We start from the raw sequence: 72,089 nt of genomic DNA, 5'->3' as shown, positions 1-72,089 counted from the left end.
GACATCGTTTACTCACAGATGTACAGTAGACATGTCCTGTCGATGTTAAACCCAGTCAATGCTCCCTTCAAGAATAAGTGTACTCCAGGTAAACATACAGTATGCTTTAACTTTACAATCCCAATGGGAGAATGTTTACCTACCAGTTGATTGCATTCAAGTTGTTTTTCAGGAATCCAATAAATCACCCTTTGTTTTGATGAAAAGAAAATACACAGCAGGGGTACTGAGTGCCGAGTGTAATGGATGAAATCCGCTGTTCTATGCAATCTATTTTCCACAGTAGAGCTGATTAATAGTAAGAGGCAGAGCCTTGAAAAATACTTTAAGCCCGTTTTCTCATTCATTTTACCATTCAAACATTTTATCGAAATGCAATTTGACGACAAGTTTAAGTTCATAGCACAGGTTTCTTTTTGTGACAAGTGTAAAAGAGACGTGTAGACTAATTTGTGTTTGTTATTTCTCTATGACCATAACCGTTAGGATGGCAAAGGCACATCATGAAAAGATCACTTTAATCTCTGCTAAAATCAAACATCTTTCCCCATTTGTGCATTTAATGACCTTGATAGTTTACTGTTTTGCCCCTGTCCACGCTGGGATGGGGGAGTAACTACTGGATGTGATTTCTCAAAGCCTCAATCTTCCACTAAGTAAAACACAGTTTCTCTTTCCCTCAGGTCAAGGATGAGATATGGCAACAAATACAGAAATACCTTGACATACGAGTGCACCGACATACGGGCAATTTGAGATACGAGTAAAATTCTGAGCAAATATTTACCTTGAGATACGAGACACATTTTGATATATGAGCATACAGCCAGGTGGCCGATGCGAAAGGCTGCTTATGAGAACAGCATGGGCGCTGTCTTTCTCGCCGCAACTCCCTCGTGTAAAGATACCTTCAAACAATGGGCGGAGCGTTGCGGGAGCTCAGTAGCGAGGAGGAGGTGATTTCCTACAAAGGAAATCAAAGACATGTTAGCGAAGTGGCAGGTTTTCTGATTTTATGGAAAAGAGGCACCCGGACAAGTTGGCAAGTGGTTGTGCGTTATCCTATTGTGAGGACATTTGTGAGCGTCATTTTCGGAATATTTTGAAGGGAACACAAAAGCAAACAACCCTCGATAGGTTCCTTGGAGGCAAGGAAAAAAGAGCCAAGGTTAAAAAAAATAAAACATAATTACAATTAAGTTTAGTGTAAGGTTAGATTAAACTTATTTTGGAGTGTGTCTCTATTGTAATCCAAGTTCATTTACATTTGTTATGTTATGTTCCAAGCTGGGTTGGCTGGTGGAGCGACTGGTTAGCGCGTCGGCCTCACAGCTCTGGGGTCCTGGGTTCAAATCCAGGTCACGTCCACCTGTCACGTCCACCTATGTGGAGTTTGCATGTTCTCCCCGGGCCTGCGTGGGTTTCCTCCGGGCACTCCGGTTTCCTCCCACATTCCAAAAACATGCATGGTAGGCTGATTGGATAGTCTAAATTGTCCCTGGGTATGGGTGTGACTGTGCATGGTTGTCCGTCTCCTTGTGCCCTGCGATCGGCTGGCCACCGATTCAGGGTGTCTCCCGCCTCTGGCTTAGAGCCAGCTGGGATAGGCTCCAGCACCCCCTGTGACCCAATAGAGGATAAAGCGGCTCAGAAAATGAGATGAGATGTTACGAGCGTGTTGCTGTGCAAAAAGTCATTCCCCCTCCGCAAAATCATTTTAGTAGTATTAAACATCATAAACACTTGTTAATTAGTATGTTAATAGATGGCGAATTAGAACAAATGAAATGTTTTTCCATTCCAATATCCGTTTTTGTGTGTGTTTTTTTTCAGAGGGTGGGAACAAAATAATTAGTATTTAGTTCATTTCTATGGGAAACGTTGATTTGAGATACGAGTAAATTGACTTACGAGCTCGGTCCCAGAATGCATTATGCTCATATCTCAAGGTACCACTGTATGGCACTTTTGAAGGAAAGAGAAACAACCCCGCTCTTTTGGATTGAACGAATTGTTGGTTTTTACTCCCATATCCAGGACATGATGCCCTCTTCAACAAATTCAGGCTTGCCATTTCTATGACTACTTTAGTTCAAAGAGCTTTGACTCACCTGATCCAGTTCAGATGAAATTCTTAGACTGGTTAAAAATTAGCTAGAATTTACCATGCTCACATTTAAATCTTTTATTTTATTAATATGAGATCTTGTTTAGAGCTACAATATGATAAAAAAGGGGGTGACAAAAAGCATTTTGAAATCACAAATTTATTAAAAACATCTAACCTCAATTTGGCTGTGTTTCAGTTGATCAGACTATCGCAAAAACAGCCAAAAAAAAGAAACCTTTTTAAACCAGAACAAAAATGTTTTCAGTAGAAATCATTAATCAGTTGCTCCACAATGTTTATCACATCAAAAAATTCCTTTGAGCATGTTTAATGCGAGTGTTTCCTGGATGCTATTGGGAGCATCGCTTCAAGTGGTGAAGATAGCTTCACAATAGCCATTAACTGTCTGGAACGGTACTCGGACGTTTCGTCGAAAGACGTTTGGTCTCCGGACGTTTGGTCGACCGGACGTTTGGTCGACCGGACGTTTCGTCGAAAGACGTTTGGTCTCCGGACGTTTGGTCGACCGGACGTTTGGTCGACCGGACGTTTGGTCGACCGGACGTTTGGTCGACCGGACGTTTGGTAAAACTGACGTTTGGTAGAACGGACGTTTGGTCGCCGGGTTGTTACTGTTGAAACCAGGTCTCAAAATTATAATCATGAGAGAGAGTGAGTTTAATATCTAAATATCTAATATCAAAATATCAACAGTAAACTCTCTGTCATAATTTGACAGCGAGCGAACCTGGTGACCAAACGTCCGGTCGACCAAACGTCCGGTCGACCAAACATCCGGGGACCAAACGTCTTTCGACGAAACGTCCGGTCACGGTAACGGATGGTCATTTTTATAAACTTCCCTTGCTATCAGTCTCCAAATGTTTTCTCCATGGGATTTAAATCAGTATAACATGAGGCATGGTACAAAAGAGTGATGTTCACCTTGAAGAAGTCATTGGTCAAGCGAGCTTTGAGAACTGCAGCATTGTCCTGTTGCAGAACGCAGCTGTTACTACATGGACAAGGGCCCTCAGTCGTGAGGGATGCTCATTGCAACATCTGCACATAATCAGCCTCCTATATGACGAACCTTCACCTCCTGAAGGGCCAGGGTTTCACTGAATGAAAAAGCACCCTATATCAATTGGGATCTCCTTGTCATGCCATTAATGATCGAAGCCCTCTTGACCGTCAAGGTTACATTTTTCCTCATCAGATAATAATACTTTTTCTCCCAGCTGTCAATGTCCAATGGTTGATGGTCTCTGATAATGTCCAAAAGGGTAGTTTTGTGGCATTGAAAGAGACGATGCCTTTGAATTATTTTTGGGTTGTTTTCGAAATCCTTTCCCCACAGATGCTGTCTGATGGATATTGCGCTGCTGTTGGCATCAATATGGGCTTAAATTTGGGTCGAGGATCACCCTGTGTCTTTATAGACAGCAGATCGGAGCCTCCGGCTCAGTGCAGGTGTAATTTTTAGGGGCTCTATCACTTGTTTTGGTTCCGTAATCCTCAGAATCTTTCACATTAGATTGACTGTCTTGCTGCATCCAACCTCAACACCGATCATTTGGACATGACAGTGTGAATGCCTAATAGAAAGTGAGAATATGGGCAGATTTTGGCTTTTACAGGATGCGTTCTTCAACATTTGATGAAGTGATAAACAAACTACTTCAGTTTTTCATGTATTTTTTTTAATTGATAGTTTTTTTCTGTCACCCCACGTCTTTCTTTTGCATATTGTAGCTGTAGTAAAACCTCATTAGGGTCCAAATTTGCAAAATACATAGTCTAGCAATTTTTAAACTGTTCTTGAAATTTTGATCAGGACCGCTTCTAATGCAGTAATTGAAGAATCAACATTCTTGGTGATGGTCTTACCCTGAGAAATGAGACAATTGCCTATTCTTCCAGCTTGATGTCACAGAAAAAAACTATCAATTGAGTTTGGAGATTGCACTTTATTTTATATTTGGGAACAAACATATTTTACCTTTCTAGTAAGGCCCTTATATAACAAGCCTTTCCATGAGAGATATACATTCATGCTCCCATTTCTGCTTTTTTCTATGCACGGCACAAATCCCCTCCATTTCCTGCTGTCTCACTAAGGCGCCACTGCATTTACTGACACAAACAGTTAGTTTTAGAAAATGAAAATTAGCCTGATAGTATATCAAGTCTGAACATCATTTTGCACACACACACTCACAGATTCGGGAAAAAGAGATTCTGTAAGTGCCCACTTCTGAGTTTATTCCTGTTCCCACGAGGACCGTTGAACACCGAGTATCTCACTCACTTGGTATTGTGCATGCGTGTGCACATACGCACACACACACACACACACACTCACACATGGTGATGATCCTTCCCATGGGAACAAGGGACTGCACTGCAGAGGGGAAAAGCAAAATTGATAAGAAAAATAAGCAAAGGGAGAGCAGCAGGGGAACAGGAGGAGAGTGTGGAGTAGAATTGTGATTTTAATGGAGAAATGTGAAGTGGGAGCACAAAGCTGTAGGAGAACTAATGAGGGAGGCGAGGAAAAGTTGCTGGAAGGTTATGGACTCCGCTCATTTGAGAACGCTAGTGAAGGTGGATGTGGAAGGAGTTACAGATCTCTATGAATCTGGAATGCATTCATTAATTTATCCAATGTTTCATTCACAGAAAAAAACTTGATCTTTGATATTCCCAGATCTCCACTTAGTCGTTACAGGAAGTCACTTCCTGAAAAGGGGGAGAAAAGCCATTAGAATGAGAAAGTGCTTAAAAGAAATTGATAAGCAAGGTCAGACGTGTCTATTTATGCATAGGGTCACATCTGAAGGAGAATTCCGCGTATATTGTTTTAACACTGATGGATTCAAACTTGTTAAACAAGTGGGAGAGAAACCTAGGTAAATAGAAATTCTGTGTATTACCTTGAGCAAACACTTTTGTCAGAAATATTATTTACAACCTAAGGACAAATGCTTGTGGACACACCTTGAAGCCTAGTATAAGCAAACAATGTGTTTGAAAAACTCCTTTTTTCATCTAGTAGGACTGTGCCTCAGTAGTTAAAATTCATAGACATGTTTGGATGAGTTTGCTATGGGAGAATATATGACTGGTCTGTACCACACATTTGGGATCACTAGAAGCATTTCCACTTTGTTCAGGGGGATACAGTTTTGACAAACTCTGCTCCTTATGAAGGATATCAAAATCATGAATTATTTTCATATGCTTAGGGTCACATCATTCTTGAAGGTAGTTGTAACTTGCCTCTTTTTTCCCCAACTAGAACAAGATGTTTCCAATAGTGCTAGCCATTTTGCTCTTTTCTGTACAATAATGTATGCTAGACAAAAAAAAGAGAGAATATAATTAGGACACCCGCCCTATTTGAGATGAGAGAATACAGGTGACTGGGAGTGTTTCATTTCGGCACCCAACAATCTAAATCTGTCATCGCCTGAAAATTGTGACGGGACAGTGTTTGATTGTGCGCGCCATGCTTAGTGATGTCTAGACATTATCTCGTCTAGTATGTATGTAGGGACACTATCATTTGTTCAGAAACTGAGTCAGAGTAGAAGATGATGGCATTAATGGTAATCGCCTAAAATTGCTGTGCTGAATATATACAAAGGAAATATTCATTCAGCTGCTTTTTACAAGCCTATAAAAGCATAACAAATGCAGAAATGCTTCTTCCAAGCTTTGTGAAAAAAAGACGGAAAAACTCCTGTTGCCTGAAGGGGCAATTATGTCTTTTGTGATTTGACCCAATTTTCTAGTAGTGGTCGTTATAAAAATTTAGGACTCATTTATATTCAATGGCCAGTGGAAAATTTGAAGGGGCAAAATGTAGCTGCATCTACTGGTAATATGAGTTCTGCCAAATCCAGTTCACTGATTTCTTTGTATTGTGTTGATTTTCACTGGTCAGATCTCCATGAGAGAATAAGAACTAGGATTTTGGAAATGTGGTTGCTCATGAAAACAGAATTTTCAACACATGGTTAATGTTAGTACAAATCTTGATGAGTTGCCACTTGGTGTTTTTTTTTAATATCCACAAATGATCTATAAGTCCCATTTTATACACAAAGCATTATCGAAATAATTTCTGGTTTTAACAGTATCTCCGATTTTTTTCATTTCAGCATTTTTCAACAATTTTATTTAAGTTTAATGTCAGTAAATTCAATAAGGGTCTAAAATAGTCATCTACAAATGATTTATAAGTCCCTTAATATACAGTACAGTGTTTTCACAAACTATTATCTAATTAATTTCTGGTATTAACAGTATCTCCAGTTCATAATGGCTATAAAACAATTGTTTTCATTATTTCAGCATTTTTCAACAATTTTATGCAAGTTTAATGTCAGTAAATCCAATAAGACTCTAAAATAGTCATCTATAGATGACTTTCCCAAAAGCCCTGACCTCAATTCTGATTTTTTTTTTTCAAATATTTTAAATGAACATTAGCGATTCTATCAAAAAGCGTGGTCAAAAGCACGAAAATGCATGAAACATTTCTAACCTCTAAACCAGAGAGGAGTTTGCTCTATTTGTGACATCCAACGTCTGACCACACATATGGTCTTCTAGATGAATGCACACTAAAATGTCCACATAAACATGCCCCAAAAGATTTAAAAGGAAGTGAGCTGGATTTACTTTTACTACATCTACATTCTATCCATTTTGCTTATTCCTTAGGCCAACAAAACTATTTGAATTAAACTAGACACAGTACAGTTTTTACCCCCCACAAGTGTCCTCATGTTTGAGGCAGGATTATGCTTCCTAACTACTTTGGTCTCTGTTGTCTGAGTTAAGAGATCTTTACACATAGCAACATTTGAGTCACTGTTTGTGGCTTTCAATGAGACTAAAGGTCCAGTGACAGCTGTTCCAGTTGGCCTCCATTGGGGAGATCCACTTCCAAACACTTACTTTGTGCGTAATCCTCTCAACGGAATAGAAACTGGGGGAGTGCCAGTCCCTTCCAGACCCAATTAAAGTAAGCAGAGTGTTTCTCTATTATGGTATTGGTTTTTGTTTTGGCTTTCTTCCAAGCACTGTCTCTTTCCCACATGGGTAGTTTCTTCTGTCACTAAATCAGACTGGGTTTGAACCTTACAGCTGTGTCTTGTCTGTCTTGTTTCCAACTTCTGACCCCCCCCATCTCCCTTTTTTTTCTTGTCACAGCCCTGGTGTGTCATCTCTAATTTTCGCAATGGTTGCTTCCACTATTGCAGTTCTTTAGTTCCTGTGTGCACTCAAGGGTGATTTTCCTTCACTCAAGTGATGTCATTCTTCTTTTTCTTCTGTTCATTTGTATTTTCCAGTCAAAATGCACTTTGCACGGTCCAATTTTGTTCCCTAAGTAGAGGTAAAGATGAAGTTACATCACATTCAGTGTTAGAAGAAATTTGCCATGGATTGGAACAATTTCGCTGTAAAAGGTTGCTGTGAGTGTCTCATGAAAGGTCTTGCAGTATAGCCAGCTACCTGTAGAGAGCCTACAAGGGAAGCTTTCATTCTACAATCACAAGATCCACTTCTCACTTTTTTGCCTCCAGTCTGTTCTTCTTTCAACGTCTGCCTTACTTTTCACAGACCTAATAAGAGGAGTTTTCTCTATCCCCTTAATCTTCTTACCAATTAAGATTGCCATACTGAAGAACCCTTGCCTTGACTGCAGGTCAGTATTGTTAAAAAACAAAGATGGGGCAAAAACTATTTAATGAGACTGATGAAGTTGTTTCAAAACTGGTTATACTGCCAATGCTTTTTAGCAACCGAGGAAATAAAGTGTAGTATTTCCGAAATGTAACTGGATGGGGTTGAGTAGACTTTAACATGTGAAGCTCTTTTCGACAAGCTAATGGGAATTTTAATGCGAGCCCAGCTGCTTGTCACTGCCGGCACATTTATCAGGAGAATCGTGGCGAACTGAAAATGAGATGCAGAGTCAGAACAATAAAAACAATTTGTCAGAATCTATTTGTACAAACGACTTTCTGCTCCAATAAGAAAATTGTCAAATTTGGAGAAACACCACAATCTTCTGAAAAAAACTGACCTAAATATTGTTCATCTTCGTCACAATGTGATGACCTCACCACAGCTTAATTCATTCGTTCATTTTCCATACCGCACATCCTCATAAGGATTGTATGGGCTGCTGGAGCCTATCCCAGGCGACATCCGGCCAAAAGCAGACTACACCCTAGACTGGTCGCAAGTCAGTCGTAGAGATAGACGATCATTCGCACTCACAATCATACGGCTACCAGTGGGAATCGAGCCCACACAGTCAGGCAAGTGAACCTCTACAACCATCGGGTGGCTTCACACCTTAATTCAATCAACATCAATGGTTTTGGTGAAACTTTATAATCTCATTAATAGGGAAGGAAAAATGTGAGGGGAGAAGAGACTCTTTGGTGATGTTCAAGTGGCAAGTACTTTTATTTTGTCTGGCTGGACACCGATTCAGGGTGTCCCCACCTGGTGCCTGTAGTTAGCACTGCTCACGGCCATTGTGTGTGTATGCATGTTTTTTTATGGTCTCTGAAGCAGCAAGCGAGGAATCCTTGTCACGTCACAGCTAAAGCACATTACTGGAGTTCTTTATCATGTACGGTCTTTGCTTGTTCTTTTTTTACTACATCAAAGCATCGGGTCTTATTGGGCTCTGTAATCTGACATTGCTGGTGTGAGTCGGCGGGTTATTATTTTGCATATGCTGTTTTTGGAGGGCTATTGAGGACAGTCACATAAAACCACACTACCATTCATGAAAGCTTGTCAGTTCTGGTCCACGGGTTGGCGGCTAGGCTTGTTACCGTTCCACCATGCCTCCTTTGACAATACCTCCAATGCTAAATCCAAAATGCCACCGACCATCTGCCAATTATTTACAGTGTCTACAGTGAAATACGTCTGTTCAACATAACAAGCATACCAAGGTTTCAGTACGTGGGATATACACTAGACATATTGAGCTTGTGATATGCATGTCTTTGTCTCCTGTGCACGTGATCTGTAATCTGAAAAACACTGAATTGAATTGAATGCTTTTATTGTCATTGTACAATTAGAGATGTGAGATTTAAAGCTTCACCATGAAGTGCACAAATAACAACAACAAAACAAACACAAATAATAAATCGTCAATAAATATGTAGTCAACACAACAACAAACAAATATACATAATCTATAAATAATAATAATGAATAAATAATCAATAAATAAGTAATAAATAAATAATCAATAAATAAGTAATAAATAAATAACTAATCTGCATGATGTAGAAGTCAACAAAATAAATAAGTCATAGTCAACATGAATAAGTGGTCACATAAATCAGTATGTACAAAAAGTGACTAAAGTGATTAGCAGCTTATGGATTTTTTGTGCAGTACAAGATGGACTGAACAGAATTACTTTCAAAATCATCATTTTTATTTTTACAGAATTTTTGCAGGGAGCGCAGTGTCTGTTTGGTTAAGTTGCATGCTATTTAAGAAGCTCATGTTTGAGATGGAGCCTTTCCAGGTGAGAAGCCTCACTTGTAGAGTTTTCACTCAACCAAACTTTGGTATTTTTGGAATGTGGGCGGAAACTGAAAAAGCTACGTTGACCGTACACAGAACATTCCTAGATATGATTCAGTTCCACAAACATTTAACAACAGGGGAACCATGATAGGCACTCTGTTGCCCCACCGTTATCACAGATCTTCCTCTTCTGTCATGTATTCTTACATTTGTTTGTATATAACACTGACACATCTGCACTTTTTTTTCTCTTGTCCAGTGAAGTACATGCGAGAAGCCACACCGTACGTGAAAAAAGGCTCCCCTGTGTCAGAGATTGGATGGGAGACCCTCCCACCAGAGTCACCGCGTTTCGGCAGTACTTCCATTACCCCCTCCCCGGAGACTGCAAGTTCACCTCCTCAACCATCATTGTCTCTTCAAGGTGACAGGAGATGCATTCCACTAAAGATGTGTTATGTAACGCGAGCCATGACCACAGCAGACCCCGAAAACAGGTAACTGAAACATCCTATTTTATCTTTGCACCATTTCCTCTTCATGAGCCTATTATATTATTCATACTGTTATTAACTTCTACAAAATATTTCCCAACTGACTATCATCGACCAAGGAGAATATTTAAAATTGAGATTGCTTAAAATGTACTGCTTTTCTAAATAGAGTCCTTGGGAGGATTTTTTTTTAATAGCAGGAAAGCTTCCACAGGATCATGACTAGAATTTAAAGGAATTGTAATCTTTTTTTATCAAGTGACTGTCAGCAGAAAGAATAACTTGCCTTTTTAAAGGTGGAGATAATCTTTCATAAAGGACAATATTTCTTCAATCTTGCTTCAAGCAGCAGTTTTTAAATACCTGTGTTGTTTTAGACCAAGGGTGTCAGACTCGGGTTGGTTCGCGGGTCGCTTTAATGTCAACTTGATTTCACGTGGGCCGGACCATTTTAGATATAATATTTAGATTTTTTAAAATTATAAATGGATTAAAAGAACTGGATTAAAAGCCGTGAACATTCATTTTTTATAAACAGTTTATTTTAGCTTTTTAAATATATTTTTAGATTTTACAAAATGATTTTTGAACTAAAAACACAGAAAAAATTGATTAAAAAAATTACAATTATTGATTTAAAAGGAGGAAAATCTGGAAATTTAATATACATCTATACTCTTCATTTTAATTCGATCCTAAAACGGAAAGTCGGCACTCATGATTTACTTTCCTGGGCCACACAAAATGATGCGGCGGGCCAGATTTGGCCCCCGAGCTGCCACTTTGTTTTGTGTTTTAGACAATGAAATGTGTGTATTTCAGACAGTCTCGTCAGATCTGCTCAAAATTTCCCAAGCTATTGCAATGGTCATGTTGTGTACATGCAAATTGTTACTTGTACACTAACATTCTATGGGGACAAATGACAACAGACCGAGAATTCAGTCTATAAACTTCAAACTCCACTTTGGACTAAGTCTAAGTATGTCAGAGGGTGTATTGGTTTTCTTAGTTTCGGAGCAGTTACTTTGAGTAAATTGTTGTCGCAGATACATATGCAAGATGTTGCATTAATGAAAGCTAAAGACGACTCCGTGACTTCCAAAAAATGACAGATAGTCGGTCCGTCAGTGAAGCCTGATTTGAAATATTTGTTTTAGAGACCACATGAAAAATTGTATTACACAGTACTCGAAAAAATCGAATTTTCTTTGATTTGTCTTCAGTACATGATGTGTTGAGGAACAGAAAACTTTTTAGTTGTCCTTTGGAAACTAAGGTTGTTTTGTAGTCCCTTATCATAATTGGGATTCTGGAGTAGTGTGTGAAATAAATTTATTTCTAATCTTGAGAGGTGTACAATTTCCACAAGTTAATTGGATGATAATATAAATAATGATAAAAAATGAGGATGGGTCAGTCAGTGGCATGCTGTCCCACTGCACCCACCTTTTTGTCTTAAGTTGTATTCAGTTTGAACCTTAAACAAAGGTTTAGGTTCCTCAAAAATATATGAAAATATCTTCAAATTTGTTGTGCTTTTATCTGGTCAGTATTTGATTTTGAAAATTAAGTCCATTTTGTTAGGTATGGTTTTTGTGATGTTTTGTCGGGCTTTTGGTGTTTGAACATTTTCCTCTTGGTGACCCGTCCTCGTGATTGCCCATTGAGTTCAACTCTGGTTTCCCCGCCCCTGGTGCCTCTCAATCAATCAATCAATCAATCAATCAATCAATCAATCAATCAATCAATCAATCAATCAATCAATCAATCAATCAATCAATCAATCAATCAATCAATCAATCAATCAATCAATCAATCAATCAATCAATCAATCAATCAATCAATCAATCAATCAATCAATCAATCAATCAATCAATCAATCAAAAGCCTTTATTGTCATCATACACAGCTGCGTATAACAAAATTGGTGGTGCTACTCCACAAAGTGCATTTTCCCAGTAAAAACATAAATAAGCAATATAAAAATATAAAAAGTCACGTCCGGGAAAGGTAAATTCGAAAATATTGCACAATCCAAGATATTGCACATTGTTATTCCACACCCCCGTACATCTCATGTCACCTATCTGTCTGTAAATTGTCTCCTCAACTCATGTCTGTTTATTTTAAACCCTGTTTATTTGTGAGTTCTTGTCCGAATCATCTGCTGTTCATCCCTGTTTCTACCCTGCCCTGTTCAGTCCTGAAGCTGTCCTACATTCACGTCCAATGCTCCTCGTTGCCCTTGTGTTTTCCATTTAAGGTTTGGTTCATTTGTCTTACTTGTTAATCTGTCACTTTCCCAGGGTTTTGTATTTAAGGCTTTGTTGTTTTTGTGAATAAGCCTTAGTTATTTAACCTTACGTTAGTGTCTGCCTGCTTCGCATTTGAGTCAAAACACAAAATTCGCAACCCCCCCCGTAACCCCTTTACATAAACCACACATGGTTAGGAAGTTTCACTCTAACTCCCACAGAAGTACCTGAACAGATGACTTTTGAGTTTGAATGTGGATGTTGGTAAACACCAGAGATAAAATTTGCAGTTGTGTTGAGGCTGAAACTCAACGTTATCCTCCTCATTGCTTATCATTGTTGCTCCGAGCATAACAGCTCCACGTGGTGTACTTTTTATTTCATTGGACAGTGCTGATCGTTAAACGTACTTGTAGGGGTGGGAGAAAATTAGATTTTCTCATTTGGAATTTATATTTTTTGCTACAGATTTAACCGTCTTTTCCTCATCTGTAGCATGCATATTGTGCTTTTGTTAATCGTAATTTATAGAAAAATACCTTTTCTCCTACACTAAAATGATTTACTTATATAAGATTTAACCACACTGGTGGTAACAATCTCAAATGGCAGCGTATTGCATTATGCACCATGAAGCCTGCGACAGAACCTTTTTTGAAATCTACATTCCCTGAAAAGAGAATCAAAGAGCTGCTGGTACCCAGAAGCATTCTATAGATGCATGTCGATGGAGGCCAGAAATACTCCCTCACAGGAAAAAGAGATTTGTAAAGGTAATTTAGAGGCAAATGCCTATTTTTGTCTGAATTGGCCTGGAGAGATATTAAAGTATAGCAGTTTGATAACACTTTTAATCGGGAGCAAAGTATCTTGGATTGAAATGTAAAAGAACATTTGATGTGTGCGACAGACAGCTAAAAAAAGAAAATAATAAAGAGTTGACAGTTGGCATTGTCACCTTTATGATGAAATTGTCTTCTCCAGACAAGTGGAGCTGCACTCCCCTGACGCCAGACACACTGTGGTACTGCGCTGTCCGGATCAGCCGTCTGCCCTCACTTGGTTCTCAGCAATGCATGCTGTCGCATCCACGCTGACACAGGTCTGTCTCTCAGTTACCAAAAAAAAAATTACATTTTGTACACAAAGTCATCTTAAAGTCCAATTATCATGAATTTTTACACACTAATTAAATAACTGACTCTTGTCAGTCAGTCATTCATTTTCTGAACTGCTTATCCTCACAAGGGTCTTGGGGGAGCTGGAGTCTATCTCAGCTAACTACGGGCATCAGTTGTTGGCCTCACGGTTCTGGGATCGAGGGTTCGATTCGGAGGTGGTTCCTCACTGCATGTTCTCCCTGGGCTTGCGTGGGAACCGGTACTCCAGTTTCCTTCAACATCCCAAAAACATGAACAGTAGGCTGATTGGACACTCTAACCTGGCCCTAGCTATGAGTGTGAGCGCGAATGGTTGTCTGTCTCCTTGTGCTCTGTGATTGGCTGGCTGCCAATTCAGTTTTTCCCCTGGCTGGTCCCCCTAGTTAGCTGGGATAGGCTCCAGCACCCCCCACCCCTGCTACCCTTGTGAGAATAAGCGGTTCAGAAAATGAAGTCAAATTTCTAAAATTCAGTAAAGTACCTCCTGAGTGTGACTTTAACTATCGATACATAGGTAAAACCTAGATATGTATGTATTCTCTTGATGATTATTTCTTCACAGCGAGCACTCGCTGATGTCATTCATCACACAGCCAGGTCAAGAGTTGCTGGCAGCAAAGAGATTCGAAACATGGGATGGCTGGCAGGGAAGGTAAGCAGTGTATTCCAGTGTATCTTTTTTTGTGGGTCGGTTGACGTTGTAGTCTTTATGTTGTTGTAGTTAGCAATATTAGAAGCCAATAACAGCTGAGCAAGAGAGGTAGCATAATAAGAATATCATCGAATGCCAAACATTACTCCTGCTACTTGTGGCAGATTCTTTTCAAAAGATGACCCTTGATCCTGTAAAATGCTGCCATGTGATTGTTTAAAAGCAGCTTAGGATTTGGTAGCTGTGCTGTAGATAAAATGTCATAAGAGGAGTTAAGAATGTAACATGCTGAGCTGCGTGGCAAAGGTGTATGTGAATTCTGAATATAAAGGATTGAAGGATGAAATATGTGATGGAAATTTGCATTTCTATCACATATTTCATTTCACTGGTATTCTGGATCAGTTATTGACTTATAAAAGAAAAAGAGGTGGGGTGGGGGGGCTTATGTCTGAATATAAATGAAAGAGCAGCTTTTATGTATTCCATACAGATTCCCTCTCTGTTTGTTTGAGCAACTTTTTTAAGAAAATGTACATAACATGTAGCCATTGCACGGCACATATACATAAACAACTATTCATGTGCACACTCACTCCTACGGGTAAGTTGGGGTGATCAATCACCCATCTCATCTCATTTTCTGAACCGCTTTATCCTCATTAGGGTTGCTGGGGTTGCTGGAGCCCATCCCAGCTGTCTCTGGGCCAGACGCTGAATTGGTGGCCAGCCAATCATAGGGCACAAGGAGACGGGCAACCATTCACCCTCACACTCGTACCTAGGGGCAATTTAGAGTGTCCAATCAGCCTACCATGCATGTTTTTGGAATGTGGGAGGAAACCGGAGTACCTGGAGGAAACCCACACATGCCCGGGGAGAACATGCAAACTCCACACAAGTGGAAGTGACCTGGATTTGAACCCAGGACCTCAGAGCTGTGAGGGCGATGCGCTAACCACTAATTCCACCGAGCCGCCTGTAATCAATCACCCGATACGTGATTTTGGAATGTGGGAGGAAGCCAGAGTACCCGGAGAAAAGCCATGCAGGCATGTGGACAACCTGCAAACTCCACACAGGAAGATTGATTGAGCCCTTAATCTCAGAACAGTGAGGTCGATGTCCTCACCACTCTTCCACCGTACTGCAGCACTCATACTAGTTACCAGAAAATGGATGGGGTGCACAGTTTCCTCAAGAATGGATCATTAGCTGCACATATAATACATTCTATTTAATCTCTTAAAGATTTATTCAACCGTGTGCACAAGTTATTGGAGCATTTCATATTTCAATTCTGTTCAGAGACTTTCTGAGGTCAATTCTCTAAAATTGAAGGCTATTTTATGTATTTGTGCAGCAAAGTGAGAGCGATAAGCAGTGCTGGAAGCCTGTGTTGGTGGTTGTGACAGAGAAAGAGCTACTGCTTTATGACAGCCTGCCACGAAGCAAGGAGGCCTGGCAGAGTCCAGCACACACGTACCCTCTTCTGGCAACACGGTGGGTCTGTCTTCATACAGTGGAAACTTGTTTGTGACTTTGTAAATAACAGTTTGAAGGATTAATAGGCCAGTCTAAAGTTGTTTATTTTATTTTCCAAGTTCTTAGTACCATGTTATCAAAATCATACCTTGTCCCCACAGTTTTATCAGAGTTTTTTTTAAATATTTCTCCCAACGTGTATTTTGCTGTACGATATAATTTACTGCATGGTATTCATGTATCTTTTTAGTCACAGTACATTTGGCATATCAGGACATGGAAGCTTATAGAGTGAGATGATGTCAACTGTAGTTTTTTAGCTTATGTTTTTATTAGGTATTTTTGAAAAAGAGACTTTGTAAAACTGGAAAAACTATATAAGTTGAGATGTTAAAATGTAGGGCGGCCCAGTGGCGCGAGTGGTTAGCGTTTCAGCCTCACAGTGGGGAACCTGGGTTCAAATTCAGGTCGGTCCACCTGTGTGGAGTTTGCATGTTCTCCCCGGGCCTGCGTGGGTTTTCTCCGGGTACTCCGGTTTCCTCCCACATTCCAAATACATGCATGATAGGCTGATTGGACACTCTTAATTGCCCCTAGGTATGAGTGTGAGCGTGAATGGTTGTTTGTCTCCTTGTGACCTGCGATTGGCTGGCCACCAATTCAGGGCGTCCCCCGCCTCTGGCCCAAAGTCAGCTGGGATAGGCTCCAGCACCCCCCGCAACCCTAGTGAGGATAAAGCGGTTCGGAAAATGAGATGAGATGTTAAAATGTAACAAAAACGTCACCTTGAAAGCTTTACTGTTGGAAGTCATTTGAGCAAATTCATTCCTTTAAAAAAAATGTTTTTGCTAAAATGAGAAGAATTTAGAAGTCAGCCAGCATGATGGAACCGATCATGTCTGTCCTTTCGGATTCTACAGTTTGTTCAACATGAATTTTTGTCTCTCTACAGTCTGGTGCACTCTGGGCCCGACATGGGGTCTCCTTACTCGGGAACGGAGCTATTTTTTGCCACACGAACCGGCACGCGCCTTGGAATCGAGACCCATCTTTTCCGAGCTGAAACTAGCAAGGATTTGTCCTTGTGGACTCGACAAATAGTCAACGGCTGTCACGCTTCAGCTGAGATGATTAAAGAAGTCAGTACTAGTGAGTACAGCTACATCACACAGAGACTGACATACTATTTGTATACACTACATTTCCTTGACTTGTAAGTTTACAATCTCATACTTTGAGTTATTCACACAATATGTCAAATATATTTCCCGCATTAAGTTGGATTGAAATGCAAAAATCCTTTCCAGTCCCCCACCCCCTAAATATGAAACAATTTTTAGGGTGAAGAGAAAAAGATTTAGGAGGAGGAGGCAGGGGGTGGTGATAACCCAGTGAATGATTGCACTTATTCCAAAAAAAGAAAAAATGTTCACAAGGCAACACTTGTAGTCAAGGTCCAACTCACTATAAAAAGTATTTTTACCATAAATGTCATGTTAAATATATATGTAACCCAGTGGCGGTCCGTGCATTTTCTCGTAGCGCCTTCAACGAATCAATCCAACCCTCAAAAACTATTTTATGGCTATAAAACCTCGACTACAGCTACAGCTGCGACACATAAAAAATGGGGTAAAATCCACTTCCTAGCAGCATTTAATGATTAAATACAAATACTGGAGCTTTTCAGACATTACAACCGGGCCAGGGAAGCAATTTGGAATTATTTAATAAGTATTGATGGACAAAATATAATATATGATTCAGATATTTCTTAGGCCAGCAGAGAAGGCCTTGAAGGCCCTGACGGCCCGCCACTGATGTAACCTCTCGAAACTGAGACGTATATGCATTTACTGACAAAGGTAGAAGTATAGGAAAGGAAAATAAGCGGTGCAGGTCGTAGCGCGGGATCCTGTGACGGTTCCTCAGATAATATGTTGTGGCATGTTCCAGCAGAACGTATATGCGCTGGGAAGTCAAGGGAATGCAGAATGCAGAGCCTGAAGTGCTGCGAGCCTAAAAGAAAGTCTTGAAGCTAGCTCATGAAGCAGAATGTTAACACAAACATCCACAGAAGGTAGTCGAGCACCATTTGGAAGATGTTTACAAGCTATTTATAGATGAGAACAGCATTTTCTCGGCATGTTTGTAATTGTGTATCAATTGTCGAGGGAATTCCAACGGAACTCCCTCCCCCATCTCTCTCGCTGGCTTTGCCTCCCTTTTCTCCCCCTCCGCAAAATGTCCTGGGAACTGCATGTCTCCCATTGATTCAGCACCCCACGCCCTCCCCTCACCAGCCCCAACTCTTCACACGGTGCCAAGTTTTACTTCAGACGCCCCCCTTTTGTATCCAACATTGACGTCTGCCCGATAGCAGCTTGTCTTCCTCTTTATTACTGTCATTTCTGCATCACTTATCACAAGCAAGCTCATTTGCATTGCTTTTGCACTCACTTATCCAAGATGAAAGTGCTCAATCACATCCACACTTGACACATTTAAACGCCAAAAGGTTCGTTATCACAATCATGTTGGGCGTGTCATGTGTAGCTAGGAGAAATGTGACTTTTCCTAATTGTACTGAGCGCTATGACTAAATGCTGTATTGGAAAAAATAATGCTTTGTAGCAGGCATAGAATCGAGATTCTTTTCTTTGCGCTTTTATTGATTTTATTTTATTTTTCTCACACACAGGTAATCAAAAAGTCCACATCAATTTTTTTCAGAAATAACTGCAAAACAAACAGCTGCTTCTTTGAAGTAGTTTGACGATATAAATTGACGAAAAATAAATCTTATATAGATAATAAATCCTGAACAAACACAACCAAGTAAAAGCTGTATATATAAGTAAAAGCTATATAGTCATTCATTTATTCATTTTCCAAACCACTTATCCTCACAAGAGTCATTGGGGGTGTCGGAGCCTAACTCCACACAGGAAGGCCTGGACCCGGGATTGAACCCTTGATCACAGAAATGTGAGGTTGTTCAGGAAATTTATCTGTCAATTCAGATTAAACCAATGTTCAATGACTAATTGCAGACACACGTGCCTTTAAGGAAAAACAATCATTTTCTGGTAATTGGAATGCAGGTTGTTTTGTTGTTTTGGTCTCCACTAATCTTGTTAATGGTTCCACAATATTTGACAGTGTAAATATCTACAAGTGCATGTCAGAAAATTGAAATGTCAAAAATGTATCTTTTTTTAGCATGCATACTCCTCTCATTATATATGCATAACACACGTTTTTCCTTCAGGGCTTTCTCAGATAACTTGATCTCCCTTGTAGGTGCAGCAGTATTTATTTTGTTCTGACTTTAGTATGAAAATATGGATTTGCCAGTCGCTTTTAAATACCCATTGTACTCACAACCGGGTTTCATTAAATTAATCATAAAAATGTAACGTTCTTTTAGTGTTTTAATATACAATAGGTATAGGGTAAAGGGGCGTTTCACAAGCATGGCAGAAATGTGGAAGCTGCAGGACACAATGTTGAAAAAAGAATTGAAATTTAATGAGCAGGTACCTGACAAGGAAACCTGAAGGTTGCCTAATTTATAATGCTTTAAAAATGTATATTACTAAGAGCAGAAGTTAAAATTACCATAATCCACCTGCTGTGTGGTGCCTTAAGTGCAGCACAGTAGGGTTCTAATATAATCAATGTGTAACCTACATTTAATGTCATTTTCAAGCATTCATTCGTTCATTCTCTGCACCGCTTTATCCTCGTCGTGAGGGGTGCTGGAGCCTATCCCAGGTGACTTCGGGCCAGAGGCGGGGAACACTGCATGGGTGGCCAGCAAAATTGCAGGGCACAAGCAGACAGACAGCCGTTCACGTTCACACTCATACCTAGGGGCAATTTAGAGTGTCCATGCATGTCTTTGGAATGTGGGAGGAAACCGGAGAACCCAGAGAAAACCCACACAGACCCAGAGAGAACATGCAAACTCCACACAGGTGGACTGTGCACCCCAGAGCTGTGAGGTCAACGTGCTAACCACTCAAGCCGCTGGGCCGCCCCCATTTTCAACCAGTGTATTATTAAATTTGGTCATATGGTTAATACCATGATATACTTACGTCACATGTAAATTAAGCATAAAGCAGAGACTTGGAAATGGAGTTGTAACATAATACCTTGAGATGACCCAATATAAATCTTAAAGATAAAACACATTCACAATTTAGTGATGACCAGCTAACATTACATAGCTAATTGCTAGTTTGAGTTAATTTGACCCGGCCAACTCCGTGTGACACCATTAGGCTAATTTTAATTTCTGCACAACATTATCCTGATTGCATTATTCAGAGAAGTTTATTGAGTTATCTATCTAAGAAAGAAAGACACATTATCGAGCTCTTTATTCAAAACCTCAACAAGCAAAATGAATCATTGAATGAAGCTTTGGTGACTTGAAAGAAGAACATTCTTCAGTCAACCGTCCTTCACATTGTCTGTGTTCTCGAATGCATAGAATATCTGGGGCTTTTTGAAAACAACAACAACAACAACAACAAAAAGCACCTAGACTAGAAGTGGTGTCAAAACCTCCGAGGGAGCTACAGTAATCCCTTGAATATCGCGGTTTATGAAGACCAGACATAGCCACGATAAACGAAAAAACGCAAAGTAGGCTCACCCCCATTAACAAAAGTACAATTAAAAAAGTGTATATTTATTAAATATTACAGCTATAAGCCTATCAAAACACTGTAAGTACTAATATCTAAATAATATATATATATATATATAAAACCACGAGTATTTCGCAAAAAGAACATTTCCCTACAGTTTGGCCTTTTATATATATATATAAAACCACGATTATTTCGCAAAAAGAACATTTCCCTACAGTTTGGCCTTTTATATATATATATATATATATATATATATATATATATATATATATATATATATATATATATATATATATAAAAGGCCAAACTGTAGGGAAATGTTCTTTTTGCGAAATACTCGTGTATTATATATATATATATATATATATATATATATATATATATATATATAAAAAGGCCAAACTGTAGGGAAATGTTCTTTTTGCGAAATACTCGCGTGGACGAGGCCTTTACTAGTATTGACGGGTCACTTTTTAGAAAGTCAATCACCTACTTGTCTTTATTGTTGACATATCAGTGAGTTGAGGATCCTCGGTTTGTCCAAAATCAGCTAAATTAGCTCCAGATGAAAGCTTGGAGAAGAAGTCTACTGATATGAACATTCTAGATTCCTCAAATCGGGAGGGCGTTAGTATAGTTTTCACATTCCAATCAATCTATTCTAATTTAATCTAGGGTTTGCTACTGTGAATTGATGAATTAAACCAGGGCAAAAAGCATTTGTAATGGGGGTGAGCATACTTCGCGGTTTTTCGTTTATCGTGGCCATGTCTGGTCTACATTAACCGCGGTATTCAAGCGATTACTGTACCTTTTTTTCCCTGCTTTTCTATCTTTTTTAATTGCATTTTAATATTTCTTAATGCTTGGTACTGTCTTGTTACTGCAACCAAGGATTTTTCCCGAATACGGGATGAAATAAAGTTCCAATCCAATCCAATTATTCCACCACAGTGGATTTCTCTTTAGTAGTGATTGTAATTGCAATCCACTTCTTATGTTGTCATTTGAAAGTGCTTAGTACATTTGGAAAGCAAAAAAAATAAGCATTTGAATGGAAATTGTAAAAACAGATCACCCTCCTCTCATCTTGGATGAGGATAGGATTAGTGTTTCATAATTTATTACCGTCAATAAGGAAAAAAATAATCCTGTCATATAAAAGATGCCCAAGCCATGCTACAGGGAACAGTAACACACATACTTGAATAAATGCAGTCCACACACACAACCATGTATAACTGTGTTCGCCCTGTACACACACACGCCCACATGCAGGCAGACCCACACACACGCACACACACAGTGTAAACACGTCCTTTTCAGGCTATCAGTAAACAAAGGCAAGATAATAACTTGCCTCTGGCTCTCTGTCCTTTCTTTGCCCAAACATGCAGCTCTGTAGAGGAAATGATGTCAAGAGAAAGAAGCTTCTAATGTAAAAAAAAGAGGGAAAAAAGCATCAGGCCATTGTGTACCAAGACCGACTTCGAGCCTTTCAAATAATGAAAATGAAATACATCCTGATTTCACTGCTTGGCAGCCAAGCAGATTTGATGTGTAAATTAAAAAGCGTGTAAAATAAAGAAAGAAAATAGAGAGTAAAAAAACGCATCATGGAGTAAGAAGGGACAAATGATGCTGCATGGTGTTTATAGCCAACAAATAATCAGTCATTGTTAATCTGACATAGCAAATAAACATACCTGACATACAGGAAGAAGATGAGTCTGCAAGTGTGATTGCACAACTTTTAAGCGGCTTTTTTTGCCTCGATGAAGTAGATGGACTACAGAAGTTATCAGCTGGGCATCTGGAAAAAAAATTCACAATTTTAGGTAGGCTCTATTTAGTTGTAATGTGCAGAGTTTGCATTGGTTTTATCAGGATACTTTCACGGTCAAAAAACATATTAGATTCTTTGAAGGCTAACTTGTCCATAGGTGTGAATGTTGGTGGGAATGCATTTTCTTTTTAATTATGATTTCCATTTGTGGTACAATTGACTGGCGACCAGTCCAGGATGTACTCAGCCTCTTCCCAAGTTTCAATTGGTACAAACTCCAGCAAACCTAATGAGAACAAGTGCTATAGAACATCTATGAATGGATTGAACTGGGAGTCAAAAGGAATTCCAGCATACTTGACAAGACCACATCCAAAGCTGTCAATTAAAAGAAATTGATTGGCAAGCAAACCTGACAAGCACACAATTACCTGTATTGGTCCTAAAGTTTATCCTTGGTTAACCACAAATTGTTGACAGTCTACTTTTTTTTAAAGGGAAAAAAGAAAAAAAATGTTTCCGAAATAACTACAAATGAATACAGCACTGCTTGTAAAAAATGGAGGAGTTATGTTTATTCCAGTGGGCACAAAAAACAAAACAGAATAATGATCATTTTATTTTCTGTGCATTTGCAGCAAAGATATCTCTTTCCCCCTTATTACTCTTGTTCTATTATGGAGAAATAATAATTTCTTTTTTTATCATGAGGTTGTACTATTTAGAGCAGTTCACTTTTTACGATTGAGATGACTGGATGATGTACTTTTTGGCAAACACCCAATTAATTTTGCAGGGACATTTTGTCCAACATCCTTAAGGTTCTCATGGTACGACTACATGTTTATTGGCAGCACACTGGGATGTGGCACAGGTCCAATATTTCCCAACCAATTGCTTTAGTATTAAAGGATTATTTCCTCCTTGTCAGACAGACTAAGAACCCAATTTAACTTTGAAGAATTTCCTACAAAAAATGGTTAAGGTTGCTGTGGTAAAAGGTTGAATGGGTAAATGCTTCTTGTCAAGATGCTATAGTTCATTCTTTTAAACCTTAGGGATTACTGTCTTATCTAAAAGCTATGTTTTAAAGACCTTAGCTCAACCGAAGGGCTTAAGGTATCTCGGATCATACTTATTCTTACTCTTAGTTTTTAATGTACACACTTTAATCTAGAAAAATGTGGTGGAGGACAGAGATGTGCATATGGAACTCTTTATAAAAAGCAATGTAGACTATAAAGTGGTACTCGGACGTTTCGTCGAAAGACGTTTGGTCCCCAGACGTTTGGTCGACCGGACGTTTGGTCGACCGGACGTTTGGTCGACCGGACGTTTGGTCGACCCGACGTTTGGTCGACCCGACGTTTGGTCGACCCGACGTTTGGTCGACCCGACGTTTGGTCGACCCGACGTTTGGTCGACCGGGCGTTTGGTTGACCGGGCGTTTGGTAGAACAGACGTTTGGTAGAACGGACGTTTGGTCGCCGGGTTGTTACTGTTGAAACCAGCTCTCAAAATTATAATCATGAGAGAGAGAGGGAGAGAGAGTTTAATATCTAAATATCTAATATCAAAGTATAAAAATATCAAAATATCAACAGTAAACTCTCTTTCATAATTTGACAGCGAGCGAACCCAGCGACCAAACGTCCGTTCTACCAAACGTTCGGTCGACCAAACGTCCGTTCTACCAAACGTTCGGTCGACCAAACGTCCGGGGACCAAACGTCCGGTCACAGACCCTCCCAGTTTAGGCATAAACTTTTTTGTATGCTGCATATGCTCATATTGTATGCTGCATATGCTCATTGTATGCTGCATATGCTCATATTGTATGCTGCATATGCTCATATTGTATGCTGCATATGCTCATATTGTATGCTGCATATGCTCATTGTATGCTGCATATGCTCATATTGTATGCTGCATATGCTCATATTGTATGCTTCATATGCTCATATTGTATGCTGCATATGCTCATATTGTATCAACCGTCATTTACATGCAATGCAAGTGTCTTTAAAAAAGAAAATCTTCCCAACTTATGAACACTTTCAACGGATGTTTCAGGTTGTCTTTACCTAGGTCAGGAGTGCCAGCTGGTGATCCACTACGAGCAGGGCTTCTCCGTTTTGGCTGAACACAAAGTCCGAGACGGCGAGAATGGAGACGAGGGGCGGCGTCAAATGTCGACCAAAAAACGAGCCCTCCTGTCCTACCCTTATGAAAAACTGAGGATGTCGTCGGATGATGGTGTTCGACTGCTATTCCTGGACTTTGGCGGAAAGGAGGGGGAGATTGTGAGTGTTGTTCTCTCTTTAAAAAACAGAAAATGACAAATTTAGATGTAACAGCGATTCAAGTGATGATTTATAGGTGTTTTTTGTCTATAACAGGGTGAGGACTCTAATTTAGGATGGTAATTGTGTTGTAAAGTTTCTAGGGTCATTTGAACCTGTAGAGCAAGTTTTCTGGTATTGAAAGAAGTCAAGTAAAAATTGAAATACTGGCAAACTGTTGGGCAGCAATTGACTGGAATTTTTCACAGAATATCTCTTAGGACCAAGTCACGAGCAGCCAACAGTCCAGCCCGTGTGGTGAGACTTTAAATCAATTCAAACCACAGCCTTAAACATTGAGATTACTACTTTTTTTCAAGAAGTCAGGACTAATTACGATCAAGTTGACAAAATCGGCTGCCAAAGGCATCTTCCTTATAAAAAGTTGGCATTTGCGCTTTAGAAACTGTCACTTTTTTTCACCCCCTTGACAACATCTGAGCACACCATGAATATTAATGTTGCTGTCAGTTCCAAGACTGACAGTTTTTAGAAAGACAGCATTGACATGCTAAAAGGGGCTAAATTAATTACCCTCTTGGATTATAGGATTTATCTCATGTAAACTGAGACATTCTAATAGAATGTCCCACTCATTATTTACAGCGGAGTATAAATGAAAAGTCTCTGTTGGCTACAAGGAGACATTTTGTCATCAACGTGGCTTCCTAAAATTCCCAAGGTACGACTTGCGGATTTGGCTGATGGCTCATTAGCCATACTTTTAAAAGACAAATCTGCTGGGCCTTTTCTTCATCAAGTTGCTGTCGTTATTTGGCACAGACACAATCTGTTTCTAAATTTGTCTCCACATCACTGTTTACTTTCCCCGCAGAGGCATTTGCACCTAAAGAGCCACCTGAAAATTTTCCCTGAAAATCTATATATTGGCTACAGTAGATTTAAAGGATGACTTCATGTAAGAAGAATGTTTCATGCAGTACACGATCCTAATTATGCTATTTTCCGATACTTAGTCATTCTAAGCACTACTGGTCCAATGCTATTTTTGTTAAAGTATTTAGCTAAGATGGGCCATAATTATTTTTTAGAAGAAAACTCGAGGCTTCCTATATGTCATCAAACAGGAATACTAATTGTTAGTGTACCAAATAACTGTTATTAGACAGGTTTAGCACGATGACCATATGGTCAAGAGCCAATTTCTGCATCCTTAAACTTTAAATTATAAAAAAATGGAATTCACACTTCTACTGAAAATGACACTCTAAACTATTTTTTTAAGAGATGCTAACAAATTGTCCCAAATTAATATCTATTAATACAAACATTTAACAATGCTTGAAAATGTAAAAACTGGGAGAGAATTATAAAAATAAAGTGGCACATATAGATATTTATTTCCCTTATCATGAAGTGTTTTAATTCACAGTTGGCTGCAGTCAAGCCTTTACAGCATTTTTGTTAACTTATTCTCTTAAAGCATATGTAAAATGCTTTTGCTCGAGGCACCAAGATTGTAACGCAAACACAGGTGAGCTCTGTATCCTGCTCACGGACTTTATGGTAGATTTTCCATTTAATCTCCACTGCAAGAATGAATGGACACAGACCCTGCTTTTGCTTTTTTTCCCCTCACTCATAACAATTTTTGTGTGTGTGCACATCTATTTCAGCGCTAACTACTATGTGCCTATGGCAGGACAGTGTATGTTCATTGAATATATCCATCGATTAAAGTTAAGTACTGCCCAAGACGAGTCATAGTAGTATTTTATCACAAATTGTCAGCAGATGGAGGGTAGTATAGACGACCTTAATTAATGTGACATGGTTTACTAGAGAATAGCAGTCGTCATCCGCGTTTTATTAGCGCAAGAAAACTGTGATTTAAGAGAGATTTTATTGGTTGAAGCTTCCTTACAGGCCTCAGGAAAGGAACTGAGTCATAGTGCCAGTGAGATACCCCATTGTTAGGTGAGGAAGAAAAAGAGCTTTGTTCTTCCAGCTATCTTGATGTCTAATCTATATTGCACTAGGAAATGTTGACATTTTAATGTCACTTTTACACTTACTCAGGATGTGTCTGCTTATTTTCCCTCCTTCAGGTTGCATGTTTCATGTCTCTGTATCCATTGTTCTCCTACAGCAACTGGACCTCCACTCGTGTCCCAAACCAATCGTCTTCATCGTTCATTCCTTCCTCTCTGCAAAAATTTCCAGACTGGGATTAGTGGCCTGACCGTAACCCTGGAATGGATTTCCGTTGTTGTGCGTCCACATCCAGGAGTCCACACTGACACACCCTTTGCCCGAGAGCTAAGCTTGGTGAACGTAGCCTCTCTCCGAGCCTCTGTACGAGTAACACTGAAGAAACGTGTAGGGAGTTCAGGGTGAAAAATCATGAAGACTTCTGGTTAACATCAGAGAACACTTGGACTTGGAGCTGATAAAGGGAAGTGGTGACCATGTCGAGCAGGGGTGGCCAAGTCCGGTCCTCGAGAGCCCTAATCCAGTCTGTTTTCCATCTCTCCCTCCTCTACCACACCTGAATCAAATGATCAACTCATCAGCAAGATGTCCAGAACCTTCATACCGATCCCAATTATTTGATTCAGGTGTGGTGGTGGAGCGAGACATGGAAAACAGACTGGATAGGGGCTCTCGAGCACCGGACTTGGCCACCCCTGATGAAGAGCAAGTTTGCATTACTGACATATTCTCTATAATTGTTTCTGTTAATGTAGTAGTAATTGATTTCAATGACCAAATGGTTAATTTATTTGACAATGAAAACAGATAACTTAATTTTGGCTTCCTTTCTCTTAGCAATTTTAGAATTTCTTAATCACTCAATCCACAAAAAATGTTGTTGCAAAAAATTCAGGATAAAATGTTTTAAAACACTGGAGTACCAACACAAGTGTTCAACACCAAAACGCCAAACAGCCGAATGTCCAAGTTCATAACAAAGTACTAAAACTTTGGACGGCTGTTTTCCTAGAAAAGATTACTCAGCTAACTCAAAACACAAGAGTTTTGCTCTAAAAACCAACTGTGTTATACAAGTGTTGAAATGCAAATTATATTTTTGTAGCTACGGTGTATAAACGATCTTGGTAGCTGTAGAATCGGAAACTGTTTGATGATAAATCCATCTTGTCTCACTCATATACCCGATAAACCATGTAAAGAGTACCAGCTGATTGGTTTTCAACATCCAAGTACAAGCACAAATGAATTCAGTGATGTTAAGAGTTCACCATGTAGAAAGCTGCAGTATGCTTTAATGCTAAAGACTAGGTCGGGTTTAACCACTTCTTTGCCATCACTGTATTGATTTCAACTGTTCTTGAAAGGTTCTTAAAATGATTAGCTGCATGGGATCAGAAATCCCACCAATTGTACCTATTTCATTCAGATCCAAAGGCCATAGTGGGATTAGTAGTCTTATTTTTAGGCCTCAACCGATCTCGTTTGCTTCCAGGAACACTTGGTGGTCTAACCGAATGTGAGATTTCACAAGATTCCGACATATTTGTGGCAAACCTCAGGAACGTACTTCCCCCTCATGGAAACAGCTGTCAATGGAACATCATAAACTCACCAAGAAGTAAAAATCATAATAGGCAGAACGCTGTAATGTACCCATTAAGAACTGTTTGTTGATCAATGGCAGCAATGCAAAACCGTAAAGCCACGTCGTTGTTGTGCCTTGCAAATGGATCGTTTTGAGGAACTTACCTCAGGATGAATGCTTAGTAACATTGTCTCGAAGGACTTTTCCCACAATAGCAGCACTCATTAGTATTTAAATTTTCACATGTTTTATTCCTTTTTTGTGCACTGTGAACAATGATTTTGCAATGTGGGTGTTGTCTTATTTAGTTGTTAGGCATCATAAAGGCACTGTGAGAATTGTATAACGGCAACAAATACCACAATTACAAAGTAGAGAGTGAAAGGTTTTATGCTGCTCGAGAATAATGCCTTCATTTGTCACAATGAAACAATGTTTTTAAGTCAATGGATGCACATAAATTATGTATTTAAAACAGACTGCAAGTTTGTTTTCATTGTATTATCATTTCTGGTCTTGCTACTATTATGTTAGGCCAGGTTTACACGACTGTTTTGTGTGGGGAAATGTGCGTGCACATGGAAAATTACATGAAACATCTAATGGTGCCTTCCTCCTAGGTGCTGGAGCCTAACCCATATAAGCCCAAAGTGAGAGACACCTTGAATTGGTCGCCAGCCAATCACAGGCAAGACAGACAAACATTCACGCTCACACTCATACCAAGGGACAATTTAGAGCAGGGGTGGCGAGCAAGTTGCACACAAAGAGCAAAAATTTTAAACTGAGTCAAAGAGCCACTTCACACAGTCACAAAACAGACACACAAATATACACAGTCGATTGGCGGTCCGTTACCTCTGAAGCAGCGTTAAAAAAATTCAATCTGCCAATTATTTTTAAAATATAATTCATTATATGTTTTCAATGTGCCCTGATGAATGAAAAGATGCAAAGAGACCCATTCCTTTTGTCTTGGTGCCGCATGTGGCTCAAGAGCCGCGTGTTGGCCACCCCTGATTTAGAGGGTTCAACCTGCCTACCATGCATGTTTTTGGGATGTGGAGAAAACCCACGAAAACACGGGAAATGCACTCAAATTTGTCTCCACACATATTGCCTGAACACACAAAATGACGTGTGACCAGGTTATGGTATATTCTTTGGCTTGTGATGTTTGTTTTTGTCCTCTCAGTAGTAAGTTTCAAGTGAGGAGATGCTTAAAATGACTAGGTTTACCTTAAACATTCTAGATGAGCACATTGTTTTTGGTTAAGTAACTCAATATTTGAGTGAATGGTTCCCACAAATTTGTTGACAAGGTATACATTCAGTTTAAATTCAGTCTAGCTTTAATATGATTGAGAAAACACAATAAAAAGAAACTATTTTCATTTGAGGCAGTGTAGTGTGGAGGTTGATGTACACAAATAAATTGTTGAATGGCCAAACATGCATGGTCACTGAGCTTTCTCATTGACTTTGAGACAAATGGGCTCAGTGACTCACAATTGTCCTCCTCGGATTTGTTGACCAGACAGATTCATTAGTAAATGGCTGCAAAGGTTACATACGTTAAAATAAACAGCATCAATTCAAAAAATGATGGTGTTATCTTTGGTAGTCTAATTTCAGAAGTAATAAAAAAGGTGCATCTTTTGACAATTTAAAATAGCTTGCAGGTGTCCCAAATGTTTTGCCAAAATACACAATTTTTCCTGTTTTGCTGAAGTCTCTGGTGCCTAATAAAACCCATAAAACTGTTGATAAATGTTGAGTATTTTAATAGTTCATTCAGTCATCTTCCATTTTCTTCAGATTCGTGGGAGCTTATTAAGGGCAGGGAAACATTGTCAGCCAATTGAGGGGCACAAATAGGTAAAAAAAACATAACTTTGAAAAACACATTCATCAACTTGCATCCATGCACGACCCCAGAAAAACCCACACAAGCACAGAGAGAACATGTAAGCCAGGGGTGGGCAAACTATTCCAGAAAGGGCCGCAGTGGGTGTGGGTTTTTGTTCCAACCTATAAGAGCAAACCTTTCCACCATTCTGGTATCTTAGAAGTGCAATCAGTAGATTGCAGTCAGGTGGTTCTTGTTTCATCAGAAACATCATTGGTTAAACTGTTTGTGTTGGATCAGTTGGAACAAAAACGACCGGTTTAAAGCCCACCTCTGTTAAGTCTCCCATCTCTCACCTTATTTTCTGAACTGCTTTATCCTCATTAGGGTTGCGGGGGTGCTGGAGCCTAGCCCAGCTGACTTCGGCCCAGAGGCGTGGGACACCCTGAATTGGTGGTCAGCCGATCGCAGGGCACAAGGAGACGGACAACCATGCACACTCATTCATGCCTAGGGGCAATTTAGAGTGTCCAATCAAACTACCATGCATGTTTTTTGGAATGTGGGAGGAAACCGGAGTACCTGGAGGAAACCCACGCAGGCCCGAGGCGAACATGCAAACTCTACACAGGTGGATGTGACCAGGATTTGAACCAGGACCCCAGAGCTGTGAGGCCAACGCTCTAACCACTCGTGCAACGGGCCGCCCTTCTGGTAAGTCCTACACAGGAAAGACTGGGATTTAACCTTGTATCTAAAAACCAGTCACCCACTATTCCATTATGGAATTTTCAGATTATGGGCTCTTAAATTTCACTACAACAGCCAAGCTCATGATCACTTGACGTAGCCCAAAGTTATTTTTTCTTCATTGATCTAACTACATTTTTCCATGTAGAGTACGTATATGTTTTGACAAAAGTTTGGCGACACTCTTTTTCCTTGTCGACGATAATGTCAAATATTTATTCATCTTATTAGACGTGCTTCATAACTGAGCAAAGAATACCCCGAGATTTGGTACAAACGTAAAGCTGGCATGCAAAATGACTTGAATGGCTGGACATCGTAAGGCTTTTTCTTTCAAAAAAAGTGGTCTATGTAAAGTAAAGCTTTTATTTGTTTAAAAAATAAATACTATGTATATATAGTCAGGCTTTTTTCTTTAAAAATGACCATGTATATTAAGGGTTTTTATTAAAAAATGACCATGTATAGTAGGGCTTTTTTATTTTAAAAAAAACGACCATGTACAGTAAAGCGTTTTTCTTAAAAGACGACATAGTATAGTAAGGCTTTTTTTCTTAAAAAATGACATAGTATTGTAAGGCTTTTTTCTTAAAAAACAACATAGTATAGGCTTTTTTCTTTAAAGACGACATAGTATAGTAAGGCTTGTTTTCTTTAAAAACGACACAGTATAGTAAGGCTTTTTTGTCTTTAAAAACGACATAGTAAAGTAAGGCTTTTTATTTACAAAAAAGACCCTGTATAGTAAGGCTTTTTTCTTAAAAAATGACCATGTATAGTAAGGCTTTTTTTCCTAAAAAAAAACGACATAGTATAGTATGGCTTTTTTCCCCTAAAAAACGACATAGTATAGCGTGGCTTTTTTTCTTGAAAAACGACATAGTAGAGGAAGGCTTTTTCCCTAAAAAACGACATAGTATAGTATGGCTTTTCCCCCTAAAAAACAACATAGTATAGTATGGCTTTTTTCCTTTAAAAAACGACATAGTATAGCATGGCTTTTTTTCTTGAAAAACGACATAGTAGAGGAAGGCTTTTTCCCTAAAAAACGACATAGTATAGTATGGCTTTCCCCCCTAAAAAATGACATAGTATAGTATGGCTTTTTTGCTTTAAAAAACGACATAGTATAGTAAGGCTTTTTTTCCTAAAAAACGACATAGTATAGCATGGCTTTTTTTCTTGAAAAACGACATAGTAGAGGAAGCCTTTTTTTCTTAAAAAACGATATTGTATAGTAAGGCTTCTTTTCTTAAAAAACGACATAGTATAGTAAGGCTTTTTTTCTTTAAAAAAATGACATAGCAAGTAAGGCTAAGAGAGTCGGAGAATAAATCTGACTTCTGATTCTTCACCTTCTAGTTGTTGCTGTGGTCCACTGGCAAAATCATTTGGTCAGAACATGAGGCGGGAATCAGGACTGAGTTCAATTCCACTCATTGCAATTCTCAAATTGTTTATTGAGGTAATGAAAAGGATAAATACAACTTCCAACTTTACTGTGGTGCAGTGGCAAAGACAATGGGTCAGAATTTCAGGTGGACTCAAGTTCAAATCAGAAGTGAGTTTGATTCCACTCTTTGCAATTCTCAAATTGTTTATTGAGGTAATGAAAAGGATAAATATAACTTCCAATCACATCATTTCAGAAGACACTGTGGTCCAGTGGCAAGAACAATGGGTTGAAATTGAAGTTGGACACAAGTTCAAATCTGGAGTGAGTTCAAGTCCACTCTTTGCAAATCTCAAATTGTTTATTGAGGTGATGAAAATGATAAATATAACTTCCAATCACCTCATTTCAGAAGTCACTGTGGTCCAGTGGCAAGAACAATGGGTTGAAATTGAAGTTGGACACAAGTTCAAATCTGGAGTGAGTTCAAGTCCACTCTTTGCAAATCTCAAATTGTTTATTGAGGTGATGAAAATGATAAATATAACTTCCAATCACCTCATTTCAGAAGTCACTGTGGTCCAGTGGCAAGAACAATGGGTTGAAATTGAAGTTGGACACAAGTTCAAATCTGGAGTGAGTTCAAGTCCACTCTTTGCAAATCTCAAATTGTTTATTGAGGTGATGAAAATGATAAATATAACTTCCAATCACCTCATTTCAGAAGTCACTGTGGTCCAGTGGCAAAGACAATGGGTCAGACAGACCTCAAGTTAGTGGATTTGACTGCCACGTGGGAAATGGGGTTCGAAACCTGCTCTCGTTTGACTAATCACTACACTAGTAGTTCAGAAAATGGGTAATCCTTTTTTGATTCAAATAAAGACTTAGTCATTTTTTTCAGCAAAACAATATTTCCTGAAATATTGTTCACGTCCCGGTGACTGGCGACACCGGGACGTGAACCCTCGACACCCATGTCGCAGGCAGGTGACTGACCCACTACACCACGAGGCGGCCCGCCTATACATGATTGGAAGTTATATTTATCCTTTTCATTACCTAAATAAACAATTTGAGAATTGCAAAGAGAGGAATTGAACTCATTCCTGACTTGAACTTGAGTCCACCTTAAGTTCTGACCCATTGTCTTTGCCACTGGACCACAGTGACTTCTGAATTGATGTGATTGGAAGTTATATCTATCCTTTGCATTACCTCAATAAACAATTTGAGAATTGCAAAGAGTGGAATTGAACTCACTCCTGATTTGAACTTGAGTCCACCAGAAGTTCTGACCATTCGTCTTTGCAACTGGACCACAGTGACTTCTGAAATGATGTGATTGGAAGTTATATCTATCCTTTGCATTACCTCAATAAACAATTTGAGAATTGCAAAGAGTGGAATTGAACTCACTCCTGATTTGAACTTGAGTCCACCAGAAGTTCTGACCATTTGTCTTTGCAACTGGACCACAGTGACTTCCGAAACTAAGTGATTGGAAGTTATATTTATCCTTTTCATTACCTCAATAAACAATTTGAGAATTGCAAAGAGAGGAATTGAACTCATTCCTGATTTGAACTTGAGTCCACCTGAAATTCTGACCGTTTGTCGTCACCACTGGACCACAGTGACTTCTGAAATGATGTGATTGGAAGTTATATCTATCCTTTTCATTACCTCAATAAAAAATTTGAGAATTGCAGAGTGGAATTGAACTCATTCCTGATTTGAACTTGAGTCCACCTGAAGTTCTGACCCATTGTCTTTGCCACTGGACCACAGTGACTTCTGAAATGATGTGATTGGAAGTTATATCTATCCTTTGCATTACCTCAATAAACAATTTGAGAATTGCAAAGAGTGGAATTGAACTCACTGCTGATTTGAACTTGAGTCCACCAGAAGTTCTGACCATTTGTCTTTGCAACTGGACCACAGTGACTTCTGAAATGAAGTGATTGGAAGTTATATTTATCCTTTTCATTACCTCAATAAACAATTTGAGAATTGCAAAGAGTGGAATTGAACTCACTCCTGATTTGAACTTGAGTCCACCAGAAGTTCTGACCGTTTGTCTTTGCAACTGGACCACAGTGACTTCTGAAATGAAGTGATTGGAAGTTATATTTATCCTTTTCATTACCTCAATAAACAATTTGTGAATTGCAAAGAGTGGAATTGAACTCACTCCTGATTCCCACCTCAAGTTCTGAACCAATATTTTTGCCACTGGACCACAGCAATAACTAGGGGAAGAATCAGAAGTCAGATTTATTCTCCGACTTTCTTAGCCTTACTATACTATGTCGATTTTTTAAAGAAAAAAGCCTTACTATATACAGACGCTCCCCTACTTACGAACATTCAACTTACGAACAACGGTACATACGAACATGTCTGCAAATTGCATTTAAGTCCAAAAATGTTCGCAAGTCCAATTTTGTATTTCGCGCCTTTTTCGGAGTAGTACTTCTTTCCGCCGCTAATACCGACGCCTGGCGCTGTGAGAGCTCAGCTCACCCAGCATCTACCTTCTTCTTCGTTGCAATGCGAAAGTGCGTGAATGTATCTCCAGTGTGCAAAGAACCTTTTTCATTTGTATCATTAAATATCTCATGCATCCAATATTGAATATGGTTGGTAAAAAGCTAAAGGCTTCTATTGAGGGAGTTGCAAGGAAGAGGCAAGCCATTTCATTTGAAACAAGTGGCAATAATAACGAAGCTTGATGCGCGTGAGAGTGGTGAGCATTTCACAGGCATTGAATCGTTCGACCGTCAGTACCATTTATAAACAGAAAGATCGAGCAATAGGACCCAAATATTGAACGTTGCACAAAGTTTGCAAATCAATTGAATGATGCCATACAGTGCTACCGCATCATTTATGATGAAAAAAAGAAGAAAACTGTGCAATCGTCATTAGGTCGCTTCTTTTGGCCAGTTTCTAATACATAAATCTCTCTCTCTCTCTACACTACTGTACATATTCTCTCCATTTTATTAAATGGTTTTTTTTCAGTACAAACCAATGCGTGTTACTTATACAAGCCTTAAACATACAAATGCACTTATATAAACCTTCAATATACTTATATCGGCCTTAAACATAAATTATAATACAAAATATAGCACTGAATCAACTTACAAACAAATTCAACTTATGAACAATCGCTCGGAACCAATTGCGTTCGTAAGTAGGGGAGCGTCTGTACTTCCATCAGCATTATGTTCTTGTACATGCACCTGCATCAAACACTTTTCTTATCGCCTACTCTCTATTTGCATTCCTTGCATGTGGCAGGAACTCACAGATCTTTTTACTTGTCTGTGTGGTTAAATTGAGGTAAATGTGTTATATAGACCTAAGAAGGCTAGAGGGAGATAGACCCAAGAGACAGTGTTGGAAATTGGAAAAGTTTGAAAAGGAATTTAAGAAGTTGAGTGGCTGACAGCTAATAAATAAATCCAAATTTTTATTGATAATTCAAATTAGGGATGATTGCATACGAGGTGTTTCTCCTCTGGGTTCACATGCCAAATGTTTAACAATTGTTTCCTTCAGAAATGAATTGAACATGTTTGTAGGATACTAATGTAAGAATTACTTAAATATCGTCATCGTTTACCTTTTTGTGTGGTTAATCCAATTGCTAGTTTTTCCTCTGGTAAACTATTCATTATTCATTTCGGATCACTAAATTGATATAAATATATATCTTTATATATTTATAATAAAAAAATGTTTTAACTGCACTCCAAGGATACTTTTCGGAATTAGTTCGTCTCCCATACTATCTATCGGATGTTCTTAGGGGAATTTTTTTTCCTGTGTATTTTCTGGCCACTTTGTTTGGTTTAGAAGAGGAATTGGTTTAGTGCTAAGTAAATGGACTTTCACTTACATATGGCTTTTTTTTTTTTACCTTCAAGGTGCTCAAAGTGTTTTCATGCCCTCTCCTTCACTGACCGATAACCCTGATCCAATCAGTATCTTGCTCAAAAACATTTCAACATGGCAAACAGGGCGAGGATCAAACCCCCAATCTACTCCACTGCTGGGTCAGCCTGCCCAAGTACATTGTTTTTGTTCAGATAAAGGTTTTGTTAAATCAGTTTGGATGTATTTTAAATATTTTAATAATTATAGACAAATTTCAAGTTAGGTGTTGGTTAAAAAAAACACAAAAAAAACATAAGGTTTTCCCCTTAATCTGTCCCCGTTATCTGTTGTTGCTAGGATCAAATGTGACAGCTTTTATACTCCCAGTCTCTGGGAACATCATGATAATAGAGATGTAAATAGTGTGTTTGTGTGCGCATGGGTTCTGTATATCACTGCCAAGACTTTTCAGCACCCTTGGATGCCCCGTCTCCCTTTTGTACAGTGTCGACATGTTCTTTACTGTTTCGGGATCCATGATGAATAAATAATGAATGCAAGGACATGCAATACATGGTGGGTAAAGTGCATAAATCCGCAGGCAAGGCACGCTGTTGTGCATAGATCAGACGGCACCGAAGCCAGTTTTTAAGAAGAGATTTATGACTTGAATCTGTTTCGACACCATAGATGGACATGACTTGGGTTTTTGATTAGCTGTGTTGTGAGTTCAACTGTGTGTCTGAAGCAGGGAAATGCTATTCTATTAACAATGACCAACTAAGCAGGTTCTTCCCACAAGCTTTATATAGGCAATGAATGAACCAAGCAACAAGTTTGAAGAGAGAGAAAATTAGGCCAATGTTTTGGGATTACAGCATTTGAATGTTCTTGACTCTGCCTGCCCATTTGCGGGGTTTCTGACATAGGAACACATCCTCTTCCAGTGGTGATCTTAATTAAATTTGTTACAAGGCTATCAGAATGTTGACTGGAATTATTAACCTTGAATCCGTAGCATGTAAGAGAGATATCACAGAGATAAAGTGCAACGTTTTCCTTTTTTTCCCCAAGAAAATAAAAGTTTAGATGATTCAACTACATAACGTCAACAGTTGATTTTTACATTTTTCTAAATGCATACTGTATGCACTGTGCTTCTCTGTCTCTAATGTAAATTGGACTGTGTCTAGAAAACTTACCATATTTTCTCACATATGCGCTGTATTTGTCGCTCAAAAGATGATGACTGAATCAAGGGTATGGCTTATATGCACACAAATTAGACTTGACATGCACGAAACTGCAAGGTGGCAAAGACAAAATGCCATATCTCAAGACAATGTGGCCAATACAGTCATTTATTTCAAAATAGAGAAAAGATAAACAGATAAAATACTAAACAAAATTTATTTTGACGTCTAAGAATTAAATTCAAGAAAGAAAAAAAATGTTTCTTGCATAAAACTCACTTACTTGTCTGCCATTGCTCGCTCAGGGGGCCGCCATCTAAATGTGCTCTGACTGGCGAGACGCGAGTTGCCTTGATACATGTGTTCGCAGTGTTTACCATGTCAGCACATCCGAATAGTTGTTAAGGCTGCGGTCTTGCTGTCGATCATTATGTCAGCCTTGATACCTGCGTAATGTGTATCTCATGCTATTATTGCACACAGAGACTTGGTGAAAACTAGATCGCTACCCCCTAAGTTTTTTTTTAGAATAAAAGTTCACTTAAAATCTTTAAGGAAAACACTTAGGAGAAAAAAAGTAACACTTGAAAAATAACAAAAATAAAAATACCTAGTTGTGCCACTATTAAATGAAGTTTCAAATCTTTGAAAATAAGATCTTTACCTTAGGGCTGGAAACGTGGGAGGCTAGACCCCGAGTTATTCCAGGCCATCTTAGTCCATTAAAAGTATAACATGTGAAAAACAAAGAATGCTTCATTGTCTAATCTCATTTTCTGAACCGCTTTATTCTCACTAGGGTCGCGGGGGGGTGCTGGAGCCTATCCCAGATGACTTCGGGCCAGAGGCGGGGACACCCTAAATTGGTGGCCAGCCGATCGCAGGGCACAAGGAGACAATTTTGAATTGAATTGAATCCTTTTATTGTCATTATACAAGTATAATGAGATTTAAAGCTTTCACCACATAGTGCACAAATAACAGCAGACAACCATTCATGCTCACACTCATACCTAGGGGCAATTTAGAGTGCCCAATCAGCCTACCATGCATGTCTTTAGAATGTGGGAAGAAACCGGAGTACCCGGAAAAAACCCACGCAGGCCTCGGGAGAACATGCAAACTCCACACATTTGGACCGAGCTGGATTTGAACCCAGGTCCCCCACTGTGAGGCCGACGCGCTAATAATTTTTAATTAATTATATTGAACATACTGTAAAGAGATGGAAGGTCCATTCCTGTTGCAGTTTTATTTCTGTTTACTCTATGGTTACACTTCTATTCTTTGTTCCCACAGTGTAACCATTCTCTCTTTGCCTCAATTTAACAGAGGGCAGCAAATTACAGGCTCTGTTAAAGGCTCAATTGTCATAGGTTGTTAACACTTTCTTTTAACTGTGATTAGCTCATATACAACAAGGCTACATGAAAGAAAGAAAAAAAACCCAATAAAAATAACAAAACTTTATTGAGCATTTTAATGAAATGGTCAGGTGTAAAACGAAGATGAAATATTTAAACCATTAAGAAATTTAAAAAATAAATATACAAATGCAGCTGTAGGTAAAGAAAACGGTGGGCTTTTTAAAAAAGCTAGTTAAAATGAACTAAAAATATTTTTCAAGAAACTAGGAACAGAAAAGCAGGAATACTGAAATTAGAACGAAGTTTCCACCCAACCTCGTTCATTTAATTTTTCAAGGTCTTCTCCAACACCCAGTCAATGACCTACAAAGCAATTTTAAAGTGCTAATTATATGAGGAATGCAATATTGATGTTTGTTGTTGTTACCTGTTTAGCATTGCTGCCAGCTGCCTTCTTCATCTCATCATACAGACCACGAGAGGTCTTCAGATCCTGAGAACAAACAAATTTCAGTCTTTTCAACTCTTGGTTCTAAATTTAAAGATGAACTTGCTATATATATGTGATAATGAACAAAGCCCCCCAAAAATCTGACATTCATATTTGGCAGCTCATGAAGATAGATACAGAAAACTGTTTTTGAACACAAACAGACAGACACATGGAACCAAATACATAACCTTCGCCTTTCGTAGGTTTCACCTATCATGAATAAATTGTACACATAGGGTGGTTTGACCAGGTCCCCTACCGTGAAGTTGTTCCAGTTACAGAATACGTTTGATTTCACTCACTGCTGATGAAGGATGGCGAACCAGTTATTGTGTTTAAGTGGCAATTACCGGTACTTTCTCATACAGGGCCAAAATAGCTTTGGAAGGTTTTGTTTTCTTGATGAACACAATAGCCATTGCCTGACATTTACTTTTGTTTTTCAATGTGGAAAAGAAGGGGGCAAATACCTTTTCCACACAGGCACAAATTAAACCAAGATTATTTATTGGGAAGAAAACAAGTGGAGTTAAGTCCAATTGTTTCCACTGGGGTTAATTTGTTGCACAAATTTGCCACTAAAAAACAACATATGGTGGACACTGCAGTGTTGGCAGGAGCTAAACCACTAAAAGTGAGTTCAGAGTGAATGAGTTTACAGTGTGTGTGGGCACAAACCTTGAGAAAGAATTTGGAGATATCAAATAGTCTCTTGCTGGAAGCCTCAAAGCATTTATGCTCAACACTGATCCCGTGCAGTTTGAGTGTTTTAACGACCACCTCCTGCAGCATCTGAGGGCAACAGAGAACACGCATTTTCATGGACGCAATGATGTTAAAGCCTTAAATCTACTCGTGTTAATACCCTTATCGCCAGACTTCAAGAGTTCACGGAAACTAATTTTAGCGTGACTTCCTTCTTAAAGAATGCTCATGAAAATGTCACGACTTTGGAGAAAGATGTCCTTACTAAGAATTGTGTTCAAAATGATTGTGTGGACTCTCAAGGAAAAGGCACACACTATTTTACCGAAAGAGTCGACAGCACACGCTGAGAAATCAAAGACGGCATCTTTAATCTTCTGACAGCAGCTGATTTGAATAATTGCAATAAATTACACTGAGGGATCACCAGTGTCTTCCGGTTTCACAAAAGAAAGTTTTTAATCTTTGTCCCCAATCATTGGCTGCAGTTCCTCATGAATTGCCCCAACTGTTTTTGCATACATGCCGATGCCTCTGCATTAGTATTGCTGACTGCGCACATCTCTTGTTAGCATAATGTTCACAGATCAGAACACATCAAGGTCGTGATGTAACGTGCAACGTGTGCACAGGTAATGGAGTGTGTGTGTGTGGTGGTGTGTCGTGACTGTGTGTGTGTGTTTATGTGCAGGTTGTTAGGTGTAAGCAGAACAAGAGATAATATGAGCCACATACGTACATCGTTTATCTTTGCTAAACCTATTATACCTTCCTCATTTGTTGGATAGACTGCAGGTGAATTTTCTGCCGACCTACGGTGTGTGAATTGGTGTGTGTACGTAGAAAAGTTGACTTAAGGCTTTTACTTGTGAAGGTTTTCAGGAGGTCAGTGTTTATTGTTGCATATAGGCTCTTAGAATGAACAGGCATTTCCTATGAACACATTGTTATAGTGTAATCATAATCATGCTAACTTTTCTACAGATTTAAAAATAAACACTTTCATAAGAAAATGAGTCACGCTGTGTTAGGTAACAACAATCAACTAAATGGTGCCCATTCTTTTTCTCCCCAAACTGACAAGCACTCACCCTATTGTGCTTTTGAGAACGTGACTCCTTGGCATTTTTAGCTTCCATCTGTCTGTGATCAGTCTTCCGCTTCGGCGCTTTATGCTCGTCAAGTGAAGACTGATTCAGCAAACCTGGGAAGAAACCAAAGCTAAAGAAAAAGCAACAGAACTTTGACAAGGACAGCCACTTTTGGGGAATGGGGGTCATGCCAGATGGTGATTTTCTGCCCAAAAGGTGATATGATGAAGTTACAATTGTAGTACTGTGGGAATTGAGAATCTCACAGAGGAGAGAAAAGCAATTTCTTCCTGTGCTGAATAAGAGTTTTACTTCAGAATGTGCAATAGCAGATGATCGTCAGTAACTTGTACAGTTAGCAACAGGAGGCAGGCAGGTCTAATTTTATCTGTCTGTGGGTTGAAACCTGGCCATACGTCACAACAAAAGCACACTCCTTAACATATCACAACAACGCAATAACACAGACAGCTTCTTACATAACCGATCTCTAAGCATCTCCCAGATTCGCATTTCCCGCTAAGTTCTCATGCTAAAAAATAATTGGCCAATTCGCTAGCTTCCTTGTTCATGGTGATTGAAGTTAGGTTTAAATTTATGTGAGTATCCAAAGGAGCACAGGTTCTGAATCATTTAAAAAGCGATATTTTAAAATTTTCCCATGTTCTACATTCTTCTAAAAATGTGAATGAAAAAAACACCAGTTGATAAAATGTCTTTTAAAAAAAAGAGGGAAGGGAAAGATGACAAAAAATATCCTGGTCACATCTTTAAATGAAAAACAAACTATGATGTATCTCCAGATTAAGATAAGAAAAAACGTTGTTTAATCAAAAAATGAAAGTTAAAGGTGAAGGGCCCAATCCTTTATTTCCCCAAAGGAGACAGGGAGACTATTAGGGCTAGGAAAAATTGGTTGGGATTAGGATTGTGGAAATAATATGACCTTGGACATTTTTCTGGAAGTGAATTGGCAACCACTGTATTGGTTAAATTAGCAAAGAAATCTACTTTATCATACGAGAACGCATTTCAACTTGTACTTTCAATTGCTCATTTTGTTGTTATGTTTCTTTGTAAAAAAGGGGGGAGAGGCATTTTTTAAATACACGCACAAAGCTCTTTGTTCAGATAATGCTGATTTGGTTTTACCAGATGTCCTATCTGAAGAAGAAGAAGAAGAGGTGGTTGAAGTGAAGACAGACTGGGATATGCTGGCCCGCTGCCGTAGTGACTTGATGGCATCATGTGTCACACTACTGTAATTGCTCTGAGACCAAACGGATTCAGTGCTCTCTGACTTGGACTGCCTGCATTGAAACAGATTCATACTCAAAAACTGTATTCCACGGACCAAAATGTTTCCCCAAAAATGAGAAAGAGCCTTATAATCCAGTGTGCATTATGTATGAATTTTGGTGGTGCTGCCTAATGACCTCCAAACTATTTTGTTCGATGAGGATAAGCGGTTCGGAAAATGAATGAATGAATGGATAGCTTTATTATACGTCTCTATATTAAAATGGTCAACATGCACATGCATCATAGCAAGAAAACAATACAAAAATGAATAGTTGAATTAAATAAAACAATAATTACAATATTAAATGATAAAGAACAAACGATAACTGCCGTAAATTGACGCAATAATGCGCCTTTTAATCAGTTGTGTCTTGTGTATGAAAACAAACTTATTTATTAACACGACAAAATGATTCTCCCAAATCATACATAAATCTGCACGTACCTCTTGTGAGGGTAACCTCCTACAACATCTGTGTCCCAGGACTTGCGTTTCAGACGGGCGACATCAGCGTTCTGCAGGGTCTCTCCATCAGGTACACTTCCTGGTTCTGACATCATCGCGGGAGAGGGGGCAGGACTGTTCACAAACGGGAGGACACAGGGTTCCTTAGAGCAGGTGGTTTGGGTCTCGTAGCGAATAAGACGAGACTGGAGTCGTATAAAAGCTTGGTCTTGGTCCAAGGATTGCTGGTTATCCAGGCAGAATCTATATAAACAAGGATAGGAAGCAAGCAGACTATTAAAAAAAATCATTAAAAAAATACGATCTAATCAACATCTCACATCGGAATTTGCAGTATTAGACGCTTACGTACTCTATGCCATGGTAATGGGAGGCTTTGGCCTTTATGAAGGACATCTCACTGAGTCTCTGGGGAGACAAGTCTGGTGACAATTGGAATACGTTTTGACTGAAAAAAACCCACAAAGAACGGAGTAGAATATGATTGTCTGTCAGACACAATAGAACATGTTTTCCTGCAAACCGAAAAAGGTCACATGAATTTAATGGAGATAGACTAATGATCAAAAATAAAATATTTGTCAAATCACACATTTTGTGTGTGCCTTTTTTTCTGTCTGGATCATGTTTCCCCCTTGTTTTCAACACTAATGTCATTCTGCCTCTTACAAAAAAGCTGTAACCAAATGGCTTGTCTTACCTTCTAATAGCGGGCAGAGGATACAGCTCACTAGTTGGCTTTCCCTCTAGCGTGAAGTGTTTTAATAATTCTTTGGCGTCCAGGAAAGCAGTCTTTTGGCAGTCTTTTGGACCAAGCAGGCTGTCGCTTGAGCCAGAGCCTAACAGGCCAAGTCTAGGGCACGATACAAATAATATATTACATGCAAATTGATGGGGCTGCACAATATATCAAGAAAATATTATAGGAGTAATTACGGCATATGTGATTTGAGGATGGCAAAGACGTGTGATAAGTTAATACAATAATATGTGCGTTTTATGTTTTATCACACGTTTACTCCCTGAAGACTGTCCCCCTTTTGGATTGAGGTATAATACATAGTTGTTACTTATTCATGACTAAGCATGAATACAATGTTTAAAGGGAAAGACAATACTGTGTATATAAATAACCTTGATTTGAAAGACGGTTGTTCAATGTATTTAAGTATATGCCAAATTCAACATTTCTTTAACCACTAACCATTTTTAAAAACAAAAAAAAGACAACGCTTCCGAGCGCAGCCGTTTTGTGGTGTCAATTTTACTCATGGACATACAAAATAATAGACTAGATAGATAGTAAAAAAGGGCAGTTAATCTGTGATACTTGCATTTGATCGAATAAAATAGCGAGAGTTGATAAAATATCTATTCACACTAATGACGAAATCCTGGCAATACTGGGTTTCATTTTAGTTTTTCTCAGAAAACTGAAATTCTGTGTTTTTCTAAGCATATAATAAAGTTTTGTCTTTTGCATTAGGAATAGTAATTTTTAATGTTTTGCTTAATAGGTTTACCGTAACAATTTAGATGTTTGTGCCATATAGTAGTTTAGCCTCAATTGGTTTGATCAAAATACATACAGAAATCTTGTTTTCCCAGATTATATACAATAGGTAGATAGACAGATGGACAAATGGACAGAGCAAAAGACATTTCAGGAGACTGTTAATAATAATATGAATATCACGATATTAAAAAAACATATGGTATTTTTCCCCTGATAATTCCTAAAATAGCACAGAAATAATATGCCTTACCTTCTCCTCTGTCGCTTTTTCTGCAGCTTCTCAATGTTGTGGAGGACGTTCCTTTCGGGCCAATCAGACGGTGTGTATGACATGGTTTTTAATACTATTAAAAAAGGAAATATATTGCACATTTAACAAGATGTTATTTTTAGAATTTGCTAACCCATAAGCCAAAGACTGTAATTTAGACATTGGTATGCTGCTTCGTCACAGCAAATGTTGTTATCTATGTAAAACAGCACGAGATAAAATAAAGTTCACAGCTCAAATTACATTGTTTCTAAGTTTCAAAAAGATGTATAATAATAAACTGTAAATGTCAGAAAATTTATGGCTTGAGGAAAGCTTTTTGTAACACCAACAAAAGCTCTCTGGTACAATCATAAACATACTTACAAGACCCCCTTTGTGAACATACCCTATACGGTAAGCAGCACTCTATGATGGATTGCAGCACTTATTCAAACCTTTAGCTTGAGCTAGGTCAAGATGCTTAACCCTTTTAAAATGGAGAGGGCGCGGGAATGTGAGCATTGCATTGCATTGGATTGGATTGTCGTATGAGTTTGAGCACAGCATTTTTTAAGTTTGGGCATTTAGACTGCTCGGAAGACTTGAAGTAAAGAAAAGATTAAAGAACATCTGACAGATTCAAGATGGGGGTAATTTATGGGATGATTCATGCCCAAATATGGCCTGAGGTTTTGAGTGATTCTACAAAGCTAATTAAACCATTGGTAAAATGTCCAAAAGGCACTGCATAGGGTCTTTCATGTTGAAAATTGGGTGAGAAAAAAAATCACCAAACAGAGCTGTACAAGAACACGGTGGCTTTTACTTTGCTAGTTTTATAACTCTAAACAAATTCTTGTGCATAATAACTGAGCTGTTTACACTTTGAAATAATCTTGCTACTCATGAAATGATTAAAATATGAAAAAAATCCATAGTAGATGAAATGAAAATATCTATTGTATGGTGACTATTTGAATGATGAACTACCTAGGTAAGACATGTGAAGTGCTTCAAATACAATTCCCACAGGACGCAATATGGAAGTCTAAAGGGCCGTTTTTTGCTATGGGCAACATGGGCGACCGCTCAGGGCAGAATATATTTAAGAACTTTTGTGTAAACAATGACTATCTGATTCTGTTGGTCGTGCTACTGACACGTCTGTGTCTGATTTCTGGCAAGAATCTAATTTGCGAAATGTTGTTAGGTGATGTAGTGAGTGCTTGGCACAGTTCTATTCTGTTACAACATGCCTAATCTAATGGATCAGGTAAACTCATGTTAGTTAAAATTAAGTCACCTGTTTATCCTCTGAATTATTGGCTAATATGTTGCTAGTTAGCCATATAGGGCCACTGTATTTAGTTTTTAGCTTTGATGAATTAGTACCTATAAAATTTTGAGGCCTGAAGCCATGAAATTAATTTCCCCAATAAGATAGTGTGATGGGTCCATTAGTCTGTTGGGAAACTGGCTAAGTGAGATCTGACTTACATTTTATCTTCTATTTTTAAATTCAGGGGCACTTATGAAATATTATACATTTTCTTGTTTTTGGACGTTGGTGGTGGTTGTATGTGTTTGGATGACGGTTGGCTACCCAGGGCGCAAAATTAGCGAGGACCGCCTCTGCAAGTCACCACGCATTTTTAGGAAACAATAACGACCTTCTTGTTTCCATTTCCTGCTCAAAGTGTGAGACTTCTTGCAGACAAATGCATGGTCGGCATGATCTTACATTTAATTAGATGTGTAACAATCCAGCGGCAAATCAAAATACTCTGCGTGTCGTGGGAAACTTCAGTTATGGCAGTTTCTTTCACTATTTCCATTATATACACTTTACATGTCTCTATATATTTTTCTAACCATACTGTACCTGTGTCCCTGGATTTGAGGTTATCAGTCAAAGAAAAAGCAGAGGGAAGTTTGGTGTCAATCATTCTCAAGTATTGCTCCCTTGCCATGGTCAGAATGGTCTTCAAATCACTCAATGGCACTGAAGATTTTTCTTTGTGTCCTGGACAAACAAACAGATTAACCTTAACCTAACAGACTCCTTGGAGAATTTATAATTATTCCAGGGAGACACAGTGAAAGATTCATTGAAAAGTCTTTACACATAATGACTTCCAGTATTCAATGAGTGTCAATAAAACTATAGAAAAATATATAGATTTGAAATACTGTGTTCCCTACTGCCCTTAGTTAACCTGGCATGCCAGACGGACTGTTCTATGTATCCGCCATGAAAATATTTCACAAATCACCATCTGAAAATATTTTAATTTAAAACTATGTTGCCTATATTAACGATAGTCATTCTCATCAAAGTTTTATCAGCAGGAATCACATAGACCTCCAAAATGATTCCAAAATCAAAATTGTGTTTGTGGACCCTGAACAACTTTAAGTTCGAGTGAATGCAAAAATAAGTAATGTAATGTTATTAATCACATAATTTTATGACTTTTCTCTAAATATGACTTAAATCTCTTAATATTACACAAAAAAATGTTGTGCTCACAGACTTTACGTCGCCAAAAGTTGATGCCCTAGAAACCAAACAACGTCTGGTTCATGTTAGATTAAAAAATGAATTGAATCTTGTAACAGTTATATATAATAATTTAACGTTCATCATGTTTATATTTTGATTTTTGTAATAGTTCAATTTTAATGTCGTTATATTCATATTAATTTTTATATCTCAATATTACATTGCATGACTTCTTGCAATTTCCCTCGGCACACATGACCATTGCTCACGGCGCACCAGTGTGCCGCGGCACAGTGGTTGGGAAACACTGCTATAGATAGTCGCTTCCTGGAGATGTTGCGTCTACAGCTCCTGCCCTTTTGTCCTGATTGGTGCAGACCTCAGAAGGCCGAGAGCTAATTGAACGACTTGAGTTGGTCAAGACGGTCCCGTCTTGCCCTGCAAAGCGAGCTCCCAGTATTAAATCGGTGCAATTTTGCAGCAACTATAAAAGCAACTTTTTTTTTTAATGGCAGTAGTTGTAGTAATGCAATCTGCTAACTTGTTTTTTTTCTTCTTAAGTTATAAAACAGTTTTTTTTTCTTAATTTAATGTAAAATCATTGTATATATTGCACGCTTATTTATTTATATATTTATTTATGTATTTATTTATTAACTTACTTATTACCGATCTATTTATGTCTAAAATGCATTTCCTATTTCTGCATCCTCACCCTCCTGCTACTGTGACAACGAAATTTCCCGAATACGGGATGAATAAAATTATCCAATCCAATCCAATTTTCAATGAGTCATGTGGTATTTCACCTCCCCATACAGTCTTGTCACAATGCAGCTCGAGTTTGTTTCCTCAAGGTTGAAGAATTTAATTTTCTTTTATCTAACTCCACTTCACTGTAGCTTCACTATCTTTGTATGCTGTGTGACTGTAAAATCATGATTGCAAGTCGTTGTACGCACTAGCAACCACCCAAAGCATAAGGGAGAAATCAGAGAGATGCCTTTAATAGTATGGTGTGAGACCTGTTTCGTTTCACAGTAGCTTTTACAATGCATTTAAAGAAACGTGCCTTTGTTTATTGAGAACGAATCTCAATCAACATAATTTACACTAACATTACAGTGTTCTCATATTTGTGTTATTTTAATAGGGATAATTAGTAAAAAACAAAAAACAAAAAATAATATGACCATGCAAATGCAAACTATAGCATCCATCCAATCATCAATTTTTGGCCACTCTGACAATGTATTCATTTCAACATCAAGTCTCTAAGTACAAGTTTAAAAATATTTACTATACTTTAAGTAGTGGGGTTTATTTTTTTACATGTTCCCAAAGGGGCATGTTGTATTATTTCAGGAAAAAAAGTTGTATCAAATTAAATAAATATTAACAATAGACTGCTATCCTGCAGTAAAAAGGTTTGGACTTGTTTTTTAGATAATGTACCGGAAGATATAACTTTAACGAGGCACTGTGCTTTATTAATAGTGGTTACGGTAATTTCACCTACACAAAATATTAAAATGCCATTCAACGCCAGTTAGCCAAATTAGCTCACAAAGAATTTGGCTGTGGAAATTCATTGTCATTCATATGAGCATATACACACATATTCCACTTCCCGTCCCACTCTGAAGCTATACTTGTATGCAGGTACTTACTGAAGTATTCTTTAAGTACCCGTGTTTGTACCTGGGTCACCTTCCTCTCTCTCTTTAGCAGGGCATCTCCTTGTAGGCAAGGTAAAGAGAAAATGTCGCTTTGAATGCATCCTAGAGAGAGAGAAAAGTGGTGAGTGAAAATGGCCAGAAAAGTGTTTATTAGCAGCTCATCTGGAAATAATCTGTACAAAATTTAATCTTCAATTGTGGGAAGCACACATTGGACACTGCCTTAACCTATCCTTCATGCAATATTAAATAAAGGCCAAGCAGTCACAAATAAACATTAATTTGAGCCACATCAGAATTAGTCCCTTGCAGACGTCCGCTTAAGTTTGCATGGGATGGCCCACATGCATTCCCGATTTAAACCCATGAGCCCCTCGAATTTGTGAGGGAGATTTGCTTACCAGTCACAAACTGTGATGCAATAAAATTCTCTTTTGAAAACTCCCCATGGCTTTTTTCTTTTCAATTATATATCAAAGTGGGGAAAACATCAGAGGTGAAATTTAAAACCGATAGACACACGTGTACATAGAGAATCATGATGTACCTGATGATGGCAGCAGCTTCTGTTCAAACAGCCCTGAGATTGTTGCCACACCATTAATTTGACTGTCAGAATGCAACAGCCGGACTGAACAGACCCCATCCTCAGTATTATCCGTGCCCTGGACCAACAAGAAGTAGTTCGCACTTTCTCCCTTGACTCCAATATCAGGTACTACAAGATAAAATATTATTGTCATTCAAAATATCTGGTTAAAGCTTTAAATACAAGACATGATACTGTACCAAAATACAAAACCTACTGTATAATAACATCATACTTTACCTATTACTTATTTATGTGACCACTGATTCACGTTGAGTACTTTTCTAAGTTGACTACTTATGTTGTTGACTACTTATTTATTTGTTAATTAGTTTTTGATTATTTATTATTCATTGATTATTTATTTGTGCACTTCATGGTGAAACTTTAAATGTCATTACAGTGGTACCTCTATGATCTTAATTCGTTCCGGGACTGAGCTCGTATGTCGATCTTCTCGTAACTCGAGCGAACGTTTCCCATTGAAATGAACTAAAAACGGGGGGACTTTATCCAAGGCAACGCACTCGTAACCGGACAAACAAATTTAAATTAACTCGGATTAATATATACAGACACACTCAAACATACGTTTAATGTAACGTTACACAAAACTGAATTCTAATTTTGTTTTAATTTTTTTCCCCTTCGTTCTACAGGTTAGCTGTTTGCCACGCCTCCACCCTCACGTTCGCTATCGATGGGCTGTTTGCTGTTGTATTCCCTTCAAAATATTCCGAAAATGATGCACACAAATGTCCTCACAATAGGATAACGCACGAGAAGTGCCAACGAGAAGTAGTCTTGAATGAGCGATAGCGGGAGCTAACAGGCTAAGGAAAGAAATACCCACGTATTGATTGAGGGTAATGAAGTTTTATTCTGAGAAAGGGTGTCATTGGCTATCGGTGTTGTGTGCACGAGTATACTTCATTACCCAGAAAGCCCTCTTTTTGACCGCGCATGCGCGTTGTGTTTTCTGTTCCATGTGTAGGAGAAACTGTGTGAAGAAATCGTTCAGTGCTCATAGATATCTGTTATACACGAAAGAGATGCGGCAAAAAAAGACAGTGCGCTACAATGATAAACAGCCTCTCATGTCATGGCCACCTGGCTTGGTCGCATCTCGAAATTTTGATCGTATCTAGAGCGAATTATTTGCTTGAAATTTTCCTCGTATCTCGAGCATCTCGTAGGTAGAGCTGCTCGTATGTAGAGGTACCACTGTATATTGTATAATGACAATAAAATCATTGAATTCAATTCAAATGTAAGTTTTCCTAAAATGCGTTCGCAGTCCAATTTTCACAAGAATACTAACAACTTCTATCAGTTACATCTTTAATATACCAATAATACCTTTTAGATTCTTCCAAAACTGTTTTGGACTTTTGAGTGTGGCTATTCCAAATGTTGTATCATCCATAACAATGTACCTCCAATTGCCCATTTATTTCCCATACGCAAAATATGGCTTGCCATTTAATTATGTAATGATAGGACTTACTCGGTAACGACTTGGGTTTCCTGGCTATAGACTCTCTCCAGCGCTGTGAGCTGATTTGGCTCTCTGGTGGCTGTGCGATGGAGGTGACGATACAGGAAAGGCTGAACAAAGCTCCCACCTGAGCGCATAAATATATTGTTGATGCCCACAAATGCCACTGGTAGATAACCTCTCATTGATCAAAATGAATGTGAGCAAAGGTAATTATTTGTGACAAGGATGAAACCTCCAGAGCACAGGCACAATACCTTTCCACGAAGTGACTTCAGCTGCTCCAAAAAAAGTTTAGATTTCACTGACTTGCCAGAGAGGACTCTATATTTTTTTCTTATTAAGGACATAAGAATGCGTATATACTAATATGTGAATAAAATGGAGCAACACATGCCACATGGTAGAGGGCCCTTCGTGAATGGTTGTTTCATTTTGGCCTGCAAGTGGCTGGCTATCAATTAGATCCTTCTACTCCTGAAAATTGCAATTGCAAAACAATTAGGAGTACTTGTGTTTCCGACAGACACCATGGTAGCCGAGAATTGAGAAAAGAGGATACAGTTGAAAGTATGTGCTGGACTTCTGAAAGCTGGGCAGGTCTGAAAGGGTAACCAGATGAAGCAGGTCTAAACTTGTTGCATAATAGTGAAATACCTGCAAATTATGAATAACAGGAATGATAACATGTCCCCTTGCAATGAAGGGATATTGCATTTGATTTGTCCGCAATATTCGAATAACTTTCTATTACAAACAATTATATAAACAATTATGTTCGGTTCCAATGGAATTTGATTCAATCAATTCAATACTAAATCAAATATATTTTTCAGGACTCTGTGGCATAAGCAGAACATTACAGGGTACATAATGTGAATTGACTTATAAAACCACTCAATTTCACTATCTTACACATAAATACAATAATAGTTCATGTATGCATTATCAACATTTTTTTCAGGAGCAAACAAAACATTCAATAACAATATCTTTTAAGAACTACAGATGTATTGTCATTTGCACTTGTGGTTTGTTTGTTGAGATTTCAAGTTTTAGTACATTTTCCTCAAACCTATTTTCCTCACCCTATATATATATATATATATATATATATATATATATATATATATATATATATATATATATATATATATATAGGGTGACAGCTGGGATAGGCTCCAGCACCCCCTGCGACCCTAATGATGATAAAGCAGTTCAGAAAATTAGATGAGATATATATAGACATATATGTACATCCTATGGTTCAAGAACTTGACATGATAGAAGAAAGCTGTGATCAGTTTTAGATTCTTTTAGATTCACCAAAAGTAGCTAAAACAATAAAAATGATGTTCCCCAGTGTTATTGCTGCAGAACGGTCGAACAACAGTAAGCTTTTATCTCATAACGATAATGTATTAGTAGATGGTAAATGTGATAACATGTGATCGCTCATTACCACTGGTATTACAAAACAGTTCCCAGGCGGACCGAAGCAAAAGTGTTTTTTTTATTGTAGAAGCCTCATTGGGTGAACTTGTCTAGTGTTTCAACAACTCATCAGAGTGTGACCACCCTTCTCAGTGCGGATGAGCACATTTGTAAGTGAAGCGTCTCAATTATGATGGCGTTTATGCAAGCCTATACAGTTTGTACAACAGCACAGGGAGAGTTTAGCTCTCCTTCAGTATTTTTATTAATTGTGTGCCAAGACGATCCTGGCCATCTGTCTCTCGGAGCTATTCTCTGATGTTTTACACTCACTCTAGTTCTCCCGTGTACATACAAAAACACACATGCAAACCCAGAAGCAAGGACCCCATCTTAACCATAAATGTGTGCACAGTGCACACCCCTTTGTTCTTATTTTATGTAGCTATTAATCTACATCAGCAAGCTCATTATAATGCAACACGCTACCGACTGTTATTAAAGACCTTGTCCAAGCCTGAGTGTTGTCTCTAAACAAATTCACAGCTTTTACACTGTACACTGCAGAACTTTTAAACAAACACAGGGGGTCATGCCATATAAATTCACACATTGCTATCATTACTTGTGCTTTTATAAAGCACCGGGGAGAAGCATCTTACTTTAGCAATCTTGGAGTGCAAAAAAGGGGCATCTTACCAAAGATTACCAACCAATGGACAAAGGGAATGGAAAATAATTTTTGCTGGACTTTACAGTAAAAAGGTTTAGTGTCTTGGAGCTCTGTAACCATGGAAACTCATGTCGAATAAAATCTCTTCCACAACACTGTATCAAAGAAGTGGTAATTAACGATTTTCAAAGCGAGAGCTTCTTCTTGGGTACTGACCAATGCCAGTTTGATGAACACTTTTGAAATATATAAAACATTCTCAAATAGTTTAAGTTATACCACAACTTGATTCATTTAACATTTGTTGCAAGTCAGTTTAATGTCAATCAAAAATAAAGTGAATGTGTGATGTCTTAATTGTATAGTTGTTCACCAAGTAATTAAAAGTGTATATTATATAAATTGGCCCATAATCAAAATAATAATCAAGCCAATTATTATTCAAATTTTATTTTTTAATGGTATGTACTGATTTAAATATAATTATGTCTTAATAAATAGAATTACAATATATTTGTTTTATGATAGTTATTTGCCACTGACATCACAACAATTTATTACAGGAACTAAGCTGAAAAACATTAAAGATTCTAAACCATTCTTAAACTGTTTCCAAATAATTTTGATTGAAATCGTTTGTGGAGTTTTTGTCGGGTATCTCGGTACAAGTTACTGTTCTGATAGTTGAAATAACATTGTGTTGTTCGAACTCACCTCAGAATGTAGTTTTTGGTCTGCAACTGAGTGTGGGTCTTCCTTGTAATAGGATTTATATACTGGAGTGCACAGAGAAAAGCCATTGAAACGAAGCTCTGTCACATACTGAAACAATAAAAGAGAAAATATGAAATGTAGCAGCAGCATGTGATCAACTCATACGCACTCAGGCCAAGCTAGGGATACAGTAAACAATATAAAATCAAACTGTCTGGGTGTAATGGAAGGAATATTGGATTTCACTTCTTAGGAATAACCAGTTGTTTCAGATTCAGGCCCAACTAATGTCTATCAATAGAATGGAAAAATGTTGCATCAAGTATGAAAACAATTCTGAACTTGAGAAAAAGCCAGTAATATATAGGTTCACTAAACCTATATGACATACAACAACCGATAATATTTTGGTCACCGCCTTGCTCTGATGACTTTGAATGGAAATTCACTACGCATTTGCTTTAAAAGTAAGCCAGTTTAAAAAAAAATGCCTGCTGTCTGGTAGTCAAATTTTTACTCCTTCAATGTGTCTGTCAAAGCTCCTTAGTAACTTTCATAGTGACATAAAAACCCTAAAAGAAACCCAATGACATAGTTGAGGTTTAACGCCCTCCACTAAAACATGACTGGTATATTCAAAATCCACAAGTCTAGGCTTTCCTGCTGAAGCTACTGCTCCTTTCGGCCAGAGTAGAAGTTGAATGAAAAGCAAAAATTGAACTGTTGGATGAAATTATTTGCTTGTTATTAGAACCCTGCATAAAAAGGCTTGGTATTTGTCATTTAAAAAACCCAATTTTAATGGAGTTGTTATTGTGCTGGAAATGATAGTTCTCCGGATTTATCTGCTACAGTAGATTTACATGTTGCGTTAATAATTCTGATTAAGACACCAACAATACTCAAAAGTGATATTGAAGAATTGAGTTGTTGAGAACTGAAAATGTGGAACAGTGGTAAAGTATTCTTTCTCCAGTAAAAAATAAATCATTTCTTTCTTTAGTGAATCTATATGGGAATAATATTTGAAAGCACATCAGTAAACAAATGATTGAAGTATCAATTGCTGCTAGGTTCATTATATAATAAAATCATTGTTTTGTTCCTTTTTCCCAAGGAAAAAGACAGTTTAAATGAACACACTTGCATACATACAATATATATAACACACATGCACACTTTGCAGTATGAATCCTGCATGCAGGTTTTCACTCCTTTGGGAATTCTTTCATACAATTGCTGTCCTGCTGTGCAGCATTCACTAACTGCCAGCCTGAGCCTGCTCACTTCTCCTAGCAGCAGCAGTTTATTGGAAAGGTTAACAAGGAGCTGTGTCCTTGTCATATCCATACTTGATTCAAGGGGTAAAATGACAACAACAAAATAAGCATGAAACAGAACAGACTGTTCAAGTCTGTTTGGTATATTGTATTAAAAAAAAAGAATGATGATTTCACCGAATATTTGTTCAAGACAAGAAATATGAGCATACCCATAACCAGGTCCTCAATTGATACGAAATCTTCCTGTAATATAGATACATTGATTTGTAATGCAATGCGCCAGCCACTAGCAATCAGTTAACCCAGATATCACATTATTTCTTTTTTTTATTATTATCGTGTGTTGCATTAGCAACTGCAGGCCAAAGCATTAGACCAAATTTACAATGAAATGTTGCACTTTTGTTACTGACCAATTACGACATTTTTTTTCTTAAGTTTAATAAACATTTGATTTCTGTATTGTAATTAACTATTAATAAAGCAGGTTATGATAAAGATGGAAAAAAATAAAGTGTTGATTCACTTACAATATCACTCATACAATTTGAATTAGAAACAGTTTCAATCAGATTACTTTTTCTATTCTTCTAATATATCTTTCTTCCTACCACTCCCCCCCCCCCCCCCCAAAAAAAAAAAACATCCTCACTACTGTACATTCAAAAGCTGTATATCAGATGAATGTGAATGAAGCTTCCTGCTGCATTACTTATGATTGACTTTTCACAAGGTCTTCTATTATTATGCTATATTATAATCGTTCTATTTTATATTTATTAAGCTTTGGTAAATGGACTTAGTTTACTAGTGCCTTTCTATTATTATGCTATATTATAATCGTTCTATTTTATATTTATTAAGCTTTGGTAAATGGACTTAGTTTACTAGTGCCTTTCCACCTTCATGGCACTCAAGGTCATCAAGGCGGGGAATCAAACCCACAATCTCTGGGTTAGGAAACGATTACTCTATCACTAAGCCACGCCTACCCATAATCAGATCACCAAAGATACCAATGAACTCCATTCGGCTCAGTTAACTGTACTGTCCAGCGTTCGAAATATTAACACTTCAAAGCACTTTTATGACGGGCCAGTGAGTTTAAAGCGTACAAGCGCTCTCATGCCTTCTACACCGAATGTTCCACAAAACACACATGAGCACATGCGCTTCCTTTTAGCACACCAATAGCAATGACAAGATTGGCAAAATTTTGCAAATGCATACCACGTACAAAAATAAGTTAAAACTTACACTGCACGTAATCTAAGAAAAATATAGCCAAAGCATGCACCGGTAACATTACCATTTTCTCTCTGACCACCAAGCCTCCTCTCCAAAGTTCCCTTGAATTGATACAACTGGTTACATCAAAACAATCAACCAGACTAGCACTGAGGTATGATGCACTTTCTTGCCACCTGAAACAAAGATCATGAGAGCAACATTTATACCAGAGCATTAATTTCAATTAATATCATGTTCATGCCTCTAGCGCCCCCTAGCGATACATAGACATTAACACAAATTCTCACTCGGTCGTATGCTCAGTGATGATAGTGATCTTGGCAGAATGCCAGCAGCTCATATGTCTGAGGGCTCCCAGCAGTAGTAGCATGTCTTTTGATGCAGGGCACTGCTCAGTACAGCCTAACACCAGCACATCAGACAATGCTTTACCTGAGAGGATCAACCCAAAGCAAACAAAGAACATATTGTAACATCACAGAAGCGCTGAAGCAATTTGTAATATGGATTGCTTAAATGTACCTGGAGGTGGAAGCTTGTCTGTTAGTGCGTGTACACCTTCTGCACCCTCCTCCAGCAATCTAATAAAGAGAAAACAACCATAGTAAATATGAGTGAGAAAATGGCATCTACATTACATTTTTTTTCAAATGGTGACTCTTTGGCTCAAATTCTCTTTTATGTTACGTATTATCAACTCGGAACATTGCGTTAAATCTATTACTTGAATTTCAGCCAGTGCAAGGGAATATTTTAACCTAACATGACCAAAATTAAAAAGCTTGCTCTCTCAAACAGCATGCTGAAAACACAGTTTCATGAGCCAGAATTATTTCCACTGAGAATTGATTTATTTTGTTCACATCAATAAATTAGTATGTCTGTTTGCATCATAAAAACCAAATTTCAACCTAAGCCACACCATTCAAAATTTGACAAAATAGCAAAGAAAATCAAATCTCACTCTGTCATCAGTGCAGATTTGTCGCAATTTTGAACCGATCCATCGTGAAGACTCAGGGAATCAACACAAATCTCCAGAGTAGTTGGCTTCTCCTCTTCACTGTTTCCTCTCTGATGGACTGCTCCGACCTCTTCCCAGTCTGAGCTACAAAACTACAAGACATCCATGCATCTTTATTTTTTCTTGTATTTAGTCTATCTGCTACACTATCATAATAATCATGTGGTGGTAGACTCAAGCACAACGATGATAGTGAAGATATTTTACATTAGGACATTCGTGCTTCTTAGGGAAGTGTCTAATTCTACCTTTTATGCTTGCAAGAGGTTTCATTTTTTGTCTTTATACATTGTATTCTCTGTTAGTTTAGGTGAGATGAATTTGTGATTTCCATATTTCGATTCTTTGATTCACCATATTTCACATGAAGGACATTTATACTAAGCTGTCTTTTTCCATAAGAGTGTCAACTCAAAAATTCTATATTTCTCTTTACCTGCATCATTCCATGGCAAGCTTGAACAGCAAAATACCATCTCTGAACTGAAGGGCATCCACTGAGAGAACACACTACCAAGAGGAAATCATTTGTTAAAATATTATACTTTGATGAGTGAGACCTCAGAAAAAAATATATTGATGAAGTTTACTAAAGTAAAATGCTTACACACTACATAAACAGATTTGGTTGGGGATTTGTACTCCTTTGTTATCGTAACAGTTGGTGTGCCTTGTTGGTAATGTCTTGAGAAGGCGAGAAATAAAAACCTTTTCCCATTCGTTCTTTTGCAGTTACGAACATTTCTTTATCGCACTTCTGAAACCATCTTGATTTTATTTTTATGTATGTATGCATGCATGTATGTGTACTATGTATGCATGCATACATTGATGTACTATACATGTATGTATGTGCTATATCTTTCTTTATGTCTATGTATGGACGGATGTGATAGTGTAGAGTTATCAACACACCTGGAAACACACATATATCTTTAGCTGATTCTTGAGCTGTGAAGTCCACAATTTGGTCAAATATTTGCTTCACTTTGGTCAAACCTGTGCAAGGCAATATGATGTGTTAATGTTTTCCCAGCTTTCCACTGTGGCTCTGCTTCTTTAATAGCAAATAACAATAACCACCCACAACATGTATTAGGTGGGCTGGCACAAAAATACTATTCAGTTCAAATTAAATAAAGTTTGTTCATTATTCTTAATACGTATTCTGTAATGTTCAGTGATGCTCATATTATTCCCAGGGGCATACATTGTGTGTAATTTTGATGTCTAAATGCTGTAAAAATTAAGAAACATCTCCAAACAGTTTGAAAGTTGGTTGGTAGGCAATCTGCAGTCTCTAGCTATTTTAAAGGACAGGTTATGAGTGTAAAACAGTTTATTGAAATATTTATATCTCAGAAGAGAAGAGATGACTTCAGGTATCACTATCAATGTTACTTATGGCTCAACCACAGTAATAATAGGGAATGTTTTGAACCCTTTCTTTCCTTTATTTGTGTACTATATACTGTACTCAATGATATTTCTGTTCAACAGATAAAGAAATATTTTTAAATTGATTATAGTATTTCTATTAAATATTTTATACAAACTTTGTATTCGTAAATGTATTTAAAATACTTTTTTTTTTATTTCTGCCAGCTAAACTTCGAAACATCGAGTTCGTTCTAATTGTGCCAATATACCTAATGATATGTACAAGATCACAATAACAAAATACATCCAAATAAACGCATCTTCTTTGTGTGACTATGTATTTTGTGTGTGGTTGAGCAGAAATTAAGAGAATTTACATATAGCTAGGTTGTGGAATCTTATAAAAATCGGACTCTTCTTTCTGAGTTACCACTATAGGGTTAGGTAACTACTGAACCAGTACTAATTCACAAACGGAGTAAAGACTTACATTCGCACTCCTCCGTTTTGTCGTTTTCTGTCTGACAGATGGATATAACCAACACATATCGATCCATTTTGTTTTTATCCGCCAAATAAAACATAAAACTGCTAAAACTGCTCGTTTCAAACTGTGTATACAGCAGACTTGACCCGTCTGTCAAATTTCCCACCACTAAATCTTCTTCTGCTTTTTCATGTCGCAAGTCTAAACATGGAAATGAACTATCGCACCCTACTGGTCAAAGGTATACTGACACAAGATGCACATTCAAATCCAATAAATTGCTGCTGGATTTCTTGTGTTGTGTTGCTGGACTTGTATTATGACTTTCTGGAATTCTGCTATTTTGAAATAAGGAATTAAGGTGTATTGAGATTTAATCGCATATTTATATTGGAAAAATAATAATAAAAAGAAAAAAAATCACAAAAACAACAAGGTAGATGCAAAAGTGATACCGACATTTGGCGCTTAAACTGTTTTTTTAATTTTTTTATTTACCTTCACAGCTACATTAAATTAAACCATTGTGAACACCAGTTTAGATTTAATTACTTCAAAAAAGGCACTTGACACACTCACCAATGCATGATGGTATTTTATTAAACTCTGTAGGTAAAATATATATAATTAAGTATTGCACTTTAAACAAGCACTGCACTGCTAAATCAAATATATGCTAAATGAATGTGCAAATATTGTATAATATGGTTAATGGATTAAAAACAGGCTGGGATCGGCTTGAGCACCCCCTGCGACCCTTTTGAGGATAAGCGGTATGGAAAATGAATGAATGAATTGCAAACACAAAGATATGGACGGTCTATCACGGAATTCAAGCATTACTAGTTTTAGATTTCCACAGTTTGTTCCTGCACATACACGATATAGTGGTGAGTGTTGTCATCCTGAGTGAGAACCGTCAAAGCCTCCAGTTCATGTCCCTCCTCTACTACCATCACCTGCTCACCAGAAAGCTCCCCCTCTGCATTTACAACCATAAGCTGATGGTCACTGACTTCCCCCTCATCTGCCACCTGCAAATGAAACCACAACATAATATTGTATTTACTCGTTCTGGACGCCCTGAGACACACGTAATGGTGCTTACCTGTTCTACCACTGTAACAGAGCCAGGAGCCATGGCAACCATGGATGTGATGGCATCATGTGTTTCTGAGGTTAACTCAACAATCTGGTGAAGAATATTATCGGTGCCTGTACACAAATCATAAACTACACTGGTTAAACACCAATGTTTTGATATTTAGTTTGTTTAGTAATTTTAATATTACCATTGTCTTTTAGGGCAGCTGGATGTTCTTCTGCCAACACCTCTTCTTGTTCTAAAGGCACATATTGGCTCTCCACAGTCTCTTCCACCTGAATATTAAAAAAATACATGTTAAAACGATAACATTTTATTCGATTGTGGAATGATTGTTAAAAATGTATCTATTTATAAACACCTATCAGCAATGTTAGCTGTCCTGCCTGCAACATATTTTTAGCGACATTGCTTATTTCAGAAAGAAAATTCTAAAGCACATTTTGCATGTATTACAAAAGCATGGCTTTGTAGAAAAGGAGTCTGGATAAAAGACTGAATCCCCCAGCAGATTTTGTTTTTATAAATTCAAAATGTCTATGAAACAATAAGCCCCAAAAAACAATTGTATTTAACAGTTTGAAAACATCTCATACCTGTCAACCTCGCCCAATTGCTCCCCTTATTAATGATTGCAATTCCCCTCATTAAGCAATTTTTTTTTTTACAAAATCAATGTGGCACATATCTATTCGTATAGGGCGCACATAAAATTCTGACATTTTCTCCAAAGTGGACAGGGTGCCCAATCAGTATGCACTAAATTCAAGATTCTGTAAATGTCGCCATACGACGCTGATAGCTTGACTGTCTGGGTACATTGCTTGCTGACGCGCTATATTTAAAAAGGCATAAAAAGGCGGACGTGTGAAAGGGGAATGGGCGGGCACATATCATGATCAAAGCTTTACAATATTAGCAGTCAACAATGACGTTTTTGTCTGCCACCAGCGACCGAGACGATCTAGATTATAGCCGAAATGGGTAGAACTAGATTGGCTTTACGAAAAACGTACTTTTGAAAATATCCCGTACAAAAGTTGTTATACAATTTGAAATAATCAAAAATTTATAAAATACAGGAAAAACATATAAGTTGACAGGTATGATATCTTATCTCTGTAATGCGTTCAAATTACGTATAATTATGTACCTCCCAGGTGCATTCCATCACCTTTTCACGATGCTTATTCTTCATGTGTCGATTCAGCTCCCATTTGGTGCCATAAACATATGTACATTGAGGGCACTTGGTGCCTAAAGAAAATACATGGGAAAGAAAAACAAATACATGTATTCTCAGAAAATATTTATTTTTTAGTGTTACTTTTGATTTGTATGGAGAGGCACCATTTTTGTGCCATCATCTTCAAAAGAAGAGGCATTGCATATTAACAGAGTCAAACAGACAAGAGAGGCATTTCTACTGAGAGTTTAGAAATGCTTTCCACTATTATTCAATTCAGAAATTTAGTGTTCAAACCTTGTTGTGTGGCATGTTCTGGATCTAGGTGTCCTTCACCAGCATTTTGATACTCCTGCCCTGGGTGTTTTGTCTTGTAGTGTCGTTTCAAAGGACCAGAAGTGTTGCAGGAGTAGTGGCAGTGAGCACAATGAAATGGCTACAAACAAGCAAAGCAAAAAAAATGAAAGGAAAGAAAAAAAATGACAAAAGACCCGTCTGCTAGAACATTACGAGTGATAGACCAGTTTTAAGTCTGTGGTGCATCATTAAGTTGTTGTCATTCCTTTCTCAATGCAAATTACTCTTAGTGATAAATTATTAAACAGCAATGAGAGTTACTTTTATATATTAATATTTAATATTGTGCAATGTGCTCTTTATCTCTATCATAATAATGCTCTCTTTTTGCCTTACATTGCTCCATTGGTTAATTTATTTACAGTAATACATCACCACAAAATCATCGTGGATTCACCAAATATATGTGAAAGGTTTATAGTGTAGGAACAATAATACAAACATGAAATTGGGGGAAAAGGGGAAATCACAATTGGGGATTATTTTCCTCGCAACTAGAGGGCAGTGATTACCTTCGGGAGTAAAATAATACTAGAATAGAGACGTTTTTAAAAGTCCAAATAATATTAAATAGACACCATAAAAACACAGTTATTCACCTGTAATAAATGAGGAATTGCTGTATATTTGTGTAAAACGTAAATAGACACAATTCATTCAAATTCAGATTCAAAAGACACTGACCTTAAAGGTGGCATGCTGTTCCATGTGTCTGCACAAAGCAGCCTTGAAACCTGAACTGAAGTCACATTCTGAACACTTAAGTTTCTTCCCTAGATGAAAAAAAAGATTTTAAAAAAGACATGTTGAAAACATTCGGGACGCATTTCTTTTGAAAGCTAAAATAAAAACAAAACAAAAAAATCTTCAATCGGAGCAACAAACATATCAGATAAAAATGCACTATGAATACCTTGGTTGGTGTGGCTCATTCTGTGGTTCTTCAATGACAATTTGGATTTAAACTTTTTACTGCACAGGTCACAAATGAAAGAACTTTCAGCGACATGTCGGTTCATGTGATTTTTCAAGTTATATCTGCTGCGAGTTGCATAGTCACAAATATTGCATTTCAAAGGTTTCAGTCCTGCAATTAAAATTAGAGAAACGTTAAACTTGTTTGTGCAGAAATTACTTAGATAACACAAGAAAAGTTACAGCACGGATGAAATAGAACTCAATATTAGTTAGTATATTCATCTGATTTGTTCTTTATTTGTGAGACATTTCACCTTGGTGGGCCCAAATGTGCTGCTGAAATTCAGTGCTGTTCTTGAGGTAATAAGACTCACAGTAGGGGCATTTCTCTGCTCGCTTCACCATCTGCCCTTTAACTGGCAATGTCTCTGTTCAACACACAATTAAAGATGCCATGTAGTTCAATATTTAGACATCACTGAACAATCTATTTTTTTGTGTTCCATTATCCAATGATAACAAGGACATGGACATTTTAATAGGGAAAATCCTTAGACAGCCATTCATGGTTTCTGCCTTTGTATTTAGACATGTTTGTGTGTGTGTGTGTGTGTGTGTGTATGTGTGCATTTTTATTTATTTTACCAGGGTGGGCTATTTGGATGTGCCGTTTAAGTCTGTGCTCTGGAAAGCTTTGATGGCAAATGGGACATGCACTCTTATCCTGTAAATCAAAGCAAACAGAGTTAAATTAACAAAAAGGACAGAAGGATTTTTTTTTAAATCATACTAAAAATAACAAATTAGGGTTTTTCTGGAACTTGGGAAAGAGCAATAATTGTATTAAAAATAGTTCAACCCATTCATAAACAGATCAAATAAGCACTGAAGTGTAATAGATTATCTAGACATGCAATCATTGATTTCAAAAGTCTGATTTTGACCTAATTATGATTTAGATTTTTAAAAAAATGCAATGCAGGTTTAATAGTATCTTTAAAAACAACTGTAGGATATAAAATTGCAATAGTGAGCTTTCACTTTCACTTTTTGTTTGTTGTAAATGTCTAAAGGTTAAGAGATTGCATGTAATATCTTTAGTATTATTGGGGGGTGGAAGAGCAGAGAGCAAAAGAAAAATGAATGGCATATAACATGAATCCCCCAACATCAGACAACAATGGGATCTGACATTTCATCCACTGGCCAAATGTAAGTGGATGTTTTGTTACCTCCTGTTGATGAGTCCTCTGATGTACTCGTAATTTGTATTTGTCAGGAGTACTGTATTTACAGCCTGGACTAGAACATGACAGTACCAAGCCACTGTGGATCTGATTCTGATGCCTCTTTAAAGAGCTTTTGGTGATAGACGAGTAGTTACACTTTGAGCAATAATGTAGGTGCTCCTTGGTGTGCGTTCGTACATGGGCGTTATAGTGGACCTTGTACCAGAACAATTTCCCTGCAAAGAACATAAAAGTAATTACAAGCAGTATAACTATTTACTAGGATAGATTACAACAGCTGAATTATAACTTCTGCTTTTACAAAGACAACTAAAAATGCATGGTCATCGATTACTATTTATTGGACAGTAAGTTTCCTTCCATGTCTCAATATGCAAATGGAGGAAAAACACCCTCTGATCTTAAAATACAGCATTCTAAATTTGGACAAATTGACACATTCATGCATGCATAAAAATGGAAGCTAAACGGTTATGTGACAACCACCACTCACGAGCCAGTTATTTACTTGTTTCACGCTGTGCTTGTTTTTTAATCCCTTGCATACATAATGCAGATTTGCAGAGTAGAATTAGTCGAACAACAGTTATTCTTATGGTTGTCAATCCAAATGGTGCCTTATAAAGGATAAGCATGGGTCCACCTATAGAGGTTCTGCTATTTGCTGTTGAAATGAGATTTTAGTAGATTAGGCAGCTCATAGCAAGAGATTGCTCCTTTATCTCACCACAATATTGGCACTCCAGGTCGCCATATATTTTCCTCAGCTGTTGGTAAGTCTCCATATCAAGAAGTGCTTTCGGAAGAGATGAGAGAACCTGCTGGAAAGCACTTATTTTCTGTAAGAAGGAAAAAAAAGTATAAGTGAAATTATATTGTACAGGTCTGTATCACTCACCACCTGTATTTTTTCAGTATGGTAAAAAATATAATATTTGAATTTTATTGAATGCTTTCATTGTTATTGTACAAGTATAATGAGATTTAAAGCTTGACCATGAAGTGCACAAATAAATAATCATTAAATAAGTAGAAAAAAAATAGTCAACATAATAAGTAGTCAACAACATAAATAATGAATAAGTGGTCACATAAATAAGTAATAGTCAGGTACAAAATGTGACTAATGTGGTTAGCAGCCTATGGAGTTTTAGTGCAAGTACAAGATAAAACATTAATCTTGATTAAGTCCTCCTAGATGCGGAAGTCGAGTTGATTATGGTATTTGCGACATTTTATGTGTCTTCACCATGGATCAGAGCTAAGCAGGTAAATCATGGTAAATGACAAATGGTATACACACTTTCAAAAATTACTTATAATATGGAATAATGGCAGGGAAAAAAGCAATTAATCATGACTATCCATGACAGTGTGTCACACTTGAGAAATTGCGGTCATATAGAATATATACTGCTGTTAAGAATTCAAACTTAATTACCGTCGCTGGTGGTGTAATTTGGGTGTCATCCTCTGAAAGTGATGAAGGCAAATGTGTGTCGTGGTTATCATTGGCCTCCTGAGTGTTTATGGCACATGATTTGTCAACATCCAGTTGAATATTGGGATTTGTGGTCGTGTTGTTTAAGAGAGGGGCATGTCCCTGTTTACTGGTATCTGCAGAGTCGAATGTGTCCGTTGTTGTCAAGGATTCCACAAATTTGGCCTTTTGTTTCTCTTGGACATTTTCTGTTTGCAGTTTCTGATCATATCCCTCACTTGCGCACTCTGATTCTGCATTTTTACCCTTAGGTTCAATATCATTCTTCTCCTGCCTTGTAGCTTCCATTGCTACCACTCTCAGTGACTCCTCTTCATCATTACTCCACTCCTTAGTGATTCCTAACTCCTCTTCTCTGCTCTCATCTCCCAGTTTGTGGCCTCCCTCCATCTGTAAGCCCCCTTCATTACCCACATTTTCTTCATCTGTTGGCAAAATTTTACCATCGTTCATCAGGCAAAAGCTTTTTTTAATACACTCTGTCAATGCCTGTTCTTGGTCCAGATCAGCGTGACTCTCCGTGAGGTGACTCTTGAGTCTTTGACTGCTAACAAACGTCCTGTCACATGTATAGCACAGATACAAGAATGGATGCTTCTTGACATGAGCAGACAGGCTGGCTAAGCTGGTCCTGGCTTGGTCACAGAGCAGGCAAGAAAAAGGCCGCTGAGGCCCGTGAACCAGTAAATGGCGCTCACGCTCCGTCTGGTTCTTAAAGCAGCGGCTACAGGTGGGACAGTGGTAGAGGAGTTGTCTGAGCCCCTGACGAGTCTTCAGCCTGAACAAAGAGATTTAGCAGCTTAGCCGTGGATTTATTTGATCAAGTAGTATGTCAAATATTTACATCATGCATATACAAAACCTCAGTTCTTTGCAGTTCTTGTAGATCATTGGGTCTTTCAAATTATGACTTTTTTCTATATGTTTGATCAAGTTTTTTACGTCAGAGTACTTCTTTTGGCAGAAGCTGCAATGCTGCTTTACCTTCAGATGAACTCGCTCGACGTGGACCTTTAGAACCATTAACAAGAGATTGACGTGTGTTTTATGTCCAGACAGTTGGAAAATGAACAGGTATGTTGTAAAGCTATATAATCAGCACCTGTTGTCATGAGATGTCAATAAATCAGAATACCCAAATAATGCCCTCAGAAGTACATAGAGAACATGCAAATTCCACAAATGGGGTTTCAAATTCAGGTTCTCTCGACTGGGAAAATAGCTAACAACTACATCACCGTGCTGCTTACAAAAATATATACGTATATTTTACATGGATACGTGCACCCTCGGTCAAACTGGCAAGAAAGTATAAGGCCAAAATAATAAATCCAACCTTGAGGTGTCCTGGGTTGAGGCATTTGAATGCACAATGCTGGCAACTGAACTTCTCTCCAGTGTGCTTCCTTAGGTGAACAGTCAAGTTCGCTGATGACAAAAGTAAAAAACAAAACTATATATAGATACTATAAAAAAATATATGCATAAAAAACCTATAGTATATAAAAGAAAATAATGTTCAATTTTAAACTGATTAGTTTAATTGTTTTACTGATTGAAATTAGAAAGTTTCTATATTACTGGTAGAGAATTTACTGCAACATTTGTGTATGTTATGTAAACAGTGGGTTACATTTGTCTTGCATAAAACAGAACTCTCTTTACCCTTGATGGTAGAGGCATAGTCACAGTGTGGGCACTTGAAGGGCTTCTCTTGTGTGTGAGTCCTGAGGTGGGACATCAGCGAGTGTCGAAACTTAAAGATCTTATTACAGAACTCACAGGCAAAGACCTTGAGCTGGCTGGGAACTTCACTGGGGAAGAGAAACTTAAGTTATCATGCAGATCAACCATATCACCATTGAATAAACAGTTTATTTTTAGGCTACCATTGTGGATTTTCACTATTATTAATGCAAAGAAAAATAATATACTAGTATACGTATAAATATTTAATAAACATCTTTAAACCAACAACTTTTGGATAAAAGGAGCAAAAACAGCCCAAAAACGACAAGAAATTGAATGAATCGAAAGTAGATAAAATATAAGCGGATATCCACAAATAAATGAATCCTAAGGTCTCGAACTGTGGCCACGCTTGGTCCACTGTTATTCTCTTTTAGTTAATCTATTGAAGAGTACTGTATAACTGTAATTGTATTTACCATAATTGCAAAGTTTATATACTGAAGCTAGACAATGGAAATGGGGTACTAATATACCAACGTTGATTTGTAAATTTACAGCTCTGTCAATGACAAAAAAAGAACAAATAAACAGAATTTTTACAAAAATTAAAAAAAGAGAGAATTTATAAAAACAGCCCCCAGTAGAACCGTTAAAACTTTCATTGGAGTTGTTAAGCACTGTCACAAAACATGATTCCATATAATGTAAATGAAGTAGTGTCTAATGGAAAACATGTCAACAAGGCTCTCAAATCAAGTGTGATATTACAATATAATAATGCATGCAGTTAAATGAATCGTACTTGGAAACATCTTGCTTGATCGAATATTCCTGGAAGCCTTTCCCGGGTCCTGATTCTGTATCGTCAGAACTACGTTTGGAGTAGAGCATCAAATGAATTGTAGGAAGAGACAATGGCATATTATCCATGCTAGGTTTTTAAACTTCTAGTTAAAAAACATCTGTACATGTATTATATTTGCTAACAGTTATCAGATAGTTTGAGTCCTACAATACCTTGGGACCTGCACTGCTTTGGTTTCCCCAACATTTGAAGCGGGCTCACTGTGTGGTTGTTCATCCTGAGAGACTGCAGTGTCCTAGATAATCCCATTAGAATTAAAAATTCACATTTTCATATGACGCACAAACATAAAATGACACACGGTGATACAAAATGTTTTGTTTGTTATAATTTTATAATGATTTATAATTGTTTACAAATAAAATTATAAACTATGTAGTATGCATTAATAATTTATATTATCATCAATCCATTTTTAAGCAAAATGTGGAAAAACGAACATCGAATATGATTTGTATACATCTCTATTTATACCCACTTTCCCGTTTAAAAATATATAATAATCCAATTCATGCACTGTAAGAGAATTTACAAATGAGGATGTAGCGTATGACCCATCAGCTCTATACCCATGAGAATGTCACTTAAAATATCAGAAAACCGTGAAAGAAAATCCTCTCAACCATAACAGAATAAATAACCCTGTGCCGTGCTTAGTGAGTACCAACCTGGATAATCTCAGGGTACGAATGATTCAAAATGTGCATATGAAGTTGTGGTAATCTGTGGTCGAATGTGCACTGTCGATTGTGCACAATTTCTTAGAGAAGTCTACAGTTTCCACATTTTGTTATCTCTCAGGAATTTACGCAACCTGATAAATTCTTTTCTGCGTGTTGCTATACCGAACAAGTCTACAATATCACTTGAGCAGGCCAGAGGCGGAAACTTGAACACATAATCAGTACGTACCGTAATCCGACTCACCTGAGATTTATCTGGAATATTTGCGTCCTCGGGACTATTAATAGTCTTTTCTACCGGAGTCATTTGAATAACACCTGTTGACAAGTGTATTAAAATTAAAAGTGTACTCTATCTGATATATGGGCTAAAAAGAAAACAGCAGTGGAGAACACGATACTAGCCTGGGAGTGATTCATCTTCAGTGAGAACAACATTGATGATACTTTTTTTGCCATCTTTGGAGGTGAGACTTTGCCCATCAGAAGGCATTAGACTTTTCTTCTTACGCTTTGAAGGTTGAACACTATTTCCTACGCAAGCAAAAAAAAAGTCAAGAATTGTTATATGATTAAAGTTTTTAAAATGCAGTATGTGATTTGATTTTTTGGGAGCTCTTCTCCTGGTTTCTGATCTATTAGGTTTTTGTTTCATTCTCAAGACATCTGCAAATGCTGCCTGAAAGGTATGGAAATGATAAAAACACCTAAGATTATATTTTTTTTCTGGCACATTCGGGATAAATAATACTCCTCATTTTCAAATGATGGTGATGCGGCATGGAATATCTAAATGAAAAGTGCATTTTATTTCCTTACCACTGTAATCATCCTCTTCTTCCTCATACTGTTTCTTCAAACAGATGTGTTTGACGAACTGGCGTCTGTTGCTGAACAATCGAGAGCAATCATTGCATTTTAGTTCAGATATCCTGTTGCCATCACCTAGCAAAGTGAAAACAAAAGGGGATTGGCATGCATTTTAAAGAGCAGATTGGTTTTATATCCACACAATCCTTGATGATTTACACTCTTTGTCTTCTTCTAGTTTCTGTCCATCTTCTATTTGGACGTTGTCTTCAGGAGACTGCGTGGAGCCGTCAATGACGTTTTCCTGAGCTCTATGTGCTTTGTTGGTGGAGCCTTTTGGCCGTCCTCGTTTTCGCTTGACCGAGAGCTCTGTATACAACACACACACACACACCTTAAATTGATGCACCTATCGAATTTACAGAAGATTTCGATCTGCAAATTATCGTTTGGCTAGGAATAACACAACAAGAGGCAAATAAATAAAAATAAAATCAGACTTAGGCTTGTCATCATCATTGACTAGACAAAAGCCTAATTGTCTAGTCAATGACTGTGATGTATATTTAAGTTAGGAATGCGCACAACGCAAACACGAAATTTGCTAATAACAGACTGTCAAAAGTGATTTACTCTTTTGACTTTGTAAAACACACCTTGCAGAAAGTCAGTAAAACGTAAATTAATTCATTTTTCTTGCTGTTTATCCTCACAAGGGTTGCGGGGGCTGCTGGAACTTATCCCACCTAACTATGGGCAAGAGCAGTGATACGTCTGAACTGGTTGTCAGCAAATTGCAGGTATATAGATATATTGACAAAAAAAGTCACACTGACAAAAACAATTATGGAGAATTAAGAGTGTCCAATCAGCCCACCATGCACATTTTTTTTAGAATGTGGAGGCACGGAAAATGCAAACTCCACAAAGGAAATCCCGGGTTAACAACTTCACCACTCAGTCACAACATTCGGCCGAGCTGACCTGCTGTGGTTTCCAAAGGCACTCCTGCGAGAGGCTGCAGTGCAACAATAATGTCTTCATGCTGCTCCTGAAGGGGGTGCAGCTGGGAACAGTGGGTCAGCAGCAGTGCATGACTGGGGGAGAACTGGTTGCAGAGCCGACACATAAAGACAGAACCTGCTGGGGAGACAGTAAAAATATAGGATTTTAGGAGAGGTGATTGTGGACTTTGCCTGACATCATTCATTCACTAAGAACAATTTATAATTGTGACTTTGGAGGAGGGTGGCGCGAGTGGTTAGCGTGTCAGCCTCACAATGGGGTACTGGGTTCAAATACAGGTCGATGTGAAGTTTGCATGTTATCCCTGGGCCTACATGGGTTTTCTACGGGTACTCCCACATTCCAAAGACATGCATGGTAGACTGATTGGACACTCTAAATTTTCCCTTGGTATGAATGTGAGTGTGAATGGTTGCTTGTCTCCTTGTGCCCTGCGATTGGCTGGCCACCAATTCAGGGTGTCCCCCGCCAATGGCCCGAAGTCAGCTCGTATAGGCTCCAGCACCCCCCGCGACCCCAGTGAGGACAAAGCGGTTCAGAAAACGAGATAAGATGAGAATTTGTATGAAGTTCCAGACCACAACACCCAGATCCTCAAAGAAAATATTTTATTGTTCTAAATTAATTCATTTCCCTAAATTGAACTCATATTTAATGTTTTCCACACATTTTCCCCCATACATATCTTATAGGACTATTTCCTTTTAGCCTTATTATATGCGGACTTATTTTCCTCCTCTTTCCATCATGAAGTATAAGTGACCAGCTATTTATAAACCGTGATGATTTTTTTTAAAAAAAAGTCAGTGTTGTTTTTGCAAAAAAAATCGAGGTTGTTATTGCATAAACGAAAAGGTAGGTGGACTCTGGAATATTAATACGAATAGTTTATCCGCCGTGTACCAAAAGGCGGTTGGTAAGAAGTGACCATTGATGAACGAGGATGTGTTTATGTCAACTCGAGCAAAAAAAGTAGGCACCGACAAACAGATTCGACGTAAAGCAAACGTGAAGTCTTACCTGATATTTCCGCGTCCATTATCTTTCACGCTTTCAAAGAAAATATATGGCAATTATTTTACACTTCGGACGTTAATCAAAATGTAAATGATTCAGAAATAAAATGTTGTGTGTCATTTTTACTTGGATTTTTTATAATCTGACGAATGTGTGAAAAATGTCTACCTACCAACCGGAAGCAAATTAGTCTTTTTTCTTCTTTATGCCATCAGTATGTTGCAATTTACAGCGCCTCGAAGAGACGGAAAACTGAACTGCAGTCACTCTCGCATGTAGACACACCCTCACATCAAATCTCTTTGTAAATCTAATAAATACAAGACATATTCAAAATACGCTGTATGTTATATGTTAATTTATATATGTTATATTTAGCATTAAATTAGAATGCTGTTTTTTATTTATTTTTTACCAGGAAATAATAATATTCCAAATCAGAGGAACAAATCATTGTGTAGTTTGCACACATTTACCACATTAGTTATGAATTTTGCTAAATCCTATAGATTAATTTTAAATTTTGGATTGTAAATGTGTCTTTGGATGCATAATCACATTCCCACAGATGATCCACGAACACAGAAGAGGTCAAAGTTTGAGGTTTTGCACTCTTTATCTAAGTGTAAGATAGAATAGTTGTGATCATCATTCAACCCTAAGTGCGATAAGCAATAAAACTGGGTGTATATATATATTTATGACAATTATTGAAATAGGGAGTAAAGGTGTTAAAAGTTGTCCTGACTAACTGGGTTTTCCTTTGAGCAAACAATGATGATGTACACTTCTAGTGCGTAATTTGAATGATTTAATAAAACG

At 37.9% G+C, this 72,089-nt stretch overlaps 3 protein-coding genes and 1 long non-coding RNA gene across 12 annotated transcripts in view; 1 reads left to right on the top strand and 3 right to left on the bottom strand.

The window, feature by feature from the left end:
* The window catches only part of sntb1 (syntrophin, basic 1), a 34,069-nt gene extending 5,517 nt beyond the window's left edge, over positions 1-28,552 (top strand). Inside the window, exons 2-8 of one of the 3 annotated variants that reach the window (XM_077598818.1) lie at positions 9,951-10,188; positions 13,428-13,545; positions 14,166-14,255; positions 15,619-15,758; positions 16,693-16,889; positions 24,264-24,493; positions 26,643-28,552. In XM_077598818.1, the coding sequence (XP_077454944.1) occupies positions 9,951-10,188; positions 13,428-13,545; positions 14,166-14,255; positions 15,619-15,758; positions 16,693-16,889; positions 24,264-24,493; positions 26,643-26,735 (1,106 nt within the window). In that variant the 3' untranslated portion in view covers positions 26,736-28,552. Of the gene's footprint in view, positions 1-9,950; positions 10,189-13,427; positions 13,546-14,165; positions 14,256-15,618; positions 15,759-16,692; positions 16,890-17,699; positions 18,958-24,263; positions 24,494-26,642 lie in introns of those variants that run through there. The other 2 variants (XM_077598820.1, XM_077598819.1) reach the window with 2 other exon arrangements.
* On the bottom strand, positions 21,227-26,749 carry LOC144073185 (uncharacterized). Its single transcript, XR_013300031.1, has 4 exons — positions 26,569-26,749; positions 24,275-24,509; positions 22,111-22,217; positions 21,227-21,837 (listed from the first exon to the last, which is right to left on the bottom strand). It is a non-coding gene; the product is annotated as an uncharacterized LOC144073185 (long non-coding RNA).
* A 10,048-nt stretch (positions 28,553-38,600) lies between the features above and the next one.
* On the bottom strand, positions 38,601-59,018 carry mtbp (MDM2 binding protein). Of its 2 annotated transcripts, none has more exons than XM_077598919.1 (23): positions 58,861-59,018; positions 57,906-57,989; positions 57,427-57,500; positions 56,931-57,082; positions 56,489-56,547; positions 56,254-56,398; positions 56,025-56,139; positions 53,433-53,540; positions 51,174-51,268; positions 50,869-50,935; positions 50,621-50,738; positions 49,072-49,242; positions 48,516-48,626; positions 46,225-46,365; positions 44,340-44,433; positions 43,274-43,426; positions 42,926-43,021; positions 42,553-42,816; positions 41,958-42,115; positions 40,806-40,918; positions 39,688-39,801; positions 38,944-39,009; positions 38,601-38,879 (listed from the first exon to the last, which is right to left on the bottom strand). In XM_077598919.1, the coding sequence occupies exons 1-23, from the start codon at positions 58,952-58,954 to the stop codon at positions 38,841-38,843; spliced, it is 2,631 nt and encodes an 876-aa protein (XP_077455045.1). In that variant the 5' UTR covers positions 58,955-59,018; the 3' UTR covers positions 38,601-38,840. The 2 variants fall into 2 exon arrangements, with proteins under 2 accessions (XP_077455045.1, XP_077455046.1); XM_077598920.1 differs by having other exon boundaries at positions 57,918-57,989.
* A 418-nt stretch (positions 59,019-59,436) lies between these two features.
* zfat (zinc finger and AT hook domain containing) lies at positions 59,437-71,525 on the bottom strand. Of its 6 annotated transcripts, none has more exons than XM_077599610.1 (23): positions 71,440-71,525; positions 70,209-70,367; positions 69,444-69,593; positions 69,234-69,359; positions 68,820-68,948; positions 68,659-68,732; positions 67,884-67,966; positions 67,669-67,737; positions 66,840-66,988; positions 66,511-66,602; positions 66,037-66,185; positions 65,115-65,952; positions 64,401-64,512; positions 63,656-63,888; positions 63,069-63,147; positions 62,738-62,851; positions 62,419-62,592; positions 62,190-62,278; positions 61,446-61,584; positions 61,116-61,219; positions 60,150-60,237; positions 59,966-60,072; positions 59,437-59,891 (listed from the first exon to the last, which is right to left on the bottom strand). In XM_077599610.1, exons 2-23 carry the CDS (start codon positions 70,351-70,353, stop codon positions 59,706-59,708), a joined length of 3,429 nt encoding a protein of 1,142 aa, XP_077455736.1. In that variant the 5' UTR covers positions 70,354-70,367; positions 71,440-71,525; the 3' UTR covers positions 59,437-59,705. The 6 variants fall into 6 exon arrangements, with proteins under 6 accessions (XP_077455736.1, XP_077455737.1, XP_077455733.1 ...); XM_077599611.1 differs by having other exon boundaries at positions 70,209-70,364; positions 71,440-71,462; XM_077599607.1 differs by lacking the exon at positions 71,440-71,525 and adding an exon at positions 71,271-71,430.
* Positions 71,526-72,089: the final 564 nt, after the last annotated feature.

The sequence above is a fragment of the Stigmatopora argus genome, chromosome 4 (genome assembly GCF_051989625.1).
Source record: "Stigmatopora argus isolate UIUO_Sarg chromosome 4, RoL_Sarg_1.0, whole genome shotgun sequence".
NCBI lineage: Eukaryota > Metazoa > Chordata > Actinopteri > Syngnathiformes > Syngnathidae > Stigmatopora > Stigmatopora argus.
This window is presented reverse-complemented; position numbering and strand designations above follow the sequence as displayed.

Excerpts from the sequence above, each read along its gene's own strand:
- zfat (XM_077599607.1), bottom strand. Across the intron at positions 66,989-67,668 it reads ATCAAGCAAGATGTTTCCAA|TGAAGTTCCCAGCCAGCTCA; the intron begins GTACGATTCATT and ends TCTCTTCCCCAG. Across the intron at positions 66,186-66,510 it reads TCAACCCAGGACACCTCAAG|GTCCACGTCGAGCGAGTTCA; the intron begins GTTGGATTTATT and ends ATGGTTCTAAAG.
- mtbp (XM_077598919.1), bottom strand. The coding sequence starts at position 58,954 with ATGTTTTATTTGGCGGATAAAAACAAAATGGATCGATATGTGTTGGTT. Across the intron at positions 56,140-56,253 it reads ATCACTGAGCATACGACCGA|GTGGCAAGAAAGTGCATCAT; the intron begins GTGAGAATTTGT and ends TCTTTGTTTCAG. Across the intron at positions 43,022-43,273 it reads CCTCTGCCCGCTATTAGAAG|TCAAAACGTATTCCAATTGT; the intron begins GTAAGACAAGCC and ends GGTTTTTTTCAG.